The sequence below is a fragment of the Diceros bicornis genome, chromosome 36 (assembly GCF_020826845.1).
Source record: "Diceros bicornis minor isolate mBicDic1 chromosome 36, mDicBic1.mat.cur, whole genome shotgun sequence".
In the NCBI taxonomy this organism is placed as follows: Eukaryota; Metazoa; Chordata; class Mammalia; order Perissodactyla; family Rhinocerotidae; genus Diceros; species Diceros bicornis.
The window spans coordinates 4,560,087-4,621,034 of NC_080775.1; the positions used below are offsets into that span (position 1 = coordinate 4,560,087).

At 39.6% G+C, this 60,948-nt stretch overlaps 1 protein-coding gene and 1 long non-coding RNA gene across 2 annotated transcripts; one reads left to right on the plus strand and one right to left on the minus strand.

Annotated features, from left to right (window-relative positions):
- Nucleotides 1–50,290: 50,290 nt before the first annotated feature.
- Nucleotides 50,291–51,109, minus strand: LOC131398910 (malignant T-cell-amplified sequence 1-like). Its single transcript, XM_058532829.1, has one exon. The coding sequence runs from the start codon at nucleotides 50,977–50,979 to the stop codon at nucleotides 50,434–50,436; it is 546 nt and encodes a 181-aa protein (XP_058388812.1). The 5' UTR covers nucleotides 50,980–51,109; the 3' UTR covers nucleotides 50,291–50,433.
- Nucleotides 51,110–52,552: 1,443 nt separating this feature from the next.
- On the plus strand, nucleotides 52,553–58,140 carry LOC131398714 (uncharacterized). Its single transcript, XR_009216975.1, has 3 exons — nucleotides 52,553–54,715; nucleotides 56,027–56,215; nucleotides 56,502–58,140. It is a non-coding gene; the product is annotated as an uncharacterized LOC131398714 (long non-coding RNA).
- The last annotated feature ends 2,808 nt before the right edge of the window (nucleotides 58,141–60,948 follow it).

A 60,948-nucleotide genomic window follows, 5' to 3' on the forward strand; every position in this document is an offset into this window, starting at 1 on the left:
GGAAACCCAGTGCCCTAAATCAGTTAGTCCCCTTTGCTTCCAGGGAGCCCTAAGCAAGGTGGTAATTGGAAATAAAAGATTTGAGCAGGGTCGACTTGCCAACACCTAACTCATAAGAAGGTATATTCAAATTAAGTTTTTTTTCCTTTTTTTAGAAATTATCTTTTTTTTCCAGCTTTATTGAGATATACTTGACATAGAACATTGTGTAAGTTTAAGGTGTACAGCATGGTGATTTGATACACTTGTATACTGCAAAATGATCACCGCTACAGCGTTAGCCAACACCTGCATCATGTCATATAATTACTGCTTCCTTTTTGTGGTGAGAACATTCAAGATACTCTTTTAGCAACTTGCCTGTATATAATACGTATTGCTAACTATAGTCACCATGCTGTACGTTACATCCTGGGAACTTATTCATCTTCTAAATGGAAGTTTGCACCCTTTGACCAACATTTCTCCATTTGCCCGCCCCCACAGCCCCTGGTGTCCATTTTGAAATGTAAATGTACTATCAACGCTTATGCAAAGATAGTCTTCAACGTTCTTTACAAATCTCTGTCAATTGCCATGCTTTAAGTGTTTTGGAATCCAGTCTAATGCTTACGTGCTAAGAATCTTTCCATAAACTTGATAGTATACAAAATCCATTTAAATTTCTCCATCACATAGAATATCAGCTCTGATTTCTCAGCTCCATTGTCAAGATAGCACGTTGACAGCATTCTCACAGGGGAATAGAACTTTAGTTGCTAGTGGTTTGCTTTTTTATGTAGGAAACAATGATATAGCTGAAGGTTAACATTATTTTTACTTTCTTTTTTAAATAACAAATCTTATACTTACTTATGCACAAGCCTAAGTAAACATTTATTGTATCCACCATGTAATTCTCTCTCACCCTTACGGAAATTGGCTTATTCCTGGACGTCTCAAAAGCTTCCCAAACACATGGAATTTAGATAATTACAAAAGGTTTTTGTAATGGAGTCGCTTTTGCAAATCAATATAAAATTGCTAACTGACCTGGAAGAGGGCACAGACCAGAAAGCCATTTGTTTTAATGGAGTCTTAAAAATTCATAAAAAATAATATGCCCTTAATATCTTCTTAATAAATCAAAACAAAGCTTAGTTTGTATAATAGTAAATGGAACTTTGAGAAAATTTAATTAGATTATTTTAAAAAAAAAAAGAATAATCCAAGATGTTGTTTTAAAAACCTTAAATTTCATAATTTATCTCCTTAGTATCACTATTTCTTTTCTTTAATCCTCATAACTCTAAAAACTAATAGTAAATAATACATCTGAATGCTAACCAGTCCATGAAATCTAGTATTCCCATATTTTGAGAATTATTGAAATATAAATTTAAAGCTCATATATTAATGAAATTAACCCAATCTGCAAATTTACATATTAATGCAAAAAAGAGATATATTTGATTATTGAAAATGTCATAGCTTTAGAGAATTAAAATGTATCCAGAAGTGCTAATGGTTCTAATATGCAGGCTAAAAATGTGGAGCATAAAATTCACGTTGCTGTCACAGCTCTTGTTTCCTAAACTTCAAAATAATTATGATGTCTTAAGCTCAAGACAATATTTCAGGTTATCATTAACATCATTGGTTCATTTTTACTTTGCCTGTGACTCAGTGTACTGGCTACAAATTAGAAGCTAATAGGAAAGAACAGAGCATCTTAAAAACTTTTTGAAGCATTCTTTTTTCCTTATTTCAAAAAGTAAAATGCACTCAATTCCCTGTTGGATAAATTTAAAAGCATCTGAGACATAGGGAAATTCACTTAATAAAAATATTTCCTATATAAATATTGGTATTTAAAATCCCTTAAATATTGTTTGGCTTTTTCTTTTCTTTTTAAGGTACAAAATTTCTCTGCCACATTTCGGAATCAATAAACAAATACAGGGCTATGAGAATTTGCTAGAGACACAATCAGATTCTTTAAAACATATTTTTCTGTTTCTTTTTTTAAGTTTCCTGTTGGCCTGTCACATTGTATTCTCACATCCCGTAGAAACCATATGGGGAAGTAATAAAGTGCATCCCTCTGTCCACAGATATGCAATGTTTATTAACCGACTGAGAGAAATACTGAGAGCTCATTACCATTTGTTAGACATGGTCATTCAGTCCCACAGAGCAAGGGACAAGCCAGCACTCAGGAAACACCCGTGAAAAAGGACAATGGATAAGGGGCAGTTGACTGTTTAATTCTTTACAAAAAACAAAAGAAGGCAGACGTGACCTTAGACGAAATACAAAACAGCAGCAACATTGCTAGCAATTGCTATTCAAAAACAGGCTCCTTGAGAAGATGAGGAAGCAGACACAGAACTTGGGTCTCAAAAATATGTTTTTCTTTAGCACCAGAACTTGCACATGGTAGCACTACTTGTAGTGAAAAGAAGTAAGAGCCTTCAGCAGCAGACATTAATATTGTCTTTCAAAGATCTCCTTCCCAGGAATTTCCAAGACATGTAAACACATGCTTGAGGATTTAGCTCCATCTACAGGAAGCAGGAAACAAAACAAATTCTTTGTAAACAAAGTTTTCTCTGTACATACCCTAAACTAAGATAAGATTGTTTTTGCTTCTTACAAATGATGCTTTTGGCTGAGAAAGTTCCAGAGAAGAAAAGAAAGTGAAGAGAGACACAATATGCATGTGGCTCATTCATGACTGAGGCTTTGAATCAACTTTAGACTTTTTCTTTCCTTTGTAAATTAAAAAAAAAAAAAATAGGTAAATGTAGGTTCATCCTTGGTAAAAAATGTCCTTCTCTGGTTGCCGATGTTGATAGTGGGGGAGGCTGTGCATGTATGGGGGCAGGTGGAATATGGAGAGTCTCTGTATCTTCCTCCCAATTTTCTTGTAAATCTAAAACTGCTTAAAAAAAGGTAAAGTCTTAAAAAAAGAACAAAAAATCCTCATTTAGAGTCCACCCAGAGCAAGAAGTGTCCATCCTTACACCAGGCTGAGGAAAACATGGTTACTTTAGGTGTCCTCTGTCCTCTTACCCTGGATCCTGCCTGCTCCTCTGTTACCTGCTGTAGCAGGGATTTCAACTCTGCATCTTCCTAAATGTCCTCTCTGCCAGGTCCTGCTGGTTCCGAGGCTCCCAGAGCTACAGCTGGTGAACGACGCAGCTCTTTACATCACAGGCAGGCACGCAGGGCCATTTCCCCAGTTCTCATACTCCTGGGAGAGGCTGGCTGCTCTGGAAGCGTTCAGCATCAGTCTCAATCTAGAATCAGTTCTCCAGGTTGACATCCAAAGTACATCCAAGGAGGCCAGGACCAGATAATTGGGCCAAACTTTCCCTTTCTAGATCTTCCTTCCTTCAAGGGCTGTCCCCTTGTCTCTCCTTATAAGCCTCCTTAGTTACAGCTGCCTGAGCTCAGCAGATGTGCTTTAATATATTTGAACTTCAAAGAAAATGCCTATAAGCAATAAGGGGATTCAGACTTGTGGGCTCTGGAGTTGATATAACATGGGGGACCCTCTTTAAGAAAAAGAATACAAAAATATGTGTGAAAGTTGAGTATTTGTTTGAAATGAGAATAAACATCTCCATAAATTACAAGTTTTTAAAAAGCTGATAAATGCCACAAACATCACATCTAGAAAGAATTTTTTTTTATTAACTAGCTGCCCAACATACCTCTGTAATGCTTTTCATTGCATTTTTGACTACGTTCTCTTTGATCATCTCTTCATATGACAGTAGTTTTGTCACATAACTCTAGATAGATAGATAGATAGACAGATAGATAGATAGATAGATAGATAGATAGATAGATAGATAGACAGACAGACAGATAGATTCTGCTTTTTTCTCTAGCAAGGTTGGCCAGAATTTGAGGTTTTATTGTTGATAGTTTTGAGAAACTCACATCACCTTTACAACTCATTGTTGATAATTTTGTGTAATTTTTAGGATTCTTGTCAAATTTAAGAAAATCTTTGCCACGGTTATTCTCATACAAGCTGTAAGATTTCAGAGCATTCCTTGGGCAGTGACTAATTGTAAATACTCTGATTAAACAGTGCTTATTTTCCATTGTATGTAACATTTGAGAATTCTGAAAAAAAAAAAATTAATCTGAAATCATGTCCTCAACAAAGGCAAACCAAATGTTGTCCTGAGGCACAAATGGTGGAATCAGACTGCTCTTGTGCGTGCACAGGGTCACTGGGACACTTGTTATTGCAGAATATTTCTGTGCCTGCTACTTTGTGCCATGGACTGAATGTTTGTGTCCCCCCAAAATTCATATGTTGAAATCTAAATCTTCAAGGTAATGCTCTTAGGAGGTGGCTAAGGGGTGGGGTGTTTGGGAGGTGATTAGGTCATGAGAGAGGAGCCATCATGATGGGATTAGTGCCTTCATAAGAAGAAGATACACAAGAGAGATGATCGCACATGGGAAGATACAAGAAGATGGCCCTCTGAAAGCCAGGGAAAGGCCTCTCACCAGGAACTGGACCACGCTGTCACCTTGACCTGGGACTTCCAACCTCTAAAACTGTGAGAAATAAAAGTTTGTTGTTTAAGCCACCCAGTCTGGTATTCTGTTACAGCAGCCCAAGCTGACTAAGACCATCTGGAATCATGAGACTTTGTGAAGACAAGTGCCTGATTAGATAGTTTGGGGCTATCAGAGATAAACAACCTGGACACTAGTGAAAGTGGTGTAATGTACTATAGCAGTAGGGCAGAGAGTCCAGCATGAATGAATTCGACTTCCATTAGTGCAGAGGTGACTGGGCATTTCAAAGGGTGAATGAGGGAGTAAGGAGGGGACGGGGTCTCAGGAGAGTGAAAAATCACAAAGGCTTGGTCAGTGTAGATGAGACCAGGGCAGCTGTGTCTGCTGGCTGTGATTATCCAAGTTAGGATTCTATCCTCCCACAGAGACTGGGAGACAGAGGCCCCATCCTCACTGATGAGTACATCTTAAAGGAATGCATTTCAGATCCTTGAGAAAGGCACTCCTAGCAGCCATTTCCACGGTGGAAATGTTAGCAAATGACTGTGAATTACATAAATGCCTCTCACTAAACCCAAACTAAATAAGTCCCTGACTTGCCTTCCCTTTGGCCAGATTTCAAAATTTCCATGATCTCTCCACTACCAACAGGAAAGTGTGACAGAGGGGGAGGGACATAAGAATGGAAAGAGACAGTGATCTCTTACTTTTGCAAATTTTATAAAACATGAATAGGGAAACATCGATAGAGCTGCTCCCAGGATTTTGAGGGGTCTGTACAAACAAGATTCCCTGAATGATAGAGTTTCAGGTAATTCTGTCTCTGGGTATGGGTCCCAATCCCCTTCTTCCCAGTAAACATCATGTCCTCTGTGAATATTGGCCCACCCCATGTAACAATGCTGGCTGAGCTAGATCCCAATATGAAGGAGGGGGGAAGAGCTGCTGACAGCCTTTCTCAAAACAATGGCAGAAATCTAGGTTCCACCTTCTTTCCTGCGGCAGGTTAATTGACAATGAAGATATCTCTTTACTTCAGGAGAAAGCAGACACTCAAAGATGGTCTTCCCACCAGAAACTACAAATAAAATATTCCACTTTCCCCAAAGTCTTATTTATTCATTCTGAAATAACCCCTTGAGGAAGAACTTATAGTTGGAGGTGTTCTCAGCCAAGCCAGGTCCTTGTCATGGAATTTCCTCCAAAGAGTATTGAGTAAAGATAATGCTGATACATCCTTCTAACAATTGTACGGCCTCTGAATTTCTGAGAGCAAATGCCTAATTTTTCATCACTGAGTAGTCTAACTCCAAAATTAAGTTTAAAATACTCTAATTGTGCAGGGAAAGTGCCTGGTTTATATACCCAGTTTCCATTTCTGAATGAAATCACAGCATCTCAAAATGAAGAAACTGCATTTGCGGTAACCCCCTGCACTAATAAAGATGATCAGGTACTGACCTCAGTGCTACATGAGTTTACATAGAAATTATACCACATCTGTGAAATTATACTCGCAAATCATTCTATCCCAGAGCAAGGAGAGGGTTCGCCACAAAGAGAAATACCAGTCTCTACCCTAGGGATCATAAGCTTCTCAGATTCCATAAATTAGATGTTTCTCAGCCTCAAAGCTTTTAAGGTCTAGTCTCCTTCAGGATTCCATTACTTATGCATGAATGGTAAAGTTGTAAAACCTCAGGTTCTGCTCTACTAAATAATGCATTATGGATGTCCTATGATTTAGAAATAAGCTTCACAACATTTCTAAACAAATAAATTGTAGGAATTCTGGTTAAATGGAGTAGATTAAATACATATTCATCTAGGTCTGTTCCTTCTGGAAGTCCTACTAAAATGGTAGAGAAGAAGTATAAACTCACAGAGTCAATGAAAGGAGAGGCAGTGGTAGATGAGAGACGTTAACAAATATCTACAAGAGAGAAAGCAGAGGGACATGGAAACTGAGTTAGTAGAAGAGAGGAAGTGGAATCCAGAGGATTTTTCACAGAAGAACCCCGGGGAAAATGGAGAGTCAGAATTTCAAAGTACTGCAAGGAGAGGGAATGGGCGGGGCTCAAAACTAGGAGGGTGACCAACAACTTGAACACAGAGTGATTAGGTGTCCAGGATTCCTTCTCCATTTGTTACAGCCTAGTGACTCTACCTCTCCCATCCAGAAAGAGAGAGTCCACCTGGGGCAGGGTGAGCACAGTAGAGGGTGGTAGGTAGGCGTTAAGGTAAAGCAAGGAGAATTAAGCTAACATTTATGAACTCAACTGTGAGATCTTTCCCTTCTCCCCCTGCTCAGCTCCTACAAAACTAGAAGTTGATCACATAGCCTTCAGGCAGAAGATAGGACATAAATTGGTCTCAGAGGAAAAATAAAAAAGACCTACAATTTTTTTACATTTTAGGCTCCAGCCTAAATGAATGGGTCCACATCCAGTCACATGCCAAACGCCAACTCCACCATGGACACAGAACTTCTCATCAGCTTCTTAGGGACTCATTTTTAAACATCAACATATAGTTAAACATGGCCAGATGTTTCAATAAAACCTCCTAGAAGAAAGCAAGGAGGAAAAAAAGGTTTTGAAAAGAAACAAATTCAGTAAAGCAGAAGAAAACATCTGAAAAGTATAATTAACATCTTCAAGAGAATAAGAGAACATAATGAATCTTGATATTAAGTGAAAATAAATGGGAAATTTAAAATATCATCAATATAAAATATTTTGCAGGATATAATCAAAGAAATATTTCATAAATTGACATATAGATTGAACCATGTGGAATCGCCACTTATGTAAATTAAAACATTATCAAACATTTACAATTTAATCTGATTGATTACAAGAGGGAAAAAGATGACAAAATAGGAGGGAAAATTAAGAATATCAGAGAGTCAATCACAAAGGTCCAATATGCAGCTAATAGTAGTCCCAGAAAGTATAAAAACACACACATGGACACAGGAGAGGAGATATTATTAAAGAAATAATATCAAGAATTCTCAGGGAATTATACTGCAAGTTTTTCTGTCTTAGAAGAGACCAGCCAGTGCCAACGTATTCTAAGAAATGGTCTGCACCAAGACATACCAATATGAAATTTCAAAACACTAGGAATACAGAGAAGATTCTAAAGGCCTCCAGAAATATATAAACAAAAATTGGCCACTACAAAGAAACAGGAATTAGGATGGTATCAGACATCTTAAGGGTGACTCGTAGTGTAGAAGAAAATGGCATGTTGCCTAAAAAATTACTTTCTCCTTAATTCTAAGTTGGGGCAGACTAGAGACATTTAAAACTATGCACGTTTTCAAAAAATTTACCTCTTGTATATACCCTTTTTCATGTTGAGGATGGTGTCAATAAAACAACAGAGTAAGTCAAAAAAGAGGAAAGTCTGAAATCCCTAAAACAGAGGTGCCAGTAAAGGAGGGGGTGATTCATGCACGGGTGATGAATGGGGTGAGTAGGATGATGGATGATGAATAGATGAATAGGATGGCAGCTGTGGGCAGGACACCTAGAGAACAGTGTGTTTGGAGCAGTAGGACGATGGCTGCAAAAGGGGGATTTTGAAGAGGAGAAAAGAAATCGATGCATTTGACCGTGTGAAAATAGTTTTCCAATAAGAGAGATTTTAATATTTTATTGGAGCATTTAGGAAGGATTTTTTAGAGGTATATAGAAAATTAAGCAAATGGTAAACAAAATCAAAGTGAAATAATAATTACACATTCCAAGAAAAAGTAAAAGTTGCTTAAGGGGGAAATGGAGGCAAAGCATTTCTATTTTTTTGGCTAAGCAGTGAATGATAGTTACATAGTTATAAGACAGCAGGCATTGAAAAATTATTTAGTACAAAATGGTGATATAACTAGGTAGAATTCATAAAGAAGAGGAAGGGAGATGGGTATGGAAAATAGTACAAAAGTTGATTATTTGAATATTATTTGGAAATATGGAGGTAGCTAACAAGAATAAATACTTGGAAAATTATAAGCTGTTGCCTACGGGCACTGTGACCAGGGCAGTAAGATATAGGACAGAGGATTGACACTGTTTGTTATGAGCTTTATGATAAGATCCGATCTTTTAAAAAATGTGTGTTAGGGGTCGGCTCAGTGGCTTAGCGGTTAAGTGCGTGCTCCGCTGCTGGCGGCCTGGGTTCGGATCCCGGGCGCACACTGACACGCCGCTTGTCAGGCCATGCTGAGGCGATGTCCCACATATAGCAACTAGAAGGATGTGCAACTATGACAAATAACTGTCCACTGGAGCTTTGGGGAGAAAAAGGGAAAAAAAAAGAGGAGGATTGGCAATAGATGTTAGCTCAGGGCCGGTCTTCCTCAGCTAAAAGAGGTGGATTGGCACGAATGTTAGCTCAGGGCTCATTTTCCTTACACAAAAAAAAAATTATTTAAAAAAAATAAAATAAAAAATGTGTGTTTTATTTTGTTGCGGATTTGCTATAAATTTCACTCTTTAAAAGCACAGTGCATAGACATAGTAAAGTAAAATTGCTTCAAAATATTTTTAGTATCAAAAATACCTTCATTACAAAATATAAACTTTTCAACACACAAATCAACAAATCCATGTTTGTTGTTTAACTTTATTTTAAGAAAATGTCATACTAATGTTGAGTACAAAGAACAACCTCCAAAGGATTTCCATGCGGAAGAAGATAGTCTGAGCGTTTTCCTCTTAGTAGGTCAACAAGGCGTTGGCTGCATATTTTTATGGACTAATGGAAATCCGATGTGGGAAAACTCCCAGGAAAATATTGGGATATGTTAATTAAGCTATTTGATGATAGAAAAATCATACTTGTTGGATTCAATCAATCAGTAACTAAACATAAGCGACTATCTATCTTTAAGAAAGTCAAAGCAGTGTTAATCTTCTTATTCAAGAATCTCATTAATCCTTAAAAGAATGAGTATGCATGAAGGCACCTTAAGGGGTTAATATAGTTATTGTTAGAAAAGAGCTCTGCGGTGAGACTTAATCACAGTTTTTAAGTATTCAGGAGACCAGGGGAAGTCAGTTGAAGTAGTTGTATTTTTTGAAGCCATTTCATTTTCTAATATGAGGGTTTTGGTCTTTATTTATTCCTTTCATTGTACAGGGTTATGACCATCAACTACATAGAAAATCTTATATCAGCCTTTTATAGTTCTTTTGCAAAAAGATCCCTTTCTCTAAAAAACAATCTCCAGGGGCTGAATGAAGACAATCATGATAGAGTCTCAGAAAGCCAAGCTCAAGACTCTGCGGAGGGACGATACCTGTGAAGTTGGGTTCTTGACACTCCCTGGACGAAACATAGACAATGCTCAGCTGCTTGCACCTGATCAGGCCTAACACCCAACTACAGATGTTGTCTCCTGAAACACAGTGTGAATAGGCAACAGCCAAATGAAATAAACACAGAAGCCATGTGTCCCAGGGGCCATGGAGTGGGAATCCTGTTTCCTTTGTTTTCTGAAGCTGATACTTCATTCTTGGTAAGGCAGAGAAGAAAAGATGCAGAGGGCATGGGCAATGTCCCTGAAATCCCAGCTTGAACTTGTGTGTTTATCTGGTGCTGAGCAACCCAGACTAAGTTTAACAAAGACACTCTAACAGTGGTAGGTAATTCAGGAGATTGAACATAGTCTGACAGGATGCATTAGCCAGAGAATGAAAATTATGTATGTGTACTTAACCTTTAACATTCTAAATAAACTTGTGAAAGCAATGTATTCCTTCTCATTAATCTGTTTGACACATAATTTTAATCCATTTATCATACAAATCTACCTGATTGTGCTTTTGGGAGGCAGCCCTTCAAATACTTGAGGAGAGCTGTAATGTTCCAACCCTTCCTGCATCAGTTTTCTCTTTACCTGGATAAACACCCCAAGGCCTTCTAACCATTAGTCATGTAAAATGTTGCTGAGTATCTCCGTTGTCCTGAAAACATTCCTGTATGCATTCTCTACTACGCCATTGTCCCATGTAAAACTGTGCTCTTTTAAATGTAAATGAGGAGTTTTGGAGAAAATTTAAGTAAGAAACTGATGCTTGACTTCCAGTTTCAGCTTCGACATGTAAAGAGCTTAGAAGCCATCACTCCCATTTTTACAAGAAGAAAGCTAAACAAACTGAAAACAAATGACTTTTCTTGGACCTCTCAGACAACTGAGGATGTAGGGCAACCTACCACCCTGAAATCTGGAGAGGGGTGAATCCAGGTAAGCCGAGACCTGCTTACCTGGACATGAAGCTTCTGGAGCTCTGAACAGAGGGTGACACTTAAATTATAATTTTTTATTTATTTTTATTTATTTTTTTTTGTGGAGGAAGATTCACCCTGCGCTAACATCCCCTGTCAATCTTCCTTTTTTTTTGGTATGTGAGCTGCCACCACAGCATGGCCACTGACAGACGAGTGGTGTAGGTCCACGCCCAGGAACCTAACCCAGGCCACCAAAGCGGCCATGTCAAACTTCACTACTAGGCCACTGGGGCTGGCCCTTAAATTATAATTTTGACAAATTGCTGGAAGAGGAATGTGGAATAGTATGAGTGACAAACTACTGGAAATCACAGTCCTGGCGGGTGGGGATCCACAGTTTCCTGGCCAAACCTCAAGGTAACCCAGAAGGTCTCATGGTGAAGACCCCAGAAAGATTGCCCTGTAGCTCTGGCAGGGAGAGGGGAGAGTAATCAAGGTGAATCCAGAGTCTTCTCCTTAACAAAGGCCAACTCTTGAAGAGAAAAGACTTTGCTAGACCTGTCTCAGCTGGGGGAAGGTCTTTCTTCCACTCCAGCTCCTTCTAGCATTTATGTCTCACTCAAGGAGATAAAACAAAAACAAAACCATAGTCAAGAGGGATTAGAGCTTCTAGGAAATAGATGAGGAGCTCTGTAGCCAAGAAAGGGAGAGGGGCACAGGAGAAGAAGAGCTGTATCATGGAGAAACACTTGTGAAAGTCACGGCCTGAGACATAGGCCAACAAGACGCTGAGATTTAGTTCTAAGATTACAGAATGCGTACTGTCCACCATGTATTACCACCAAACATAGGGTTCCTCTATAGAAACAATGAGTTATCCCTGAAAGAGCTGAAAGACACAGGCTGTCTCTGAGGATGACTTAGGGAACCCCAAAGTTGAAGGAGAGATGAAAACAAGTGTGCTAGAGGAATCTGAGTCCTGGGGCACATTAAGCTACATCTACCCTTAGCCCAGAGACCAGAGATCCTCCAACTAGAAGCCTATTTACTCAGTACCTATTACCCAGTACATGTCCAGCTTTCAACAAAAAATTGCAAAGCATACCAAAAGACAAGAAAAAATACAAAGCAAGCCTCAGTATCAGACAGATGTGAACCAGATGTTGGAATTATCACATAAGAAATTTAAAATAATTATGATTAATGTGTTGAGGGCTCTAATGGGAAAAGTTAACAGCATGCAAGAACACATGTGTAATGTAAACAGAGAGATAGAAGCTCTAAGAATCAAAAAGAAATGCTAGAAAACAAAAACACAGTAACAGACACGAGGAATGCCATCAAAGGGATCATCAGTAAACTGGACACAGCTGAAGAACAAGTTAGTGAGCTTGGATATATAAATAGAAACTTTCAAAACTGAAATGCAAGGAAAAAAAAACAAAAAGAAATAACAAGACGTGCAAGAACAGGGGGACAATTTTAAAACATGTAACATATGTGTAATTGGGATATCAGGAGAATAAAAATAGAAGGGAGGAAAAGAAATACTTGAAGTAATTATAGCCAAGAACTTTGCAAAATTAATGACCGACACGAAGCCACAAATCCAGGAAGCTTATAGATCATCAAGAAGAATAAATGTTTTTTTTAAAAATCACACCTAGACATACTATATTCAAACTACAGAAAACCAAGATAGTGTGGTATTTTCAAATCAATAGACACATAGGTCAAAGAACAGAATACAAAGCCCAGAATCATACCCAAACAAATATAGTCAACTGATTTTTGATACAGGTTCAAGGGCTATTCAATGGAGAAGGAATATTCTTTTAAACAAATTGCGTTGGACCACTTGTACATCTATATGCCAAAACAATAAACCTAAATACAGATACTATTCACAAAAATTAACTCAAAATAAGTCATAGACCTAAGTGCAAAATACTAAGCTGTAAAACTTCTAGAAGAAAATCTACTTGACCTTCAGTTTGGTGATGAATTTCTACATATAGCACCAAAAGTATGATCCATTTAAGAAAAAGTGACAGGTTGGACGTTACCACAATGAAAAATGTTTCTATTGTGAAAGACACTGTTAACCCCAGAATGAGGGAAAATATTTGCAAAACATTTATTCGAAAAAGACTTGTCTCTAAAAAATATACAGAACTCTTAAAACTCAACAATAAGGAAACAAATTACTTAATCAAGAAATGGGCAAAAGGTCTGAACAGACATCTCATCAAAAGGAAAATTAGCACATGAAAAGATGAAGACGCTCACCGTCATATGTCATTAGAGAAATAAAAATTAAACCAATGATGAAACCCATTACACACGTATCGGTATTCTTAAACCCCAAAACCCAGACATACCAATTTCTGGTAAGCACGTAGAGCCACAGGAACTCTCTTTCATTGCCAGTGGGAATGCAAAATGGTACAGCCATTTTGGAGGACAGTTTGGCAGTTCCTTAGGAAGCTACATATAGTCTTCCATATGATTTAGCAATCAGATCCCTAAGTATTTACCCAACTGGTTTGAAAATGAACATTTACACAAAAACCTACAAGCAAGTATCTGTAATAACTTTATTCATAATTGCCTGGAACTGCAAGTAACCAACATATCCTTCAATATTTGAATGGATAAACAGATTGGTACGTCCATACCTTAGAATACTACCCAACAACAAAAAGGAATGAGTTATGAAGCCTCATGAAGATGTAGATGAATCTTAAATGCATATTGTTAAGTGAAAGGAGCAAGGCTAAAAAGACTACATAGTATCTGATTCCACTTATACGACAATCTGCAAAAAGCAAATTTATAGAGACAATGAAAAGATAAAGTAGTTGCCTGTGGGAGAGAAGAGGTGGGGAAGGATGAATAGATAAGGCACAAAGGATTTTCAGGGCAGTGAAACTTTCTGTATGAGACTGTAATGGTGGATACATGACATAACGCCTTTGTCAAAACCCATAGAACGTTATAGCACAAGGAATAAACCTTAATGTATGCAAATTTAAAATAAATCAGTTAGGAGGTCTCAGGAGCCCAGGATGGAATGCAGAATGTGACCAAAAAGTCTAACTGTATGACAAATGCATGAAAAAATCTCATTGAATGGGGAGGAGGAAAGAGGGGTGCTGACCTAAGTGATTTTTGAAATGGGTGTTGTCTGTAAGACCAAAGTCAAAAACCCTGTACCTGCATCCTGTAGCCTCGTTGATAATGCTGTTTGCCACTAGGGAAACTGCTATACATATACTTGAACTGAACAATTAAGTAAATGGATGGTAGATGTTATGAGCCAGGTTCTCATTTCTGGAGTGAGAGGTTGCAGATACGCAAGGGGAGGATTCTAGAATGACCTATGTGATAACGGATTTGAGTTGCAGACTCATCAACTCATATTCAGCTTCATATAGGTACAAATGTTTACACATAAAAATACTATAGATATATGTATATACATGGGATAGTATCTTAGAGGGCCTAGAAGCAATGACTCAACAACAGCAATGCACACACCTAGCCCCAGATCTTGACTTCTAGTACCATTCTCCAGTAAAAGGAACCAGGGCTCCTCAGAGAAACGGTTGATTCCAGGACTGGGGCACGAAATACACAAGATGAGTCTGGAGCACCTTTATAGTGCCAGAAAGTAGGAAAATTAAACAAACAAAACAATAATATCAACAACGACCACCCCACAACGATGTGAGCATATCAAAGGGACACTGGAGGTGACTCAAAGGGCTCCAATGTCCAAAGATGGAACAAAATAAAATCCTGTTGGATTATAGCCCAAAATATAAAATAAATATCTGTGAGTCCCTACTCATAGAAGTAAATAATTGAATGAATAAATAAATAAATGAGGGAGAACAGAGAAATCTCTCATACAAAATTATTTCAAATAATTTATGTAGATATTCCACCCTCAAAGAGTTGGAGCAGTTTTTAAGCTTCCCTTCCAAAGAGGACAATATGGAAAAGTGGAAAAGAGTAACTTTGTAGTAGAGAATCCTGAAAAACCCTACCCCACCCAGGTGATCAAGGTTAACATCAACATTGATGAGTTAATGTCAACAATTAGTAGCATGTACCTTGATATGATGTGATGAAATGACACTTTACTTCTGTGATCTTACTCCCCAAAACCCATAACCCTGGTCTCATCATGAGAAAAAAAACATCAGACAAATCCCATTGAGGCAAATTCTACAAAATACCTCACCAGTCCTCCTCAAAACTGTCAAGGTCATCAAAAAACAAATGAAGTCTGAGAAACCATCACGGCTAACAGGAGCTTAAAAGACATGACAACTAAAAGTAATGTGGTATCCTAGATGGGATGTTGAAACAGAAAAGGAAATTAGGTAAAAACTAAGGAAATCTGAATAAAATATGGGCTTTAGTTAATAATATATCAATATTATTTTCTTAATTTCGACAAATGTACTAGAGTAAGGTACGATGTTAATAGTAGGGGAAACTGGGTGTGGGATACGTGGAATCTTGGTACCATTTCACAATTTTCTGCCAATCTAAAACTACTCTAAAATAAAGTTTATTTAAAAAAAAACTAATGCCTGTTATTTTCTTAAATATGTAAACATTTGTTTGGCTTTGTGTATTAGTCATTTGACATTTAATATATGAAAACATTTTGCAATAAAGACAGTCATGTAACATTAAAAATCACTGATTCAAAGTTTTCCAGTAATAGAGTAACATAATAATGTTTATTTGAGTCACATTTCTTGATTTTGATTAGAAAAGAACTCATGATCCGAATACATATTTCTAAAATTAAATTCCAGTAACTCAGATGAAACTTAAATTCAGCATCTAATATATCTCATTCCAGTTTTTCCTACATGGTTTTATATCATGCATCTGTAAAACAAGTAGCTAAAGGGACTCCTGTTCTTTGGTTTAAGCTTCTTTCAGCTGGTAGTACTATCTTGGATGTCTCAGGATTTTGAGCCTCTATTCTCCATTCTACAAATAAGAATAACAACAGAACTGATACTTAACAAACATTTTTATTCTAACAAATCTATAAAAGAGATTCGCTAAGAAGCATTCCAATAATAAATTAATTTGTAGTTTGACTATTAGAGTACTGCTTTTTAAACAATCATTTGAGACTATAACCTGAGGGAAAGGTCAGAGCACCAATAACAAGGTTTTCTCTTTGGGAAAAAAATATTGAGATAACATCAAAGAATTTAGTTTTCTAAAAGTCTTGACATTTGGATTCAAGTTTTAACCTGGTATGAACATTAGTATTACAATTGAATACATGCTTGTTCCATTGAGCATCTCATTTGATGCTACAAGTAAGAAAAAGTGGTTAGTAATAAATTGTAATATTCCAAATCCTTGTTTTAAATCTTCTTTGATAAATATAACATGTCCTATCTTCTTCCACCCAACAAAGCAAAATAAAAAAGCAATACCCTGAATAGTTTTAGGATTGTTTTCTTCTTAATTTATATTTTGACATTATTTTTCTCTCTTTTTTAAAATCTTCAGTCATAGATAGTATTTAGGAATCCTTTCTGAGCCGAGGGAAATGATATATTATGCGATCAAGCCAATGTTGAGAAATCAAAGAAAACAGATAGCCAGCAAATGATTTGAATTTAGATATGAATTTGATTTTAATTTGAATTAGCTAATTCATAATATTTTGAGAAACTACCATAATTACCTGCCTAGGTACATCTTTATTTCCTAAAATTGGAATTATATCTTCAAACGAAATAAAAATACTCTATTTACATGTGTATATTCTATGTCCTATTTGTCAAAATGTGGTCTATGATTCAGCACCAAATGGGGCTGGTTGGGAATGCAGAATCTTATCCATACCCGAGATCTACTGAATCAGAATGTAGACTTAACAGGATTCCCAGAGGATGTGCATACACATTAAATTTCTTTATAACTACCAATAGTAGGAACAAGATTTTCACCAGAATATGCTATCTAAAACCTGAGTTCAAGTTTACTTTTGTATTTGTTGCCACTGTTTTTGTTGTTCCTTTATTTCATGTCTTCCTTCCAAAAGATGAATGTAATATAAATGCTTAACTGCTAAAAGCGATTGAGGATTGAGTCCTCCAGGATGAGAGCTCATTCTTGCCTTTCATATTCAAATAAAATAGATTCAGACGAAGTAACACCCCCTCCATGCCATCTCAATCCTAGGATCTACTTCTCCTACTAGCATTTCAAAGGTCAGCTTCTACTAATTGAGGTAGCAGAAAGGAACTTGGTCTCATTTCTTCTCCTGAGTGATTCTACAATACACAGCTTGATTCTTCTGGCTTTTACCAGTCAGAAGAGATGAGGTTATCCTAATGCTATGGTAAAAACTCTCAATCAGAAAGGCTTAAAATAGCAAGATTTATCTCTCATTCACTCCATATTGTGTGTGTGTATACATGTGTGAGTGTCATATCAATTTTTTCTTTAACGGATCATGGTGTTTTGCTATATGTAGAAATTCATCGCCAAACTGAAGGTTAACTAAATTTTCTCCGAATTTATCATCTTACGGTTTGGGAAGTCAAAAGTCCAAAATGGGTCTCCCTGAGCTAAAATCAGGGCTGTGTTCATTCTGGAGGCTTTAGGAAGAATCTGTATCCTTGCCTTTTCCAGCTTCCAAAGGTTGCCTGCAATCCTTGGCTCATGGCCCCTTCCTCTCTCTTCAAAGCCAGCAGCCTCGCATCTTCAAATTTGTCTCTGACTGACTTTCTCTTTTGTCGCCCTCTTCCTCTTTAAAGGACTCTTGTAATTATATTGGCCCACTTGGATAATCCAGGAGAATCTCCTTATTTTAAGGTCGACTGATTAACAATCTTATTTTCATCTGGAACCTTAATTCCCCCTTACCTTACCTTATAACATGTTAGCAGGATCTAAAGATCTGGATGTGGATATCTTTAGAGTGAGGGAGAGTATTAATCTGCCTGCTACATTCCCACTATAGAAAAGAATGGATTCTCCTAACAACTGAGAGTCAAGTTAAACCATATCAATAGATCACAAAACTCACCAAGTTCTCACTAATCTCAGATATTAGTTTTTCTAACATGGTTTCCAATGTAGATGAAAAATATGCTAGTTTCCAACTGTCTTAGGACATAGAAATCAACTAATATGCAGATTTTTAGGCCAATATTTCCCCAGGTGAGCTAGTCATTAAAGTATCTGAGGTGTTTGATAAAAACATAGAGCTGCCACATTCCAGACCTTCAGATGAGAGATTCAGGAATCGCTTGACAGGTGCTCCAGGAAATCCTGCTGATGAGTCAAGTTGGGGTAAGACAGGACACTGTGAAAGACATGAAAACTCATTGAGATACATTGGTGATGATTATGGCAGGAAGCATTGTGCATTTGAATCAAATTCTGCATCATTGGGTGGCAAGTAAAACAACAGGTAAACAATAGCATGTATTAAAAGACTGCAAATACTTGTCTATCTTTCTTAAAAATGATTTTACCAAATAGAACAATTGGCTTCAACAACACGTACATGTAGCCCCAGGGCAGTATAATTTTTAGGACCAAAGACAGTGTTAAAATAACGGCAAATGCTCATTGAGTAATTACTTTAGTCCTTCTTCTTAATGATTTACATATGTTAACTTATTTAATCTCCATGAGAACTAAACAAGGTAGGCATTATTATTATCTCAATCTTACATAAGAAAATACTGAGGAATGTAGAGATTAAGTTACTTCCCCAAAGTCACACAGCCTTTAAGGCATAGAGACAGGATTCCACCCCAGAAAGTTGTTCCAGAGCCCATGATCTGAAACCCTAGGATACACACCACCTCTCAGCAAAGGCCATATAATGTTTCAGTGTTTCAAACTAAACCAAGTGTTCTTTGATACAAAACTTTAGTCACAAACTTATTTTTTATAGATTATTATTTATACTCTGATTGATTTAGGATGACCCTAATACAGTCAAGGCTAATATCAAGAAATAGCTGCCAAACATTCCATTTAAAAAATTCAATCACTATGAGACCTAATTGCTGAGTCTCTAAGTAAGCCTAGTCATCAAGCATCAAATGCAATTTTGGAAGGAATAATACAGAAAATACAAGACAGTAGGCTTACGTGAATCAAAACATGAGCTTGCAAATAGTGTAAAATTTGTTATTAAAAACACAGAAACTTTGAAATTATTGCATATTTCTCATACATAAATCACATATTGAAATGAGATTTTATCTAAAAATCTATAAAAATACTGGAATACTGAAATGGAGAAAAATTGGTCTGAGAACAGTTTACAGTCAGCCCTTCTTGTCCCAGATATGCAGACAGTCTTATGACTATAATAATTACTAGAACGTTGCCAGCCTCTCTTACCCACATAGACTCATAGTTTGGACATAAATGCCAGGAAACTGAGAAGGCTTCGTGTTTGCCAGCAGTTAATATTCCCTCTGAGACTCATAGAGGACAAGATTGAGATTAGGAAGAAAAGGAAGATGTTGCATTGGGAGAAAAAATGTCTTATGCAAACTTTGGTTAAAATATGCCTCTTTGAGAGGGATATAAACTACTCAAATCCTTGCTTCCATGGTCCTTTAGGCATCTACTTATCTATTAAATATTCCAAGATTATGTGATCTTGACTAGAACTTTGTCTTTTATTTTTTAGCCATCCCCAAATTACCGGAGATATAAAATCCAGACCCCAGTCATATTTCACCCTCTCTCCCTCCCTTCTTCTCTCCCTCTGTGCCTCCTTCCTTATTTATTTATTTTTTTTTATTCTTTTTTCTCTTTGTATTTTAGTTTGGAAGTTTCAGTTCACATGTCTTCAAGCTCAGTGACTCTTTCCCTGGCCATGTCAAATCTACGATGAGCCCATGTAGATTCCACCTCCCTGCTTACATTATTCATTCCTTCCTTCAAGTTGTCTACTTTTTCCATTAGAGCCCTTAATACGTGAATCATAGTTATTGTAAATAATTCCCAAATCTGTGTCATATCTAAGTATACTTCTAATTCTTGTTTTGTCTTTCCAGACTGTACATTTTCTCACCCTTTAGCATGCCTTGTGATTTTTTATTGACATGACGTGCTGGGGAATACGAACTGAGGTAAATAGACCTTTCATGTGAAGTTGGGGCTCTGTTTCATGTTTGCTGTGGCTCTACGTGCCAGAGGCTTCAAATTCCTCTAGTTTTGTGGTCTTTGTCTCCCCTGTCTGTGAGTCTTCCCTAAGAATTCCTCCTTAGATGGAGTCTGAATCTCTCAGCTCTCTCAATGACAATCTACTGTTATTATACAGGAGCCCTGCTGACGTGGGGTAGGGTGTGGGAGAGGGGAAGTGCTCTGCTATCTTATGATTAAATCTCAGTCTCTTGGTGGGCCTGTGACCCTCGGCTGTAACCTTTCTAAGTGCTACTTGGCTTCAGGAATGCTGGAGGGGGCTGCGGTTGGTGAACTGGTCCTTTCCCAGGTAGGATAAGACCCTAGTAAAATCTCCCCACAGAGTGGGATTTCATTACAGAGAAGTCTTGGGTGTATTTCACAATGATTACTCCCTCTCCACTGCCAGAGCCACAAGGGGATCTTCCTTGGCTCTTCACGGAGTTCCTGGAGGTAAAACCCCTTTTCTGTGGTCCCCACAAATTTCTCACTCTCACACTTGTCCATACTCCACCTCAAGCAAGTCATCAAAATTACCATTTAACTGTTTCTACCAGTATATGGTTCTAGTAATTTCTGTTCCAGGTTATCAGATCCTGGCTGTGACTTTCCAGATTCACCTTTCTCTCCAGATTTAGGAGTGGTACCTAGACCTGACATCTTATTGAGTTTTTTCAGGTAATTCAGTTTTTTTCTTGTGAGCACAGTGATGACAACTTCCAACTCTTCATATGTTGGAGTTGAAGCTATAAGTCTCCACCTGATTTCTAATGTGTCTTTCTACAACTTCTCCCTATTCAAGGACTTGCATTTCTTCCTCTGCAATGCAACCAGGAGTCTGCCTCTGTAATTGGTCTTCTCTATGTTACATCATAACACGGAGAAGCACTGTTGTTATTGAGGAAAGGTAAGAGGCCAAGAGTGACACCATTGATATTTGTATTATTTAGGTAAACAGTCAATACACGATTTTTATGTGATGTTAAAGAACAAGTCATTATCCAACAAGTCTAGTGACATCTCCAAAACAGTTATTTTGTAGGTAAGTAAAAGGTATTCAAGTGTATAGAGAATTTGAAACCACCAGATAAAAAGATCTGGAAGATATTCTTAAAAATTCACAATTTCTAAAATACAAAGCAAAATAATTTGTATTTTGACATTGAGCTTCAATAAAGGAGATTATATATGCATGTGTATTTTGGACACCCTTATTAAGATTTTAATTTGCTGTCAAGGACAATTTGTCATATGAAGAGGAAGCTATTTTATGATTCATTTGCCAAGTGCGACTGTGACAGCTGAGATTAATTTAATCTGGGCTTTCATGTATTAGTTTTCAAAAGGAATCTAACGCAGAGAAAAGTACTTGGTTTTGTTTTATTTTTACCGTGAAGGAATGTTTAGTGTGTTCTTCGTTTCGATGATTACAATGAGCTGGTGGCTTAAATGGTTTCGAAGTTAAAAAGAAACATGGATTAGGAATGAAAGCTATTTCCAAGATGTATTTCTGTCCTTTAGATGTGTTCTTGAATGACACATGGTCATGAACACCAGACGCTGTAACATTTACCCTGGAACATAAATGTTTACCTCAAGCACCAATTGACATTTGTAGCTTATTGCATGAATGTCAAGCACTGTTTCAAATCACTTTCCTGAGTCAGTCCTTGTATCTTGGCCTTGGGCATCAGGCCAATATCAGATTGGTAAACCTTGACTGGTGGCTTACCTTTACTTCCTAGAAATCCATATTCATGCCAGTAATAGGATGGTGAAGTTCATAACGAGTGAGAGGTTTTCAGAGCTGAAATAAGCCCACAGGAACCATGGAAATGAGGGAAGAGCTGCAGATGTGGGTGGGCCCGTGGTTCTGCACTCAATCAACAGGGCTGTCCTGTGAGTTTTAACCCATCTCATTGAAATCATAAGGCCTCCAGCACAACCAGGCGCTCTTTAAAGTCTGTAATTTCAGGATGAACCTGTGACCTCTGACCAAGCGCTTTATCTCTACTGTGCGCTGCGATTAATATTGCTGCTGATCATGTGGCCATAGAGACATTCAGCTAACACAGAATGCCCCAGCGATTCCCATCACTGTAGTTCCTCTTTTCCTTTCCCATGTTTGCCCCACACATATAATCCTCTACATAGTAAGCAAAATCCCTTAATCCTCTCCCTTTCTTTCCATTACAGTAATGGGAAGTTCCTCATAATCTCTTGTCTATTGCTGCAACAATAGCACTGGGAAGTCTTCATTCTGATGTGTCTACCCACTCTTTTTTCCTTCTCCTCTCAATGCAAGTCTATGGAGATAAATCATACACATGCACGCACCCTCACACATACTTTTTTTTTACCATTTTCTATAATTATTATTACCGACAATTTATTATATGCCAAGCACTCCACGAGCTCCAAGAACTTTTTATTCTAGACAGTCCTAGCAACTCTCAGTTAACTCTCTTATCCGAAAGACTATAGTAGTTTTAGTCATGCCATAAATTTAGCATTTAGAGTACGTTTTAGTATTATTACTATATGTACTTGCATTCTGACTTCTCAATTAAACTGTAAGCCTCTTAAAGATTGTGTCTTACTGTATATAATAGGCCTGGAATAAATTCAATATATACATATTTTGAGTGCCGACTATAATCCAGAAAAACATAACTGAGATACGTACAAGATACATATCTTACAATAATGTAGTAAAGGCTGCAATAAAGCCTACCAGGTAATACGGTTGCCTAGAGGAGTTCACAGGTGGAGTTTACAAGGGTGGTGGCGACTGGCAGGAGGCAAGGGGGCCCACTAGGAGAGCTCACTCATGGGAACCGAGAGTGCGCCAGTGTCCTGGAAACTAGCACAGTACACCTAACAGTAAGAAAGTGAATGGTTGTGCTCTGTCTACACTGAACCTCCCAAAGCTCATTTTCCAACCTGAGCAGTGTTGATGGGGAGATGTTAGTGAAAAAGGAGCTTGTGGTCCAAGAGAGACTTCAGAAGATAGCCATCAGCCGTTTCAGAGTGGGTGGATTCTATTTCAGTTTAACAAAACCCTTTTACTGCCTTACTCTCCACATATTTGCAATGGAGGATGCAAAAGCAGGGACCTGGATCTTTAAAAGGTGAGACAGGCCCAAGGTAACCTAGACTTCTGTGTTATGAGCAGCTCTCATACAGATGATATAATTCTTTAAGGGTAAAAGAACTTCTATATTTTGATACATATATTTTGCTCTAGAAGAAATGAAATGCTATCAAAACATGACCATATTTTGTTGGATCAACAAAATTTCCTCTGTGGAAACCAGTAGCATTAATGTTTCTTGAGAACCCCCAAATATTTAGAAATGTAATAACGCATTTCTAAACATCCTGTGGGAAAAAGAAATTACTTAGAATTTGTGGAGTTCCACTAGAGGAGACAGCCTCCAGTCCTGTGAGATTGGCATGTTTTCTTCAATTTAAACCAAGCAAAGTTAGAACTCTAGAGAAACTGCCATATATTTACAAACCAAATAGCACATTTTTAAATCACTCATTATTCAAATAAGAAATCACAAAAGAAATTAGAATACGTTTTGAACTGAATGAAAATGAAAAAGCAGAGTAATATTGTAGTGTGCATCTAAAGTGTTCCTTAGAAGAAAATTTATCACTTTAAATGACAACATTAGGCAAAAATAAAGGCTTAATACCATTAATACATTAATAATTAATGTTTTCACCTTAAGAAGATATAAAAAAGGGAGAATCAAATTCAGAATAAGTAGTAAGAAAAAATAATAAAGATCAGTGGGAAAAACTTAATGAAGTGAAAACAATTAAAAATTAACAAAGCAGAAGTTGTTTGTTTGAAAACTTTCTGGAAAATAATTCGGCAGTTTTTCTCTGCTTACACTTTGATTCTGAAATACTGCTTCCAGTAATTTTACTGTAACAAGTAATCTGAAACTAAAAAGCATTTATGCATAAAGATGTTTATTAAAGCTTTTTGTGTTAGAAAAAAAGATACATAAATGTCAATAAAATGGAATCTGATACCAGCATTGATATTGATGCTTACAGTAATTTAATGAAATGAGAACACGCTTATAAGTATAAAATGCCAAGCCTATATATAGTGTGATGTACAGTACTTATATATACCAAAATATCGAAAGATGAATACTATTCCATTATAGTGAAAAAAAGGAGTTGTTTCTTTGTGATTAATAAAATTGATAGACCTCTAGCAAAATTATTCTCAGAGAGAGAGAGAGAAGCTGAATAACTATTAAAGAAATGAAATTAACAATTAAAATATTTGGCAAAGAAAACACCAGTCTCAGATAGGTTCGCTAGTAAATTATATCAAATTTTAACATAGAAATAATAACAATTACAGGAACTTCTTCCAAAAAAAGAGGAAAACAGATTGTTCCCTAACTCATTTCATAACAAATAGCCTTGTTACCAAAACCTGATAAAGATATCAAAATACTATGCTCAATTTAAATAAAATGTGCTCAATTTAAATTTTGAAAATCTCATCGAAATATTGACAAATTAAGTCAAATATTTAAAAGGAACATACACCACAACCAAATCGTTATTATTCTGGGAATGCAAGGTTGATCAAAAAAGCCAATCAATGTAATTCACCAGATGAACAGAATAAAAAGAAAATACATAACTATCATAGAGATGCAGAAATTGCGTTTGACAAAATTTTATATCCATCCGTGAAAAACTCTCAGAAAACCAGAAAAACAATGACACTTCCTCAAACTGATTAAGGCCATCTAAGAAAACAAAAACAAAAACAAAAAACTATAGCTGACATAATCCTTAATGTGAAAGATTGAGTGTTTTTCTCATAAGATTAGGAAAAAAGCAAGAGTGTCTGCTCTCTGCTGGGAGTCAATATTTTACCAGAGCTCCTACCCAGTGCAAGAAGGTGAGAAAAAGAAGAAAGGTTTGAAATGAAGAACTAAAATACCATCTTCACAGATTATATATTGTCTTTGTATAAAATCCTAAGAAATAAACAAAATTAATCTACTAGGATTAATAAATTTAGCAAGGAGTAGGTTGCAAAATCTTTTACAAAAACAAATTATGATTCTATATATATTCCAAACAACTAGAAAATGTAATTTAAAAATCATATAAAATGGCATCAAAACCACGAAATATCTGGGAACATATATAACAAAATTATGGAAGCTATCTGTGCTGAATAATATAATACGGTGTTGAGAGAAATGAAAGAAAATCCAAAAAAATACTAAGATATGCCATGATAATGATATCAATAAAATGTCAATTCTTTCCATATACATCTGTGGATTAAATGTAATCCCAATCCATATACTGGCAGACATTTCTTTTGTAGAAATTGACAAACTGATTCTAAAATTTAAATGGATATTTAAAGGACCTAGAAGAGCAGAAATAATTTTGAAAAAGGAAATAAAGTTGGAAGACATTATATTCTTTCAAAAGTTACTATTAATTAAGTAATTAACCATAATTAAGACAGTTCAGGGCTGGCCTGCTGGTGTAGTCGTTAAATTCGTGCACTCTGCTTCGGCGGCCTGGGGTTCACATGCCCGGATCCTGGGCATGGACCTATGCATCACTTATCAAGCCATGCTGTGGTGGCGTCCCACATATAAAGTAGAGGAAGATGGGAACGGATGTTAGCCCAGGGCCAGTCTTCCTCAGCAAAAAGAGGAGGATTGGCAACAGATGTTAGCTCAGGGCTGATCTTCCTCACCAAAAAAGAAACAGTTCAGAGCTGGCGTGAATTTAAACATACAGACTAATGGAAAAAAACCACAGTCCAAGAATAGACCCACATACATATGATCAATTATTCATTGGCACAAATACATTTCATAGGGAAAGGATAATTTTTTTTAACAAAAAGTGCCATTACTTGTATATCTGCATGCAAAAAATAAACTCGAACCTCTACCTCACACTATTTACAAAATATATTTGAAACGGATTATAGATCTAATTGTATAGTATTTATTAAAACATAGATGGGACCTAAAAAGCACAAAATATAAATTTTATAAATGATACATTGGACATCAAAATATAAATTTTTTAAATGATAAATTGGACATTATAAAAATTAAAATCACCTGCTTTTCTAAAGACACCATTAAGGAAATAAATTGAAAACCACAGACATGGGTAATTTATATATAGATATAGATAAATATATAATAAAGAATATTTATCTAGAATATACAAATAATTCTTACAACAGAATAATAGGAAGACAAAAAGCCAATAAGTAATGGGCAAAGGATTTGAACTAGCACTGCTTCACAATAGAGTGTCCGATAAATATATGAAAAGATGCTCAATGTCCTTGATAATCAGAAACATGCAAATTAAAACTATAATTAGATACCACTTTATAAACAATATAATCTGAAATTAAAACACTAACAATATCAAATATTGGTGAGGATGTATAGCCACTGGATATCTTTTATACTGCTGCTGGGAATTTAACATCATGGCCCAGCAATTTGACTCATGGGTATTTACCCAAAAGAAATGAACCATATTTCTGGAAAAAAACTTGTACATGGCAAGACTGGTATCTAATCCAAAATTGAAAACAGCCCAGTGGTCCACACATAAGCATATGGATAAAAACAATGGCAGCATAGTTATACCATTGAGCACTACTCAGCAATTAGAAAGAGCAGATGACACAGAATCACAACATGGATGAATCTCAAACATAAGCCAGGGAAAGTCACCCATAAATAAAAGACTACCATCTGTATATCTTCTTTGGAGAAATGTCTGTTCAGATCTTTTGCCCATTTTTTAATTGGGTTGTTAGTTTTCTTGTTGTTGAGATGCGTGAGTTCTTTATATATTTTGGAGATTAAGCCCTTATCAGATGTATGGTTTGCAAATATCTTCTCCCAATTGTTAGGTTGTCTTTTCGTTTTGTTGATGGTTTCCTTTGCTGTGCAGAAGCTTTTTAGTTTGATGTAGTCCCATTTGTTTATTTTTTCTATTGTTTCTCTTGCCCAGTCAGACGTGGTGTTTGAAAAGATGTTGCTAAGACCGATGTCGAAGAGTGTACTGCCTATGTTTTCTATAACCAATGTTACTGCAATAAACAAAAAATTAAAAAAATAATAATAATAAAATAAAATAAATAAATAAATAAAAAAAGAAAAACTGCAAAAAAAAATAAATAAATAAAAAAATAAAAATAAAAGACTACATACTGTGTGAGTCCATGTATTTGAAATTGTAGAGCTGGCAGAACTGAGCTATGATGATAGAAAGTAAGTGGTTTCCTGGGGCAGGGGTTTTATGGGATGATGAAAATGCTCATGGAACTGTACACCTACAATTTGTTTGTCATTGTATGTATTGTATTATATACATTGTATGTATGTACTACACCCCAATAAAATTAGAGCTTCAGACTTGCTCAGTTTTTGAGACATTTTATAAATAATGAGCTCAGCCTACTCTACACACTGGGTTTCAGAGGTGTAGCTATAAAGGCACTCACAGAACTTGGACTGTGCTGTGCTCCTAATAACTGAATGGAATTCAGAAATGTGTTTGAACTCAAGCTTCCTACCTTATAGCTACTTTTGAGAAGCTAGGAACTCTTGCAATTGGCTGGAAGTGGGTTAAAAACGTCACAGGAAATGAAATGTTCTGTCCAAATCCCACTAGGAAATTTCAGAGAACATGGCATCTTTGGTGTAGACTGATCATTTATTAGTATGTCAAAAGTTTGGCAAGTGGTTTGTTAATCACAAATACTATGGAAATATTATTTTAGGAAGCCAAAGAGCCTGTACATAAGGCACACATAGCTTAATATGAAAAGATGTGTCCAACAAATATTTTTAGTTAGAAAGAAGATTACAATTGAGTGAGGGATTATATATGTTTAAAGGATCCACAGAAAGCTGGAAAATATAGACATCTGCTATTTTTATTCAAAGTACCCTAAGAATATCCATGACATAATTTAACAAATATATGTATACAATAAGAAAAAAAGGATGTTATCAGAATAAATGAGACTTTGTTATATCAGGAGTGGAATGTTCAAATACTCCATCTAGATACCTCTTTGTAGAAAAGACAGCTTCTGTTGTGACACAATTTTAAAGACAGCAATCTTTTATTTCTTCAAAGACACAGATAAATAAATGACTGCAGAAATTTTGTTCAGTCATGCATTCCAGTTTTTTAAACCTAAGAATGTCTTATAATATGTGAAAGGAAAGCCACCTGTCATGTGTCTATAAGCAAAAACCAAAAACTTATTATTGTGAATGTGGTTTGGCATACGGCCTTTAAAATTTTGAAAGATCAGTTGCTTTGAAAATGATTTTCTAAATTGCAAAGTCACTATCCAAATTACACCTGGAAACTCAGCCCTTTCCTGCAACGAAGGGCTCATGCATGCTCTCTCATGGGAAGTGTTTAACTCCTGTTGCTGGACTCCTGTGGTCTTCCATCTCTCTGTTGGGTAGCCAGTTCCTCTCTTGCATCACTGCCATTCTGTGGCTCCACGACCCAGCCACACGAATGACAGGAATTTCTCTGTGTTTCCTGTCTTTTTGCTCTCAGCCACAAACCTTTGCTTATGCTCTTCTCTCACCTGAAACGCCCCTTCCCACTTCCACCTGCATATGCCCTCCCTACCCTTCAGTCTGGAGACAGGTGTGCGTTCCCTGAGGCAGCCTTTGAACTTACCCTCTGTCAGTGTTGTAATTGTCTCTTTCCTTGAGTCCCCTTCCTACCGGATGGGAATGCATAAGGGCAGAGCTGGTTCTGTTCAGCACTTCATCCCCAGGCTCCACAGGGGATCTGGAATAAAGTAAACACACTCACTTATTGAATCAATAAAGCCATGAAGGTGGGGTGGCAGGTAATGTACTTCTCTCTCTCCCTCTCCTTTCATTTTGTTTCTGCAGTTGTTGTTCCATGAGGCAGGCAGAAGTCTTTCCGGGGCCAAAAATATATTCTACTCCCCTTCACAGTTTGTTCCTCGACTTCTGCTCCGAGTTGGAGAGATGATGCCCCACTATGCTCCCACTTTGGCAAAGCGCTCTTAGCTGGCTTAGCTTGGCTACTTGCACTGGGATTTCAAAGTTCGTGGAAAACATGATGAAATATGCTCTGTGCTCAGAGAAGTGATTTCTGTGCCAAAGAGAACTGATTTTTAATCTTAACTATGTTATTATCTAATTCTATTAAATTGGACAATTTCAATTACTTTTGATGGCCTCACTTTCTCATTTACGAAAGGAGGGATTGAACTAGACGATTTTAGAGGTTCCTAATAGTGTGCAGTTCTCAGATGAAATTGCCAATGCTTTCCTAGCATTTAGCTAGAAATATATGATGCTAATGCAGGGTTTGACTATCCTGTGCAATCTGTAAATTCAATCTCATGAATCAATTATATTAGCAAATGTGACAGTGTAACAAAAATGTGACTTGAAGGCTGCAAATCAAATTGACTAAAACTATAAAGGAAAGTTATGAACACACGTAACTGAAAGGTCAGAGGAATTTTGGGCTTCACAGGCACTTTTGCCAGAGCCCCAGTTCTGCTCTTCCCATCTTCTTGGACCTCCCCCCCTACTGCATCTGGGCTTCCAACTCAGGCTGACTTTCCTTTTGGTAGGAAACTGCTTGCCACAGTTCCAAGCCTGCTGCCCAGTTTCCTCCTCAATCCTTAAATAAGGTCCTGGGCATCATGCTGATGGGGCCAAACAGGTGTACGTAATTGCCCAGATCCCTAAAACAATCAATGGGACCAGGGCTGGGACTGCACTGATAAACGCCGGCTGAGACCAGGGGTGCAGGGGGTCTAGTTGCTTCTGGAACAAAATGATTTTGAGGGTTGGGGAAATACTCAAACAAAAATCTAGGTGATTTTATTCAGAAAGGGGGAAGTAGATAGTAAGTAGACCCAAACAAAATGGTCATACTAGGTAAGCCTTGGAAAGCTATTCCTTTAAGACAGAGGAATGACAACTGTGCATTGAGGATGCTCAAAACTACTTTTTAATTCCTAACATCTATCTTCAAATTCACACACAAATCTGCAACTGAATGTTATATAACACAGCTGTCCCGTTATACCGTCCACTCAATGTATCTACAAAAGAGCACACACACCTTCTCCTGTAAACACCAGCCCACAGGACGCTCTATTTTCTCAGCAGCATCGCTATTCTCTCAGATTTAGATACATGGGATCGACTTGGATTTTCCCCCAATTTATTCTTAGTCCGTATGCATGTGATGATTAAGTTCTGTTGATTCTGTCTTCTACCTGGAAATGTACAAACAAGTCTCGGGAAAGATTCAGACAAGGCAAGTTTACCTATATTCCTCTATGTAAGATGTGTCCATCTTGAGGGTGGAACCATACCTTATAGTAGACCTTCTGGAACGCACTTCAATGGTCTGCATGCAGTACTATAACCTCAGGAGTAATTTTTTGATGATGATGATAGTGTTGATTACAACAACAAACTATTTCATTTCTGATGACTTTTTTCATCTTGTATCCCTGAAGTCCTTCTTCCTAGATGACCATCTACATTTTGAGATCATCTAAATTATATACCAAGTTCTCAAAAGGAAGGTAATGACTTTACACTTTATTGACCAAGAGGGCTAAGAAGGATAAGTTGAAATGCCCACTCTTCACTGTTCAAAGGTCTTTTGTTAGTTCCTTCTTCCAACTCATAATTTGAATGATGATAAGTTATAAACTCTAGCTGACCTAGTTATTTTTGAAATAAAATAAAAGTTTTAAAAATTCAGAACATAAAAAAAAAGCAAAATCCAAAGGCAGGAAATTGGTGTTCTTTTTTTATGACAATTTCTTATTGAGCTATCTTAGTGAAAGTCAATAGGAAATGATCTAAACAAAGTTGTTTTGAATTTTCTAATTAGCTACTCTATTTGTTTCTCAGGGCTGCTGTACAAGTTACCACAAACTTGGCTTAACAATGACACAAATTTATTCTCAACAGCTCTGGAGGCCAGAAGTCCAAAATCAAGGTGTCAGCAGGGCTGGCTCCTTCTGGAGCTTCTGGGGAGAATCTGTCTGATGCCTCTCTCTTAGCTTGTAGTGATTATGGCAATCCTGGGACTCCCGTGGCTTGTAGCTGTATCCCTCCAGTCTCCGCCTGTGTCTTCACATGGCCTTCTTCTCTCTGCATCTGCACGACTCTCCTTGCTCTTATAGAATACCAGTCATTGGAGTCGGGAACCAACCTAATCCAGGGTGATAGTATCTTGAGATCATTATCTTAATTACATCTGCAAAGATTCTTATTCTAAGGTCATTTTCTGAGGTTCCCAGGGGACATATCTTTTAGGGGTCACCATTTAAGTCACTACAGCTGCCATCCAAGAAAATTTAAAAACACTTTTCTGAGTAAAATAGCCTTGTTTACCTAAATAGAGCAAAATATTTCAAAGAGAATTAAAAATAAATTGCACTTATATAATCAGAATGAAGAGAGAAGAGAAATAAAATACCTAATTGTGACAAATTCTCTTTTATGTTTTTCATATATAATAACTGCTTTTTAAACTATTTTTTACTTGGCTTAATGTGCATGGTGAAATTTTACCTAGGAGAGTCATTCGTTCTCAAGACTAGTAGACCTTTTTACTTATGTATCTACATACATGCACACACATGTACAGGCATTCTAAATATAAAATGTGTATTTTATATAATAAAAAATGCCAGTTGGCTTCAAGAATCGAAGTTTGGGGTTTAAAAGTAATCTTTGCCTAGAATGACAACATCGAGTCCAGAAAGAGGAACCCCCTTCAGTGTCAACAACTGGGCAAGACTTTAGCATCTTTTGGATTTAGGCTAATTGAGAACTAGCTCAGCTGAATAATATTGTTATATATTGGATTTTGCATTGGATTTGAGGGCCACAGATCCATTGATAAGGAAGTGTCACTTGACTTTCCTAGGCTGGATTTTGACAGATATCTCATGGTGGAAGCTCATGGAGAGAAGGAGTGTCTGATTCACAGCAGGATGTAGGCATTCCCGACTCATACTTTCACAATATTATTATATTACTCAAGTAACAGTTTTTTTTTATAGGAACTGTGGTGTTTCTGTAGGTATATAATGTTTATAAGCTATATACTTTCTCTATAAAAAGTGTGTGGCTGCTGCTCATTTTGGTGGATTTGGAAGTTGTTCATCATCATTTCTCTGTCATTTAATTGTGAATAATATGTCTGCACATGGACCCTACTATTGGAATTTGGTTTATGGTGGTGGTGGTGGTTGAGAATCAGGGTTTAAGGACACTCGTTCACTCTTCCCCATTCAAGAGCCAAAGGGGTTGGATGAGTGGATAAGCAAGTTGAACATCGTTTATGGCCATGATTCTACATTCTATACCAGGTACCAGAGAGATATTTTCACTTCTCATTCACTCATTTGCTTTCTGATTTTCCCCTCTTCCTAAACTCACTGGCTACAAGTCAAAGCCTCTCTTGGCTTGGACCAGGGGGACAACAATGGTTTCTAAAATCAGAACTTACCTAACTAGTCAGTAACCTGGAGCTCAGAATAAACAAGAAAGAAGATAAAATGAGTGATGTCAACAGAGAGAGGGTACTCACAACAAGAAAAGATTTTCTAGCTGAGAAAATGCATTTAGGTCATATTTTCAAAAAAACTGAAGAGAACCCAAATGAATTTTCTTTATACAATATGATAAAATGATATGACTAGAAGAAATATGCTCAAATGCATGGTTGACTAAAATATTGAAGAAAAATGGGCAAATACACATAAATGTATTCACGTACATGTGGAACTACACATTTGTCCCCAAACTACACACCGAGAGAGTGCCTGGTGCATAAACTGCCCTACAGCCAGTACCTCTCAATCTGTTGGGTAACTAAATCTCATATCATCTCACAGCTAATATAGTGTATTATTGTTACTTTAATGTCTAATTAATAAAATGTCGACACCATTTAAAAATACTTGAAATATATTCTCATGTTATCAATGAGATCTACAAAACAACTACAAGAGATAGTTGTATGTAGGGTTGATATTGCATTTATTTCCATTTATAGATACTGAAATTAAGGTTCAAACAAGGACATATGTTTTGGCTGTAATCATTACAGCTAAGAGGTTTCAAAGCCTGAATTCCAACAGTTTTTGACACTAAATTTTGTGAGTTCTTCATAGTATTAGTAAGAACATGTTGTCACACAATTAAACTGTGTTTCCTGACAGTGTCTATAATAATGAATATTTTAATCCCCATCTGCCTGATTTTTCTGTTTTTCTTTCATTTGATTCCAAATGCAGAAGAAGAATGGAGAAAACATATATTGCTTGCCACCACCCAGAACAAGCACGAGGTTGGCTATTTGAACACAGGAATTCCAAGATAAGACCTAATACTTACGTGAACATCGATCTCCAAGTTATTCAGATGCCCTTTAGACTTGTTATTTTATTGATTTATATAGATATTTATTCATAATGGGATTTTAGACTTTGCATTATTTGGGGAGATACTTTTACAGCTTCTAAATACTTACATCATTTTATTTAAATTTTATAACAACATTTGGATGTGGATAAGGCAATTTGACTAATTTCATGCAACCAGTTCACAAAGAACCCGGATTAGACATTGTATTTTTAAAAAATTCATCACATTAAAGTTAGCCCCTCCTGTTTTCTATCACCTAACCAGTTTTCTGCTGAGTTAAATCATCAGTTTATTTTCCTTAAACAACAGCATTCTCTGACAGTTGGTTTACTTAGCACGACGGGGGGGATGTTAATACCCATGTTTTCCTCCCACCTGGGAATCCCATTATTTGATTATGGAGTTCGCTGATTTGATTATTTACCTATTTAATCAGTATTTATTGAGAACACAGTATGTAGTAGGTGAAAACAAATTTTCATGGATCATACAAACATATGAACAGACGGCTACTGTACAAATGTCCAGGACAGCAGAGCAGTGGTTGGCACCTGGGGCGATGGGGGCATGTAAGGGGCACTGGCTCAGACTTGGGATCAGGAAAGTCTGCAGGTTGCAACACACAGTTAACACAGAAGGAGTTAGAGCGAGCCACCTGAAGGCAGGGAGTATGTTCTACGCAGAGAGGACAGAGAAGTTAAAACCCAAAGGCAGGGGACAGCATGGTGCCTTAGAGAAAGTTCAAATCCAGGCATTCTGTGATATGGAGTACTAGAATTAACAAAGCTGGTGAGAGGGGAGGCCTGAGAATTTGAGCCCGAATTATGAAGCGTCTTGCACTCCATTTAAGGCATTCCAATTTTATCCCAAGAGTAGTGCAGCCTTTGAAGACTGATAACTAGGTGAGAGGCATGATCAGATTTGAATTTCAGAAAGATTCCTCTGAATGTAGCAAGAAGACTGTTTTGAGAAAACAAAAGAGCAGAGGTAGGGAGGCCAGGAGTCTGCTGCAGCACCTCTGGGATCATCATGGTTGCAATGTGAGTGAGTGCAGTGGGAATAACAAAAAAGGGGGCTATTTAAGAGGTGGAAGCACACAACAATGGGGTTAGAGAGAGACCGGAGCATTGAGATGACTCCCAGATCTCTGTCTTGGGGGAACTGGAGGCGCCATAACTGGTGTACAACCCCATTGACCAGTGCAGGGTGCAGACATTGACCCCCTCTTTCACTTTCCCAGTACGTGTCTTTATCATCCACTTCATTTAAGTAGCATCAAGTCCAAGACCCCTCATAAATGATTCCCATTAGCCTAGGGGATTGCCTTAGAATCCCAAGGAGTCCTCAGTCCAAAGGAGCGGATTGCAACTTCAATAACACGGTGAGAAAGGACGAGTAGTCATGGCCACACTGTGTCACACTATCCTGTACCTTAAAAGTGCCCTCTTGGATAAATTCCTGCCGTAGACCGAGGCGCAAATCCCATCCACAGTTTCCCGGAGCTCAGTATCCTTCCAGGGTGGTCAGACCCAGAGGAGCTTCCAGACATAGACCCCTGCTTCTCCAGAAACAGGACTCACCATGGACACACAGCCCCGTGGTCTAGCCTGGGTGCACTCGTCAGGTTAAACTCCTACATGGAGAGGCATGTGGAGGTGTGAGTTAAGTAATATGGAATTTGATTTCTCTTTCGTGTAGCAATTCCGCCCAGAGTACCCAGGTTGGTGGGGCAGCCTGTCCCATGGAGTCGTCAGAGACTCAGTTTCTTCCCTGAATGTTGTGAAGCCACACTCTAGGCAAGCGTTCTTAGCCTTGTTCTGTGCAGTCTTCTCTGTGGCAGCCTGATAAGGCCTATAGACTCCTCAAAAAACATTTTAAATGTAAAACATAAAATAAGGAGGATTAAAAAAGAGCAATCTATGAATATAATTCTCAAAATGTAAAATACAAAAATTTAATTTTTTAAAAATTATGGTAGTGTTATGGACTGAATGTGTGTCCCTTCCCCCTAAACAATTCATATATTGAGGCCCTAATCCCCAGTGTGGCTGTATTTAGAGTAAGAAGGTGACTAAATTTAGATGAGGTGACAAGGGTAGGGCCCTAATCCAATAGGATTAGTGTCCTTATAAGAAGGGATGCCAGAAAGCTGGCTCACTTCTGCCCTCTCTCATTCTCTCCCCATTTCTCTCTCTCTTTGCACATGCACTTACCGAGGAAAGGCCACGTGAACACGCAGCAAGCAAAGAAGGGAGGCCTGACCAAACACTGAATGAGCCAGCACCTTGGTCTTGGACTTCTAGCCTCCAGAACTGTGAGAAATAAATGTCTGTTGTTTAAGCCACACAATCTGTGATATTTTGTTATGGCAGCCTGAGCAGGGTAATATCTACAGTAATATTTGTGCTTCTTGCATAAGACACTAAATAACATAGTCCAGAAGAGACCCTATTATCTCCATCCAGTAGTCATGAGCTTCAACACGCTCATCTTGAAATGTCACTAATTACTGTGATATGATATAAAACTATTGGTGACAGAGACAGAAGCATTGCTGATGCTGTTGGAGATTTTTCTAAATAATAGTGAAAGGAAAATGGTAAATGTCTTAGATGTTAATGAAAATAAAGTTATAACCATTTTTTCACAACTCATTCATGGAAGCCTAGGCCAGGAATCTCTCTCTGGAGACTTGTCCTATTTTGCAGAATGGAAGCCAGGTCATGGCCATGACCATGTTCCATGTTGGGAGGAACAAGAAAGCCCAGACCAATGAACACTGACACTGAGGTCACCAGATATGCAGACAACACTTCCACCCCATTCCAGTGGCCTGCACTTAGTCTGGGGTACGTGGTCTGTGCATGAGTAGCCACGTGCCCAGCCAAAATTTATCTGCCAGTAGACCGTGGTCAGACCCAAGATCAACCCCTCCAGACTCCTCTTCATCTCTCTTGGAGAGAAGGGATAAGAATCACAGTCTCTTCCTTGCAAGTTTCCCTTACTTCTCATTCACACTGCCCACCCTCTCCACAGGCTCTACATACCACAGGGAAATTCAGCTTTTCCTTGTATGGTCATACACACACTCACCTATAACCAGAAGATTGTGGTATTATCTATGCACAGGGCCTGGATCTCTATTAGTCTACTAATATTTAAATAACCAAGAGAATCATTCAATGAATTGGAAGATCAAAGATAATTGTGCTGTAATGTGACCATCCATCTCGGCCCACGCAGAAGGGTAGCTTCTTAGTTATAGGATCTTATTGCACCTATAACTCCATTAAACTAGGATGGAGTCACTGGGGTCCAGGCAGAGGCAGGATGGTGGGGAGATGTAAGGCTGTTTTTGTAGATGTTGCATTTGAAGTCCCTGTGTGACTATCAAAGGGCAATTTTCAGTAGACAGTGGAACATATTCTGTGGATTTCTGAAGAGAATTCTGGCCCAAAAATATAAACACTTGAACCATCAGCCTAGCGTTCATTACAGAGAGAGGACAGAGACTATCCAAGGAGGATGTGGGATGAGAAGGGGAGAAATTTTAGGACTGAGACTTGATGAACAGCAACAGTAAAGAGAGGGTATCAGAAGAGATGTCTACACGGGAAACTGCTTGAATTTGGGCAAAGAAATAGTAGGCCAAGTAAGATCTGGGTTAAAAATTGCCAATATATTTAAGGAGTACATTGGTCACTTTGAAGAGAGAAATGTCAGGGTTTGAGAACTGAAAGGCAGCTAAGAGGTGGAATTTTATGATTGTATAGTACTCTTGCAAGAAATGTATTTCTATGCCCATGGCCTTTATGGGAGCAGTAGTCTGGAATTTGTGGGGACGTTTTGGATTGTGACAATGACTGTGGTGCTACTGTCATTTAGTAGACTATGTCAGAGAACCTGGATATGCTGCAGTGCACGAACAGTCTCAGACATGGGTAGAACCATCAGCATCTTACCCAGCTTTCCAATGTGCTACAGGACACTCAGAAAAGCGAAAAACTTTTTATCTGAGCAGACTCAGGTTAAATAAAACACACACATGTTTTTGCATGGTTTTCACACACTCTAAATTTTACAGAAATTCAATTAATGTGCAAATTGAGAGAAGATTGTAATTGATTCAGAAATTTACCCAAAACTCTCCACATTTCAGCAAAATCACATCATAGGGGACGTTGCTGCTTGTAGCCTTTGAGGATGAAATGTAACTCACCTGCATTGAATTGTACCCATAACTTCCACATTTGCAGTGACCGTGTGTATGTTACATAAGCATCTGAGTACCTACTTATGTTTTCAGTATAGTTGTGTCCAAGTACTTAAATATTGAAATCGTATCATTTTATCTTAAATTATCTTCCTTTTATTTTGCTCTACTTTATAATTAGGGCAGTGTATTGACTTTTAAAAGTCATTTGTCTAGTTATATAATATTGTCTGTGGATTTTACATCGAAGTCATAAAGGGAGGTGCTGGGATGATATCACTGAAACCACTGGGTCTCACAGCTCCTGACTCCACTGCCGGCCTCACTCCCTTTTCCAAGAACTACTCCTTATCCATCCATGGGGCTAGGATCCTGGAGCAGCGTTTACACTGCCTGACCCATTCCTAAATGTAATTGATGAGCCTGAGGTGTGATGAGAGCAAAGCAGGGCCAACTGTATCCATTCTTCCTGGAATCTGGATTTGGGTTTCAGACACTAATCAGTGCCTGTGGGTGGGCTGGACTGGTGTCGATGCTGACTCAGAATAGTCTGGGCAGTTCTGACTCATGTACAACAAAATCAGAGCAAGTTGGTGTGCAAGAAGGGAAAGAACAGAGCAGAGCAAAGAGAGATGAGAGTCTTGTCACGTTGAGTGATGATGGGTCTGTGAGCACAGCCCAGTGAGAACCAGGTCCTCTACCAGCCTGGGCCTTCCTTTAGACACCCCAAATCTTTACAACAGCCCACCATGTTTTGCTTCTACTGGAGCAATGGCATTTTCTTAATTGCAACCAAAAAGACTTGCCTATTTTAATTTCCATTTCACATGGGTGTTAATTAATAGTTGTTAAATCAGTTATGTAAGAATAAATGAATACATAAATTAAGTCGATGGCTTCAGATGAATTTTTAAAATTTTATTAACAAAATAGGACTTTCTATTATTTCTTCCAACTGATTATCTACATCTGTTTATTACATTTTCACTCCCAATTCCACCCTCCTCTTCCCAAAAAGGAGGCAGCTTGTGTTTCATGTGCTATTATGATGACTTTGCTCAAACTATTTGTTTTGAATGAAAAGACTTGATTGTGTAGTGGTGTCTCTGTGTATGTGTGTGTGTGTGTGTGACAGAGAGAGAGAGAGAGAGAGAGAGATGAGAGAAGAGTGTCCTTTCCTATCTAACTCTCTGGGCAAGAAACATCTAACATGCAGTTCTCAATAAAAATTGTATTTTCTAATGTTAAAAATAGCTAATTCTTCTTTAGAGATCTAGCTGTAGGCCTAAAAGGAAGGGTTATAATTTTAAAAGCTATGAGAAGTGCCGAAGCCTTCTCCATTATTGTGGAATTGTTGGATTGTGTATTAAAATTCAGAAATTGTGCTTTATAAAATTGTTTTTAGTGTTAAGAATTTAATGCATTATTAAATTCAAATATTGAAATATTCTAAGGGGATAAACTACACTACATAATCATTCTACTCTAATTTCATGTTTTAGATTTTGTGCATATTTTATATCCTACATTTCTTAATTTTTAGGTGTTTAAATATATGAACATATGCATAATCTATCCCTGAACTAGAATTTGATGGGAAAAAACCCTGCGCTTTATATTTTGTTCTTCTTTGGTGTTTCTTTCGTAGCTAGATTTCTGCACCAATTTTATTTCACCTGAATTTGATCACATGTTGTAAATCATCCAGGTTCCTAGCGCTGAACAGATCTAGGCTTTTGTAGTTCACGTTGAGTTTAAAAAGAAAACAAACACACACACATTCCTTAATCATATGCATGGTGTTCTTCAATGTTTATTGTGGGGCAGGATAAAAAGACACAATTCAGATACCAGGACAATACCAAATAACTCCAGCCCATCAGGTAGAAGAGTGGAGAGTGTCTACGGCCGAGTTGTTCTTGCTAGGCTGGAGGATGTCAGGTAACAGACTTCACTGTTTCTGTTGAATTGCTAATTATTTGGGGATTCTGTAGGAAAAAGTCCACGCAGAGTTGGCCTGTTCAATTCTCAAATATTTTGCTCCTGCTAAAGCGTGCATATGCACACTCACACACACTCACACACGTACGTACTCACACACACAACAATGCATATATAACTCATAGACATGACTTTTCACCTTTCTTTCCTCTCCCTTCCCTTCTCACGCTCACCCTGAGTTCAGGGTCTCAGCCATCCATGTTTTGAGCTTTCAGCTTCCTATGTCTGGTCTCTCTCTGGGGAGACTTCCAAAATAAACACTCCAGTGCTGGGATCAAAAGAGTGCGTGATCAGTTGCCCTCAGATGAACGCCATGACTGAGAACTCAAGGCCCTCTGCTTCATGGCTTTCATCCACCTTTTCCATTCTTACTTTCCACTTCCACCCAAAGGGAAAACAAGTTACATTTTTATGGCATCTGGGTTTCATTTGTCTCCTCCATAAATCTTCCCTGATTGCTCAACATGACTTACCTCTTCCTCCTCTTCATGCATATGGTGATTTTTTCCCTCACATATCATGTCTGTGTAATTCCAGCTCCTTTGCTCTCATTTTGTCTTAACATTCAGAGTTTGGTTTTATAAAAACTTTCATATTTATATCTTGACTTCATATACATATAAATTCACTGAGTGCAAGAGCCCTGTTTCACATTGCTCTGTGGTTCCAGAAGCACCCAGCACTGCGTGTTTGCAGCTAGATGACAAATGATGCAGCTATTACTTGATCCCTTGAAGCCAGTGTGATAAAATGGCAAAGAGAGATATACGGACGTTATGTTCTGTTAAGATTTCAGAAGATTCGATTTTTGGTGAATGGCATAATAAAGGAGAATCTAATAGAGGAAATGGAGAACTTTCCATTAAGTTCCAAGGAAAAGTAATAATGTAATTAGGCCGAGAGGGAATAGCAAGCTCAAAATAAAAGAATAATTTGAACCAAAGCTAGACTGCAAAATGTCCACAGAAAGTCTGTGAGCGTGAGAAACACAGGTTGGCTGGATTGCAGTGGGGTGGTTAGCTTATGGAGATGATCATACTGAAAACTAAGGCTCTCTATAACTTTTTTTTTTAAGTAATAGGAAACTAACAGAAGTTCTTGCACTCTTGGGGGTGAGTTAACACGTGAAATAACATGCTAAATCAGTAGGGGAAATATTGTGGCACCTTCTGCAGACTTGCTCACAGATTCTGGAGTCAGACTAAGATCCAATCCCTTCTCCATGATTCATAGGCTCTGTGACCTTGGGTAATTAGTCTAGCCCCTCTGTGCCTTGTTTGTCAGCTCCAAAAAGGAGCTTATAATCCCATCTCAGAGAGTTGTTCTTATAAATTATAGACAGTTATATGGGGAGAGAGGTGGCTTCGGAGGGAAGATGGTGTAAGTTTGGAAAACGAGGCGCCAGGAAAGGAAGGATGGAGAAATGGTGGTAGCAGCCATGGAGAGTTCACCACCACTCAATCCTGTGGGGAAGTACCCACAGCTCAGGGAATTTCTCCTGTGTCCATCTACAAATATACAGTGCAAATAGCATGCTGTAATCACAGAGTGATTGCATATTAACTGAATTTTAACAAAAGCAATAAACCTAGGCCTCTTTAGTGCATCCACCAGAATGAGGGCATTGCTTTGTTAAAGGCCCACTTTTCAATCATATTCACTGAAATGGCGCTTTACTGGTAATTAAAAGAGTGATAATCAAAACCTTAGTGCAGCCTCTCGAATGTCAGCTAGTAGAACTTGGATGGTTAATAAGAGAGAAAAAAACAGCACAACCAATAAACACAACAAACCAATCACAGCTCTCTTTGGCTTGAGAATCTGCAATGGCTTTCATACCTGCACCCCTGTGTTCATTGCAGCATTATTCACAATAGCCAAGACTTTGAAGCAACCTAAGGGTCCAGCAAGGGACGAATGGATGAAGAAGGTGTAGTATATACACATAATGAAATACTACTCAGTCATAAGAAGCAATGAAATCCAGCCATTTGTGACAACACGGATGGACCTTGAGGGTATTATGCTAAGTGAAATAAGTCAGAGGGAGAAGGTCAGATACCATATGATCTCACTCATAAGTAGAAGATAAAAACAACAACAAACAAACACAGAGAGACAGAGAATGGATTGGTGGTTACCAGAGGGGAATGAGGGAGGGAGGAGTACAAAAGGGATGATTAGGCACATGTGTGTGGTGATGGATGGTAATTAGTATTTGGGTGGTGAACATGATGTAATCTATGCAGAAATAGAGGTATAATGATGTACACCTGGAATTTATACACTGTTATAAACCAATGTTACTGCAATAAAAATAAATAAATAAATATTAAAAATAATAAGAAGAAAAAGAATGAGTCTTCACTTAGCATCATGCCCTCCAGGCTCACCTATATTTTCACAAATGTTGGAATTTCCATCTAACTGTTCTTCTTACTCTTTTTTTACATTATTGTAAATTTTTAGTGAGATGTAGAGATAAATACAAATTTAAGAGAATCGATTGACATTTGACCTCAAAAGAATATAGACATAGTTACCAATGGTTGGTATGTCTGTAAGGAGCCATTGGAGATGCTGCTTATTTCATGCTTTTGCAAGGCACGGTCATCTTCAGGTCAAATCCTCAACATATTGGAAATGCAGAGAGCTTACTTTAAAAATTCTTCCCTAAGAAAATCATTTAATATAGCATTTGGTTTTCATGGTTGTTTGGCTAAGCTTCCGATATTTCCATGATTGCTTGCCCACATTTCTAAATCATTCTTACTGAAGAAAAAAAGTCTTTTGACAGAGATAACTCTGAAACATGCGATTGAAAATTTGATGTTTTGCATAGTCAGAAAGACGTTTCCTGCTTAGAAAACTTTTTCTCTGTAACACAGATGTGCTTTTCAAAGCCTTGGAATTTCCTCTTTTGAAAATATGTTGAGCTGACTGAAGTTTTTAAAGAAAATAATTGTATCCTGAATTTAGCTCTGCTGAAAAAGCATGCAAGATTGCAATCACGCTCTTTGTAAATGTTTTGAAGTTTTCCTGGAGTTTATCATGTGAGGATGAACTGAAGGGACTGGGGTCTCAGGATTAACGTAGACTTTGATTTTTAAAAGTGTGAGCAAGTGCATAGAGGTAAAAAATAAAAAAGTACCAAAGTGTACATTATCCTTAATCCTTAGAATTTAAAAACCTCGATTTATAATATTCAAAATCCTTAGTGGTCATCATTTGTAATGTGTTTACCATTAAAGTTTCCTAGTAAAATAAAGACTGAGAGTGACTGAATGTGTGACAATGGTAGGGAACGTCCCTTTACGTGCTTCCAGTTTGGGGAATTACAAATACAGCTACGATGAGCTTTTTCTTTCCAAAGTGGCTATACCGTTTGCATTCCTATCAGCAATGGGTTGGAGTTCACTTTGCTCAGCATTTTTGCCAACACTTATATGGCCACCCTTTTTGCTGTTGTTGGTTCTAGTAGATATGTATGTCATTGTGGTTTAATGTGAATTTCTCTAATGGTTAAGGATGTTGAGCATCCTTTCATGTGCTTACTTGCTATTCATGTATCTTATTTAGTGACGGGTCTGTTCAAATCTTTTGCCCAGTTGTTTATTGCTGCTGCTTTTCCACCATTGAGTTTTGAGAGCTTGTTATATATTTCGAATGCTAATTATTTATTAAATATATGTTTTCCAATATTTTCTTTTAGTATATGGATCGTCTTTCATTTTCTTAACAGCATCTTTCAAAACTCAGAAGTTCTTAATTTCAAATCGTTCTATTTTTTTCATTTAAGGGTAGTGATGTTGGTGTTATGTCGAAGAAATCGTTGCCGAACTCAGGGTCACAAGGTTTTTCTCCTATGTTTACTTCTAGAAATTTGATATGTTTTAACATTTCGGTCTATAATCCATTTTGAGTTAACTTTTGTATACATTGCAAGATACAGGCCAAAGTTCCATATTTTTGCAATAGAGATGCCCGTAGCACCATCTGTTGAAAAGACTATTCTTCTTTAACTGAATTGCCTTTGCAACTTTGTAGAAAATCAATTGACCATATTTACCGGGTCTATTTCTAGACCCTTCTCAGTTGCACTGACTCCTGTGTCTATCCATTTGCTCACAGCACGTAGACTTGTCTCCTGTAGCATCCGTAAGCCTTGGAGTCAGATGGTATAAGCCCTCCAATTTTGTTCTCTCTTTTTCAAAATGGTTTGAGCTATTCTGTTCCTTTGAATTGCCTTTAGAATTTTAGAAATGGTTGTCAATTCTTATAAAAAATCCTGTGTGATTTTCACTCAAATTATATTAAACCCATACACTAATTTTGGGAGAATTGACATTATCACCTTACTGAGTCTTCCAGTTCATGAACAGAGAACACTGCTGTGTTTATTCAAGTCTCCTTTCATCTGTGCTCCTTTCTTAAGTGTCTTGTGGTTTTGGCACATGCATGATGCACATACTCTGTTAGACTGATACATAAGTATTTCAAGTTTTTTGGTACTACTGAAAAGAGTTTATTTTTAAATTTCAATTTCCAATTGTTCATTGCTAGCATATAGACATGCAATTGATTTTTAAATACTGATTTGCTAATTTCAAGCATCTGCTCTAGTAGCTTTCGTTGTAGATTCTTTTGGATTTTCTACTTAGACAAGGACAAGTTGTCTGTGAATAGAGACAGTTTTATTTTTTATTTGCAAGCTGTGTGCCTTTTATTTCTTTTTTCCCCTTGTTGCACTACCTAGAATGATGAATGGAAGTTGTTATAGGGGGCATTCCTGTCTTGTTCCTGGTTTTAGGAAGAAAGCATTCAGTCTTTCACCAGTAAATATATGTTAGCTGTAGGTATTTTGTAGATCTATTTATCAGGGTGAGGAAGATTTCTTTTATTGAATGAATTAATATTGAATTATGCCAAATAGTTTTTTCTGCATCTAGTGAAATGATCATGTGCTTTTCCTTCTTTAATCTATTAACATGATTTATTTTGTTCATTGATTTCTGAATATTGAACCAGCCTTCCATTTCAAGAATAAACCCCAGATTTTGCCATTTTTCCGTGTTGCTGGGCTCACTTTGCTAACGTTTTTTGAGGATATTTGTGTTTATGTTCATGAAAGATATTGATCTGTACTTTTGTTTTCCTGTAATGTCTTTGGTTTGGATTTTTGGGTAATGCTGGCCTCATAAAACGAGTTGGGAAGTTTCCCCTAAACTTCTTTATTGAAGAAGAAATTCTGTAAAATTTTTATTATTTCTTCCTCAAATGTCTGATAGAATTCCCCAGTGACATTTTCTGGGTCTGGAGTTTTCTTTGTTTGAAGCATTTTAACTACAAATTTAATTACTTGACTTTAATAGATAGAGGACTATTCTAGTTACATATTTCTTCTTAGATGAGCAGGTAGTTTGTTACCATTTTTTCTTTCTCTGTGAGTTTTTCTCAAACCCTATCTGTTGAATTCAGGTGTTTCTCACCCCTGCCCCCAATGGTAACGCAGACCAAGGATTTAACACCTGTGCATTAGGGACTATAATAGCCACAGGAGTGAGTGAGGTCTCTCAGCTGAGAGCTCTTGCTACTCAAAGGTGGCAGGAGAAGCTAGCTTGCTGAAGGCAGATGGCAGAGCAGCCAGGGGGCATTGTTCTCCTTTGGCCCCATTCCATGTGTATGTCTCAGCATCCAGCAAGACCATGGGCTCAGGGGAACTCTGTTTCTGCTCTCAGCACTTTGGGCCACCCCTGCACCCAGCACTGCTCTCCCCACAGGACAAAGCAGAATGGTGACTTGGCGTCTGGACCCAACAGAGTCATAGAAGTTTGAGTTCCTCTTAGAATGAGCCACCCATACACATGTGCCTGGACTTTCCTGATTTTTCCACTAAAAGTCCAGGATCCTGGAACCACCTCAATCCCAGCAAAGTGAATGTTTGGTCATTTTAGTCCCTACCCCACCGAACTTCCCCAATTCATTCAGCTTTGTTCTTAGAGCAGCTGAGGCAGGGGGCACGGGCAGGGAGGCAGGAGGGGCCTGCAGGGAAGGGCGTAGCTTCTCAACAGGAAGCAAAGCTTTGCAGTTACTTTGGGTTTCCAGAGGCTACCTGTTTAGCTCAATAAACACACTTTTCCTCCAAAGCCCTATACCCTCTTGTGGAGATCATTTAATTCAGCAGTCACAGCCATATCACCTTTCAGCTGGGGGCCTGAGGCTCACTGCCTTTGTCCATGATACCATCCCTCTCTCCTCCCATTAGGAAGAGAGTGAACGACAGCCAAGGTACCATTTGAAGGGTTGGTTTCAATCCTACTTCTTCCTGCTCAGCCTCTAAATATTCCTGAACAGATAGGAGAGGGGGTACCCTGACTCCTTCTCACCCACTAGTACGGTGAGAGCATTCCCTGCGAACCCTGAAAAGTCTTCTCCTTTCCTTCCACCTAGCCTTTGGTGTCCTCATTTTTTCTCTTCCAGAGGCCAAGTCTCTGTGAGCATCCCATCCTCATCATCAGAACTATCAAGAAATGTGCAGGGTCTCAGATTTTCACTCTACTTGCAAGCCAACAAGCTGGCTTGTTTCATGGATGCAGGGAGAAGACATAAGACACCTGAGTCAGGGATAAAGGACTTTAGGAGTCATGACAAAAGCAGTGGCCAGAGCTTCGTGTTCATTTGCATTGATTCTCCATGCCCATCAAGTCCCACAGAGGCGATGCAAGGGCCCTATCAGGGATGACTGCAAACACAGTGGGTTATGTTACAGGAAAGGAATCTGAACTTGTTGCATTCACTGCTGTTATGGTAAGCAGAAGCAAGCCTGCTCTTTTTCCAGATGTTACCCTATCTTTTCTGGTTAATGCCTGCCAACACAATCCTGAAAATGGCTCTAAGTGGTCAGACCCTGCATTCTTGGCCTGCCTTCAGGGCTGTGCTGGATTACCTCTCTCAACACAACTCTTTCTCTAAATTCTAAAAATGACATAGATTTTCAAAGTAGCTGGCCAGAATTAGGAATATTAACTGGTCAAATAGTGATCCAAGTTTAGTGGGATTGTCCATTAATGACTGCTGTGAAAATGCACATCTCCCTTTTCTGCTATCAGTGGGCACTGCATATTTGAGTAGGGACAAAACTCTTTATTTATCAATGAGTCCCCTTCAAAATTCCTTATGACTTTTCCAGACACTGTAAGTCACTGATTCTATGTACAGACCTACTCCTCTAGAGGTGGAGGAAAATGCTTTACTCTTCCCAGAAATTAGATAGTCGATCATAAGATTAATAGTCTCAATAACTCTTTCCTGTTAGTTTTATAAACTCACAGATGTTCCTCCATTCACGCATTAATGTCAGTGCTCCCACCATCCCATCTTTAGCTTTTTGATTTTATCACTCACAGGAATTTGTTGTTCATCATTTGGGCTACCATCTATGTACCAACAGTTCTCAAATTTGTATAAAAGTCCCGGCATTGCCTGCTCTTCAGACACTTATTGTCTCTATGTCTGCTGAGTAGTTCCATTTGGATGCCCTATAAGAAATTCAGGTTTAATATGCCTCCTGAAATTATTTCGTTTTCCTCTCCTACTGCCCCATCCCAACTCTTTCCCTTGTAGCTCCTGTTCCATTTATGGGACCATCTTTCACCAAGTTCCTGACCAAGAAATCCGGGACTCATTTGACAACTTCCTTTCCTGATATTAACCAATCCAGTAATCATCCTAAGAAATTTTACTCCACAAATATATTTAAAATAATTCAAATCCTTTTAACCAGTGTCATCATCTTTTGTCTGAAATACTTGCAACACTGTAATATTAGTTACTTCCTCTAGTCTTCACTCCACTTGAACACTTCCTCACCACCACTGTCCAAAATATAATATTGTTCATGTCTCCTTCGTTCTCAACAGCCTTTTAAAGACCCATTTCAACCGTAAGTATATAAGTTCTTTAGCATGTTAAAAATGGGTCTCTACCAGGAGCCTCCAGCTTCATCTCCCCTCACCTTTTCCTAGAAAACCATGGCCTACAAAAGCCAAGCTGCTTGTATTTCTGTGATTTCTGCATTGTTCACACTATTTCTTTTCCTGAAATTTTATTCAGCATTTTCATTAAGAAGGCACCTTTAATAATTTTTTTTTCTATTTCCACTCAGCCTCTCATTCAGAAACTCTCTTTGATTCTCTACACAGAGACAACTTTCTCTAATTTAGTCATACTATAACAGACAATTCAGATATTTACTATATACAATTTTTACATACACAAATATATGAAAGTGAAATTATATATCTATAAGCTTGCCTTCCTAACAAGACTAAGCTCCTGGAAAACAGTTAGGGTGGTATTATATCTATATTTCTATCCCTTGCTTCTAGCCCAGTGTCTGGCCCCAAAGTAAGTACCCAATAATGTTTGTTGAGCTATTCTGGGCTAAATAGCCCAGGAGTGGGTAGATTCTTGAAGTAAGACGTGTCTATCATTTGTATTTTTTTAGCTAGCATCCTTATCACTGAACTAGGCCCTGGCATTAGCTAAGAGTAAGTAGAGATGATCCTCTTCTACTTTAATTGTTCATAATACCCTTTTGGCTCACAGATCACTTGAAACATATGATGATTGTAGAGAACACTTTAACATGTAAATCTATCTATGCATATACACACCAAATTTTGTATGAAATTCCAGGAAGTTCAGAGAGCTCTTGATCTCCATCTCCTTTCCAAAGTGTACACAGCCTTTCCATTCTGAGTTGTTTGGTAGGATTACAACAGTATCCAATAAGACCAGGTGAACCTGGAAGGAATGGAAGATAGGGTGCATATGCATGGATGAAGAGACCTGAAAGAAGTGGCTTAGCATGGATCCAGAGGGTCCTCCTTCAACTTTTGTGGAGAGAGTTGGTTAGGATATGGTAAAAGAAGAACTGTAGGGTTGCTTACCTTGACTGTCTCCCTCAGTGTTTGTCAGTCATTGGTGCTCCAGAATATTTATCATGAGAAATTTAGAGGTGCCCCACAGGTATCCACCAAGGGCCAGAGTTAGTGGTGCTGATTGGGGTGGAGAATTAATAAGTGCAAAACCCCAATCCTTTAAGGAGAAAATAGTGTTATGATGAGAAGTGTTTAAGAGCTGTTACATGACAACTTTGTGGTGAAAGGAGATAATCCAAATGTGTGGATTTATGAGAACAGAAGGCCAGTCCTTCTGCCTCCCTTCCTTCCTGCTTCCCTATTCCACTGATCATATCCCTGTCAAGTAGTTCCTCTCTTAGTTAATCTTTCCCCTCATCATATAAACATACTCAGATATCCCATTAACAAACATGCAACAAAAACAAACTATAAAAATAATAGCAAAATAATCTAAATTCCAAAACAAAATAAAATATCTTGACTATAACCTTCCTCTAGCTTTCACCCAGTATCTTTTCATTTACAACCAAAATTCTGTAAGGAATAAAATGAAGTCTAAACTTCCACAACCTACCTTCTCCCTTTCCATTCACCCCTAAATCAACAGCAATGTGTCTTGCGTTCATATAAATTACACTGAAACTGCTCATATGAAAGTCACTGACAAGCTTTCAGTCGACTTACTTTATCCTCCTTAAAGGAATTTTTCAGTTGTGTCTATGATGACATTCTACAAAAATTGGGATATATTTGGCTTTAAATTTCAGAAAACTCAAGTAAAAATGAAGTAATCTATATAGAAATTTTATCTCACATAACTTAGCCACCACCCCTTAATAAGAGGCGCCAATATATGGAGACTCCATGGTTGATTAATCATCATTTCATGACTCAAGGGCACTGCTGCTTTTCATTTTCAATTTTACCATTTTCAGACTTTACGTTTATCAAGGTGGTGTGTGTGTGTATCTTTGGCAAGAGCAAAATTGCACATGCCAATGCCCATCCAAAGCAGGGAAAGTGTTTCTCCCCATTTACCTGTCTTTGAGAGCCTGAAAACTTTTTCCAGAAATCTTTTAGTAGCCCCTCCTAACACAGGTTACATACTTGGCTTTAGGTCCCATGCCCACCTATAAATGAATTAAATCTCATAGGGAAAGACCACCATGACAGGCCTAGACTAATCAGAATTTTCCTGATTCAGGTAGAAAACTAGAAAACGGATGGACACAGTTCTGCCAGTGAGGAGGAAGGGGGTGATATTTGTTGGGTGGACAACAACGCCTGCTGTATATTTTTTACTGGATTTTCTGCTTCTAGTACAACTGTTCAAGCTTCCCATCTTCTGCTCATCCCTTAAGTGTTCATATTTATAGAGTTGTTTAGGGCCCCTCTCCCATCATTTTTTTCCTCCCATTTCTTCCCTCACAACTTTGGGTCTGTCTACCAACCGTACCCTCTTGACTTCGAAATCTATGCTTCTACGAGAGACAATTTACCTGTGTTTGAACTGATATCCGCTTGGGCAGAGGAGACAGCAAATCTAAACTAATCACCCCTCTGCAAACACACACACACACACACATGCACTCACACGCACACAATGACACAGATACACAAACACGTGGGCTCGTTCCAAATCTTTACTTTTTTGTCTTTTTTTTTTTTTTTTTTTTTAGCATCTGTTGAATTTATTCAGCATAACCACAGAGGCAGTGCCTTCCTGCCAGCACACACAGACACCAACACAGATACAGCACAGTGTCCACATTTAGCCCCGGCGCATTCCTTCGGCGGCTCATTTGTACGTCTTCATATGCCACAGCCCGTCATTTAAATAATGGATGTTCTCGATGCCGATTCCTTTGTTGACTCTCCCAATGTCCTCCGCAGACATCTTCATGACGCCGACACACAGCGCGTGCTGTTTCCCCTCCGCCATGATCGCAACCACCGTGTCTTCCGCAGCAGGGTAGAGCCTGGCTCCAGGGGAGGTCAGGCCCGGGCACATGATGTTGGCTCCACTGAGGACGAATTTGATGGCTCCTTTATCCACCTGCTGGCGCGGCAGGATGAATGGATACTTGTGAAGCAGCCTGAGGGTCGGGTAGAAGGGCCCTTCTCTCTGTCTGAAGAACAGTAACTCCCCGTTGACGGTCAGGATCTCGATGTGCTCGTGGCACCGCACGATCTTCACGGGGTCCTTCCTGGGCATGATTTGAGGGAGCCACGGCTCGACGCCTGGAAACTGCTCTACCAACTGGCTCTTGATACCCTTAATAACCGAGGTTTTCAACTGGATGCAGTTGGACACATTTTCCTTTTCATCGAATTTCTTGAACATGATCCAAGGTGTGGAGGGAGGTGGGGGGGCGACGATAGACACGGGCCCCGAACGCGGAAAAGAGTGAATTCGCGAGGGTCCGGCACAGGCGCTTACCCGAAGCGGGCCGGCGGGGACGGTCGGCGCTGCTGTCGTGAACCGGAAGGGAGGCGCGCTTTACGGCTCCCCGTGAGCGCCACTTCCGCTCCTCTGAACATGGCGGCGCGGTAGCCGGCGGTTCTGCTGCCTGGTACTCTGCAGAGCCGGTAGGTGGAAGGGCGGGACTTGAGAAGGAAGACGAGCTGGAGCAGTCGTTCCTGTTGCAGGAAGACAAGAAAGAGGGGCCTGTCTTTTGTTTTTATTATTGGGAAACCGAACAGTTATTCATCCGGTTACCCAGGCCAGACGCCAGGGGCGATTCCTGGCTGACAAGCTTCTCCTCCTCCCCACGGTCACTGCCGGAGGTCGAGTCGTGTTCGTTATTCCTCTCCCACGTCTCTCACAATCTTCCACTCCTCTCCCGCCCCCTAACACTGTTTAGCGCAGGCCCGTGTAATTGCACACAGTTCCTGCCTGGAACCCCGAATGCAACCTCGTCCCTTCCGAGTTCTCTCCGCCTGCACCCGGAGAGGGGAGGCTTTGCGGCTGGTGGGGAAGCAAATGTCGGAGGATTTCCATCCTTTTAAACAGACCCAAACTCATTTTACGCCCAAGATACGGTCTCTCTTGGCGAGTGTTCCAAGTGCTTCTGAAGAGAACGTGCGTTCTTCTTTGTTTGGGTCCGGTGCTCTGTACCTGCCAGTGATGTCCCGGTGGTGGGTAGAGTTGTTCAGATCTTCCCTGTCCTTACTGAATTTTTGTGTACTCATTCCATCGATTAGTGAGCAGCCTCTTGAAATCTCCAGCTATGATTGTGGATCTATTTCCCTTCTCATTTGTATCAGCTTTGGGTTCATATATGTTGAAGCTCCGTTATTAGGTCCATACACGTTCGTGATTAATACGGAGGTCACCCTGTTAATTAGGATTTTATCCGTATGGATTTTACTTGTCATCCTAAGAAGTGTGAGGCCCGTGAGGGTAGGAATTGTGTATTTTATCTCTGTATTCTTTCACTTAGCACAAGATCTGTTTCATAGTGCATACTACATACACAATAAATGACTGATAAATAAGTGAAAGAATTCTTCCTCTCCACCAAGTTCTGGTCCCTTTTCCAGACAGTGCTATGTGAAAAGAATAAGGGCAAATCCTTGCAGTCTTGACACTTCTTCTCTCCAATAAACACATACTTAATTTAGGAAGCCTACACTGCAGCAGGAATTATAACAGGTGCTAGATATACAAGAAAGATAACATACATTTCCACATTGTTGGGAAATTATAGCACATGAGGGTTTCATATATGTGTATATATGTATATTTATGTATTTGTATATATAGTATCCCCATTCTCAGTACAAAAACCTGTATTAGTCTGGGGTCTCCCCGTCTGTATGTAAATATAAATATAAATATGTAAATATCTATAATATATAATATATAATAATATAAAATATAAATATATGATATAAATATATATATAAGTATATATATTTAATTTTTATTACAAGGAATTGGTTCACATGACTGGAGGCTGAGAAATCCCAATGTCAACAGTCAACAAGCTAGAGACTCAGGAGAGCTGACGGTGTAAATTCCAGTCTGAGTCCAAGTCTGAAAGCAGGAGAGGACCAGTGTCCCAGCTTAAAGGCCATCAGGCAGGAGGAATTCCTTCTTACTCAGGAGAATCAGCCTTATTGTTCTATTTAGTCCTTCAAAGGATTGGATGAGGCCTGCCCGCATTAGGGAGGGCAATCTGCTTTATTCTACCATTTAAAATGTTAATCTCATCCAGAAAAACCCTCACAGAAACACCCAGAATAACGTTTGACCAAATATCTGGGCACTTGTGGGCAGACCGAGGCAGAATAGTGGGTGCTTGTGTGCTGATCTAGAACCCAGGAATGAGTCCTGCTCCATCACTTATAGATCGAAATCCTGGAAGTTACTGAACTTGTCCGTGTCTCGGTTTATTCATTATGAATGTGTGGTTGGCAAGAGATGGGGGTGAGAATTTCTTGAATTAATACTAAGAAGGATTGGGTTTTAAGTATTTCACATAGCTATAATTATTAAATTAACATCAAAACAGTCACATAAATATTTTCATATGCTCTTTACACAGGATGTGGTACAACTGGCCCCACATTTGAGCTTTCCTGTTTACAGCTGAGGCTCTGACCTCTGTCCCTGAGGCTTCACTCCAGTCACTTGATCCTGTGAAGTGTCACACATTTCTAGACACATCTCTAGTTGTTTTACAAGCAGCTAACCTTGTTCGTTATGGATGGGTTTTATGTGCTTAACTCTTATAGGGTGATTCTCTTTCTTTAGGTCTTAGGGGTTGCGCCATTGTTCCTATGTGCAAAGTCAGAACTGTATGAGCAGCATAAACCAGATGTCATAGCAATTCGAGAGAGGGAAAGTCATTGCTGGCTAGAATGACCAGGGTGACCTTTCTGTAGAAGCCCAGTAGCGTAATCAGAGATGATCTGACCTGGAACTGGCTGTAAGAGGAATGCCCAGGGGATGTTTTATTGAATCTGCTTTAGCCAAAAGACTCTAAGAAAGTTTAGCCTGGAGTTCCATAGCAATGAAAACTCTTTTCAGAGTTAATCATTTTTATCTATCATCCTCTTAATTCTGTAGAGTGTAACTCGTTCCCAGGGTACACTTTTTCTTGGCCCACAAGCATCTATTTCCTGTCTACCATGAAAAGGACACTTAAGTGCTAGTTTCTGCTGCTAAGTGCTTCAGTTAAAAAATGAAAAACCTCTTTTTTTAAGACTTTCTAAAAATTTATCTTCTCTAAAATCATGGGGCCTGGTTCTTCAACTTTATAGAAGAACCTAGGTCTTTGAGGATCACGTACATTAGCATATGAAAAAATATGACATACAAGTGTTGCTGTAAACAAACTAACATTGTTAAAACTTTAAAACACACTACCAATTTATTCTGGTTAAATAACTTTAATTTAAAATTAATTAACTGAATGGATTTCAAAAAGAAGAAGGAAAGTTAAGGCACAAAATTCAGTCTTTCAAGCCTGGGATATACCACTTCGTAAGTTTTATCAGCCTCCTTCAGTATCACTTTATTTCCTTATGAAATCTGGATACGGTATATACTTCACAATGTATGGGGTAGTTATAAGGAATAAAAAATACAGTATAGAAAGGACACACCTAATAGTGGGAAACAGAGTAAGTGCATTTAAAAGTTTCACCTATTTGCAAAACTCTTTATGCGGTAGTTATAAGGTCTAGTATTATACTATATATGTAAAAAAGTTATGGAAAATTACTATAGCTTTGGATAATTTACTATCTAAGTGAAATAGTCAAGAGATGCCAGAATTCAGTTTTATGTCGGTATTCTCAAGGGAGTATGTAATCGAGACATACTGATTATTTTGCAAAATTAAGATGATAAACTGAGTGAGAAAATTTCTCAGGTTCCTCAAATCTCGAAAATTCAGAGCATTATTCACACACCTGGGTTGTATTAACAGTTTCAAACATTTGACCTTAACACAGCTTTGTCTGCATTTTGAGAAATGACCACTAGAGGGCAGGAGAACCAAACTATGAAGTCTACATGTGGTTCACCAAGACTGAAGTACTGTATTAGAAGGAGTATTCTCAACCAGTAGGTAACTATTTTTTATCATACAACTATTTTTCCTCAATTGTATTTCCAAAATAAATAAACCCATCTGTACAGAATCACAAGATGTTTCCCAAGCTCAGGAAAAGCACATTCTAAATACTAATCTACTTGATTTACAATTTGTGAATTTTCTCTGTATCTGTCTATAGATAATCAACAATAAAGTAATTATTTCCAAAATGATGTCTATAAGAAGTACGTTAGCCCTACATCTTTGATCTGCTCAAAGAAATATAAAAATACCTTTTCTCACACTGCTTCACCTTATGAACTATTTTTTCAAAATTAAAAAAAATTATGTATATTGTAAAAATAATCTCACAACATCCAAAATGTTTTCGATTATTTCTTCCTCATTGCTCCATTCCACAGGTAACACTGCTAAGTTTCTCATATACTCTAAAAATGTTCTTTGCACACCAAGCATGTAGAAGGATAGGCAGGAGAGGTGTGTATCTACCCACACTTGTGCTTGCGTGGGGATGCCCAGAGGAAACAGCTCCACATGGGAGGAGTGGGCAGGGGTCCCCTTGATCTTAGGGGCTCTCATTCCCAAAGCGAACCCCACGGGAGGGTTGAGCCCTGGCCTAGGAGTACGGAACCCTGTGTTCTCCTCTGGACTCCACCCACTTCCTGGGACCCGGGCCAGTGCCTGCCTCTCCTAGCCTCAGTTTCCCACTCATCCCATGAGGGGGTGGACACAGAACTGCGTGAATGTGACCCAGGCTTCCCCTCTGTGGGTGGGTGTGGTGGGGCCGCTCAGGGACACACGGGCCTCCCTCCCACCTGTGGAGCCCACTCGGGGCAGCGGGCCTCAGGTCCATAGACAGACAGCGGGTGCAACACACCAATGGCTCCCAGCTGGCCAGTACTGTGTGTTCCCACCAGCCGCTGCCCTGGGACCTCCAGCCAGGAGGGCCAGAGACTGGGGACATGAGAGTCACGGAACACCCCCACCCCACTGTCCTGGTCCTCAGACTCCACCCCAAGGGCCAGCTCGCTGGATAGCTGGGTCACGGGTCCTGGAGAGGGCAGTGGATTCTGTGCCCGGGCAGGGAACAGGTCAGGCCACCCCTTCCCCCGCCTCCTCTACACCCTATCTTCCTGTCTTCTCTGGCAGGACCCTGGAACACAGGGTCCAGCCTGTCCCTGGCTGCCCTGGCTGGTATAAGGGGGCCTGGAGGAAGCCCCGGGAGGAGGTGGCCCCGCAATGATGACAGAGGAAGGGTTGGGGATAGTTACTGTTATTAGGGAGCCCCTCCTGGGCACTCAGTGAGTTAACTTCCTTGTATAGATGAGCAGTGGCACCAGTGCTCAAGGTCACTCAGCTGAGTGACCAAGCCTGCCCCATCTGAGGTTCTGAGAAGTCACGACATAAGCTTACTTGTCACAGAGCTGTGATGTGGCCCCAGGTGAGTCTGACCCCAAAGGCTGTGCTGTGCACAGGTGCCCGAGGAGGTGGCCCCTGAGCCCAGCCGTGGAGGTGAGTCCATCGAGGATGGGGGGCTATGGAGAGGGGCGCTGGAGGCTGGGGGCTGTGAGGGAGCAAGGGCTTGGTGGGGTGCCTGGGGGAGGAAGGGTCTAGGGAGGCTGGAGTGGGGGTGAGGGGTGAGGGCCTCTGGACCAGATCACAGAGGGCTCAATGCCGGGCAGGGAGTCAGGGGCCACTGCAAGTTGGGGGTGGGTGGGAGACAAGGGGACGAAGGGGACAAGCCACCTGTCCACATCACCAGGGCACTCTTGTTCATGTTGCTGTTGGCCTCCTCCAGGCTGAGGATGAAGCAGCGTGGCCCACCTGCTGGATGCAGAACAGCGAGAAGCTGTGGTTGCAGAGCCCAGAGACGGTGCTTGTGACTGTGACAGTCACGGGCGTGGTGGACGCTGAAGAGGAGGAGACGCTGCTGTAGGCCAAACTGATGCTGTAGATCTGGGGGAACCGCGAGGAGGTGGCTGCTCAGAACAGTGGAGGATGGCAGGGTCAGCAGAGGCCCTGGACTCTGCAGGGCACCCCGTGCCAGGGAGCAGATTTGGGGGCTTCTAGAAACTGGGGCTTCTTGGCTCATTTTGTGGGTGCAGATTGGGAAGGAAAGGGCTGTGGAAGTGCTGCCAAGGAGAAGGGGCGGGCACTGAGCTGCCTTTCTTGGCCGTCAGAGGACTCCAGGACAAAGCTCGTGGTGACCTCCTCCACTCCAGAGCTGGCGGAGCCGACTGAGTGCACGCTGAACACATCAGCGACATGCCTGCTGCTGAGGTGGCGGACACACCTGAGTGTGAGGACCAGGAGTGGAAGCTGCCGCCAGTCCTGGGCTCCATATTGGTGCCCTTGTGGCTGGGTGGCGAGACGTGCCCGTGGGCACTGGTGGCTGTGACCAGCACTCTGGAAGGTGTGAGAGACGTGTGCAGAGGGCATTGCCCTGAGGTGGGCAGGATGCTATGCCAGTGCTCCTTGGCAAGTGTCAGCTAGTCTTCTGGTTCCCAAAGAGCAGAAGACACCTAAGGCCGTGAGTGGACAAAGGGAGGCCAGGCCCACCTGTGGAAGGGCAGGCATCATGGCTGGCAGCAGGAGAGTTGCCGAGTAAATCTGGACTCTGGAGGTGGCCTGGGACACTGAAGTCTGTAAGTGCTTAGCTGCCTGACTAGCCAGACACTGAGGGTTGCAGCCTTGTGCTGGCCAGCGGTAGGGACCAAGTAGTAAGTGTCCTTGTCTATCTCGAGTCCCGTCTGCTTCATGTGAGGGAAGGTTGAGCTGGCTCCATGCCTGACCTTCGCCCTTTTGGTGCAAGTCTGCTTCTTCAGGACATAGTCACAGTGGGCGGTGGGGTTCATGGCATAGCACAGGTTGGCTTTGTTAGGAGTCTGCAGCTCTGGTGGGAGGGAGACAGAGGAAGGGTCACCTGTGCTCAGGAGAGGGCTGCAGGCCAGGGAGAAGGATATGCATAGCAACAGAAAGAAGATTAGTGGTGGTCAGGGGTGAGGGGTATGTGGATTGGGACCCTTCCTGGTGCCAGTGTTTCCCACTCTGCACCCACAGAAAGAGCCAAGTATCCCTGGCTCCTGAACAGAGCTTCTGGAATCCCCCAGAGCCAGAAGCAGGTCTAGGGTGCCTGGCAGAGTCCAGGCATCTACTTTAATGTGTACAGGATTTCTGTTTGGCGTGATAAAAACATTCTATAAATAGACAGTGGTGATGGTTGCACAGCATATTGAATTTACTTAATGCCACTGAATTGAAAAATTTAAAATGAATAAAAGATAAATTTTCACTGTGTGTAAATTTTAAAACATAAGCTCTTATAAACCATGAAGTATATGAAATAGAAAAGGAAAATTTGAAACAAAAGTTGTCATCACAAGGGAGGGAAGGCCAGCTCCAGCACTGGAGCCAGCGCTACGGCTGATGCTAGAGGTGCAGCTGGCTTTGGGTGTGGAACTGGCATGGGGTCTGGTGCCAGTGCTGGAGTGGGCTCCATCTCCAGCAGTTCTGCCAACGCTAGATCTAGAACTGGCCACAGTCCTGTGGCTGACTCTGATTCTGGTTGCGGTTCCAGACTTGGTGAGAGAACTGATGATGGATATTGCTTTAGGTCTGGATCTAGAACCCGAGCTGGCTGTCACTCTCGAGCTGGTCCAAGTGTTCAAGCTGGAGGTGTCTCTGATTCCGTGGCTGGTCCTAGATCTAGCTCCACCCGTGTACCAGGGCTGTCTCTAGCTCCACGGCTGTGTAAGGTCTTGAGCTAGAGGTGGCTGTAGCTTTGTAGCTGCCACTCGCTGGCTGTGGGTTAGATGTTGTCCCACCTGTTAGGCTGTGAGCTCTGAGGGCCAGGAAGGTGTCTGGGCTTCTCATTTATACACCGGGTGCCTGCACACTACAGGGAGCAGGACACACGTGCTGTATACATGAATTGACCCTTTGTGTCTCAGGTTTTACATCTGTAAAAGAACAGCAGCTACCTCATAGGACTGTGGGAGGATTACACTGATGCGATACACTGTAAGTGCCTGCTCTGTGCGAGCCACCATTTTGGAGGCTTGGGAATACAGCAGAGAAAAGGCACAGCCGTGCTTGCATGGAGCTGACTGGAGCAGGGCTTAAATGAGGGAATGTGGATCACAGACGAGGGGTCCAAGCGCAGTTGGGAGCAGCTGCCAGGATCAGCAGGTCATACACATGTCTTTGTCCAGCAGCTCAAGACCAACTTGGGTGGGGCTGGAGGGGATGTGGGCTCCTTGGTCTGAATGTGCATGCTACACGTGATCCCCATGTGACCATTCCCTTCACAGGTCCTCAGTTTTGTCATCTTTAAAATGGGCATGTGAGGAAACCCACTCCTAGGTTCCTCCATGAAGTTTATCTTGAACCTACAAGATAGAAAAAGAACTCCCTGTGACGTCTTCCCACTGGTAACCCCAGAGAACTGGCATTTGAGTTCACCAGGGGAACCAGGCAATATCTTCCAGGAGACTGGCTAGAGTCCCCCCTTTGGTCAGTGTCCATGCTGAAACCGGATCCCTGGGCTTTAACTCCCAGTGGCCACAGTGACCCTGGCATTGGTGGCACACTAGTCAAGCCATGTCTCCAGGTGCTCTAAAAAGCCAGCTTCAAGTGGGAGGAACAGAACAGCGAGGGTCAGCGCTGGGAGCAACCAGGACCAGGGAGGGAGCTTTGCAAATCAGTAGATAAAGAGCTCCCTTTCTTCACGTACTTTTCCTGTCTTTTCTTACCTACACTGTATTTCATCTCGTGGATGGTCATCATTCATTTAACCAGATCGCTAAGGAAGGAAATTGGGTTGTATCCTATCTTTTGCTCCTATGACAAAAGCTGCACTGAATAACTATGTACATATGTCTAGGGTAGAGGTGTTTCCATGGTATAAATTCCCTGAACGGGGATTGTTGAATCAAAGGGTAAATACATTTGTAATTTTGATAGATATGGTCAAAGTGCCTCCATTGGAAGGCAACTTGCATTCCCATCAACAAAGAATAAAGTTCCTTTTCTACACAGCTTCACAGTATACTTTCAGTCTTTTGGATTTAGTAATTTTGTCATATCATGACTGAGACTGAGCATATTTCATGTGTTTAAAGCTACTTTTGTGAAGTGTATGATAATGTCTTTTGCCCATTTTTATATTGTGTGGCTTCTCTTTTTCCTATCAGTTTCTAGGATCTCTTTATCTATAGGGGTTGTTAGGCCCTTTGCCTGAGATATAAGTTGCAAATATTTGTTCCTAGCTTATATTTCTTCCTTTTTAAGTTAGGATGTGTTTTCCCCTGGTATAATCTTAAAATGCCACTTCTCCCCAGTTTGATTTATTGTTTTGATACAATCCCTATAAAATGCCTCAGCAGGTATCTCTTTGTGGAAACTGATGAGCTAATTTCAAAATTTATGGAGAAATACAAAGGGCTAAGAATAGTCAGAACAATCCCAAAGAACAAAGTTGGAGGACATACAACACCAGACATTTTATTAAGCTGCAGTAAACAAGGCAGTGAGGTAGTGGCGCCAGGATAGACACACATTCACAGGGAGGAAACTGAGGCTCTAATGGTAACACCTCTCTGAGGTCACTGGGTCTGTCTGTGCCCCTAACCAGTGGGTGGCACTGCCCTCACACCTGGTAGCTGTTGCTCACCGCCTTCTGCTCTCACCTGCTCCTATTACAATCAGGGGCTTCTTTCTTCTTCCTCCAGGGAGAACCTGGTGAGTTCCCCCCTTGAGGACAGATATTCTCTGCTTGGCAGGCTCCATGTCTGGGCAGACATACCGCTGACCATGGTTTCACCCAACAGCCTCAGACCAAGTGGAACCCACCTGACCCTACTTTGAGGGGGAAATGTGGCTCTCTCCCTCCTCCCAACTAAGCAAAGCCCCCTCCCACATAGAAGCTGAATGTGCTGGATATGTGGGCTGGGGGCTGGCGCAGGGGTGGGGCAGGAGTCACTCCTGGTTCCAGCACTTTTTCCATCTCCAAAGCCCCAGCCTCATGCTCTGACCTTCCAGTAGCTTCGCTGAGCCACCTCTGTGTTTTGTAAAGACCTCCTCTGCTCACACAAGCTCAGGTGGGTCCTGCTGTTGCAACTGAGAGTTTCACCTGGATGGAGCATGTTCAAGGTCATCCCTATGACTCGCTGAGCTGCCCTAGATGTGCTTTCCTGACTGAGGGGAAGGGGCTCCGTTCCTGGAGGGAGAGGGAGCAGACAGGAGCA

Excerpts from the sequence above, each read along its gene's own strand:
- LOC131398910 (XM_058532829.1), bottom strand. The coding sequence starts at position 50,979 with ATGTTCAAGAAATTCGATGAAAAGGAAAATGTGTCCAACTGCATCCAG.